We start from the raw sequence: 68920 nt of genomic DNA, 5'->3' as shown, positions 1-68920 counted from the left end.
TCCGTCAGCACTGCCCTTGCTCACGTGCCACAGACTAGACCACAGATTTCTGAGGCTCACTGCAGTCTGGGCAGGACACCTCTGGGCCCCATGGTGACAAACCTTCTCTGCGTGGATTCACTTCTTTAGAGGATTCATCGTTTTCCTCGTGTAGATGGCCACTATAGGTACTGGCGTTGTAATCTCAGGGACGTGAGTTAACCATACTGGATCACAGATTCCCGTGCAAAATGGAGACGATGACAGATCACCAAGTTGGTTGCTCGCAAGCCAATTAACTGAGATTCCATGGTTTCTTACCTCTTTTCTCTCCTTTCCAATGATAATCTTATTCTAAATTGCAGCAGCTCCTCATCTGGCCTCTTGATATTTACCGCAAAATGGTTTTTAAGGATAGAGTCTAACTTAATGTGTCTAGGCTTCGGTTTTTTTGTTCTATTATCCCAATGCCTATATTTGTCTGCATTACTGTCCAATTTAAAATGTTCCTTACCAGCGGAACTCAGTGGTTTGTAAATCTCTATATCATGACTGGAAGAGTTTGTCCCATTGTAATTTGGATTAATGTCTGAGCAGGCCCGGCTCAATGAGTAAAATTTTAAATTATTTTCCAATTAAAAGAAGATATTTTATTACCTTCAAACCAAGCAAGAATTGGCCTAGGAAACCATGACAATAAAATTCTTTAGGGAAGTATTAAGTAAACAGATAAGAATGACTCAGAACTTCATTTTGCGAGCTCTATATCAATTGCTCATTTTATGTCCAGCTACAATACCCACCAAGAGATAAGTGCCTATGTGATCCCTGCTGTGCTTTAATGTGTTTGGAAATAGCTTGTGCTCTTAAGTAGTTTCAACAGTCAATAGGAATCTTGTTGACACTTTTCATTTGCTTACCAAAGCCTTTCTTAAAAGATCTTAAGAGGTAAACTTTAACCCAGCGCCTGTCAGAATGACTAGCAGAGGTCTAGAGCTGATGTGGTCTGCTAGCTCACTGCTCATTAGGGGCGATCACTCCACATACGTGAGCTGGGCAACGTTCGTATCATGATTCTGTCTTTATAGATGCTTCCCATCACTGAGTTTGGGGTATCCAATGTTAATTATGTCCCATTTTACCTATTGATTTTTCACTGGAAAAGAAATGAATTTTTAAAAGGAGTTATTTATTTTAGAGAGAGAGAGAGATTGAGAGCATGAGCAGGAGAGGCAGAAGGAGAGGGCAGAGGGAGAGACAAAAAATCAAGCAGACTCTGAGCTGAGCACAGAGCCTGACACGGGGCTCGATCCCATGACTCTGAGATCATGACCTGAACTGTAACTAAGAGTTGGATGCTTAGCCGACTGCACCACCCAGGCACTCCTGGAAAAGGAATGATTTTATTTTTATTTTATTTATTTTTTTAAAGATTTATTTATTTATTCATTTTATACACACACACACACACACACACACACACACACACAGAGGCAGAGACGCAGGCAGAGGGAGAAGCAGGCTTCATGCTGGGAGCCTGATGTGGGACTCGATCCCGGGACTCCAGGATCGTGCTCTGGGCCAAAGGCAGGCGCTAAACCGCTGAGCCACCCAGGGATCCCCAAGGAATGATTTTAAAATGAAATTTTAATTCCCTTTCACACGTACCAGCACTCTATTGGTTCCTGGTGAGTTGAATCATCGCTGCGGGGTCTACTGGAAAGCTCGCGGGAACTGAACACTAACAGACCCTGGCGAGGACCAGGTTTTGTCTCTAATAAGCTATGTTCATGTCTTCGATATTCAGCTTCATTATTTTTGCACAGTCTTTGATTTTCCTGGCTTTCACTGTTGTGAAGATTGGCTTCAGGAAGCGAGGGGATCAGAAGACCGAAAGCAGAAATGTTCCATACAAAACCCTGTCAACAGGGTCTCACGGATCTGCGAAATGAAAATGGATGGGTTGGCATATCAGAATTTTAAAAAGATCTTTAAGCAAGTGTACAGAAAGGGAGCTGTAGAGAAAAACAGAAATGTCACAAGGGACATTTCACAAAACACGTTGCCATTTAGAGATAATGTCAAGTTTAAGACAGGAGACGCAGCGCCTGCTAAGGAGGACGGAGTGGGGAGGGGGTCAGCCCAACGATATTTGGTCTCTGGTCACATCATGACTTAGTGCCAGACAGGCAAGATTAGGAGAAGGCTGGGCCAGCTGCAGTTACTAAGTAAGTTTATGGAGCATCAATAAAAGATAAAAAGAAATGGTCAGTGGCATGATCCATAACAGCTCCCAATGGAAGCCACCCTAGTGTCCACCAGCAGAGGAACGGATAAACAAAATGTGGCACATCCACACAATGGAATACTATCTGGTCATAAAAAAGTTGAGGTACTGATAATGTTTTACAACACGGATGAACCTGGAAAATATGATGCCGAGGGAAAGAAACCAATCACAAAAGACCATGTGTTATGGGATTCCATGTACATGAAATCTCCAGAATAGGTGAAAGTCTCCATAGAGACGAAAAGTGGATTGGTGGTTGCCAGGGACCTGGGGGGAGATGACTGGGAAGCAACTGCTATTGGGGAAATGTTTTCTTCTTGGGGGATGAAATGTTCTAAAAGTGGTTGGGGTGATGGTTGCAGAATTCTGGGAATATAGTAAAAACCACCGACTTGTATACTTTTAATGAATTTCAGGGTGTATGAATTGCGTCCCAACAAAGCTGTTATGGAGAGGGAGGGAGAGGGGAGAGGCACCCCATGGACAAATAAATGAGAGAAAGCAAAGAGAGTGTGTGTCATAGGATGTTATGATCATAAAAACTTGAGATGGGAATTAAAGGAAATCAATAGAAATTCTGCTTCCAGGTACTGAATTGCTGGGAAGAGTTTGGGTTTTGGAGCTCAGAGATCTGGCTTCAGTCTTCAGGCAAGCTTCTCAACCACCCGGGACCTGTTTCCTCATCTGAACACTGGGGAGCTGGGGGAGATGATTCATGTGCTCCTTTCCAGCCTTTACCACCCGTCGACTTCCAAGGATCTCTTGCTGTCTGTCCTCTTTCTTTCTTAGCATCCCCCTGGAACATCCCACCCGACACCTTGTTGCTGGCACCCGTAGGAACAGAACGCACTGCCTTATGTAACTGTGATGTTTTATATTTGGGGTCTGCTTTGGGTGGGGCATCCTTAAACCAACAAGATTCCTCTTTTTTCTTAACCTGTCACATTCAATTCTAAAAATAGTTAGAAGCCCCAAGTGGCGGATCATCAGGATGGTGATCCTGGACCTACACTTGCGTGACCCTCTGGATGCACCTTTGGGCAAGTTCTGGGGAAAAGCAGGAGTGTCTTGACTTTTGTCTTGGGTCCAATAGGTGCCTGTGGGACCAATTGATCACCTTATTTTCCTTCTTGATTCCTGTTTATCTCTTCCGATCTTATTCAAAAGGACTTGAAAGCATTAAGTACAGCACTTCATTTGATTAAACTGATTGCTCAGTGAAAAACAAGACTGTCAGCTGGGAGCTGCAGATAAGAGTGTTTTTCCAGGCCTTAACTGAAGCTGTCATCTGAAAGTTAAAGGTTGAGGGGGCTGGTGAGGAGGAAAGAAAGAACACCAAAGGAGTTACGTTATAGTCAGTAAAGGTTAGAAATGAATCACAAGATCAGGGTAGGAAACCAAATAATAAAATAAGTGCATAATAGCGGGTTGCCAGGCAGACAGTGGGCTAATACTGAAGTGACAAGTGAATACAGCGGGGGCTGAGCCATGGAGAAAAGCAGGCGAGATGGAAAACCAGAGGGAAAAAGGCTAAAAGCCAACACAGAGTGCGAGAGCAGGGGAGGCTGTCACTCTGTCTTAGGAGAAACGAAGAAGCCAGACAAATTATAAGTGTACTTTCCTTTGGGAAACGTGATCGGAGAGCCTGAGATCAGCACTGCTGGGAGGGTGGGTGGTGGGACGTGGTGGGTGGGGTCCTGTGGGTGCCCACCCCTCGACTCAGCTCGGGGACAGTCCGGACTTGCCAGTTTGCAGGTGTCCATGATGCAGGACCAGGGTGATGTCTGAGGTTTTGCTGGATCTCCTGGCTTCTCCACTGGGAAAGAGATGCTAACGTGATGGAGGGCCTCTGTACACCTGGCATTGGCTGCCATGGGTGACCTCCCGCCTGGGCCCTGGGCGGTAGGTACTATTCTTATTCCTCTATTTCAGACCAGGACACTGAGGCAGCTTGCTTGCTCACACAGGAGGGACTGTGCTTCTCGCCTCCCTGACAGCTCCCCGCTGGGCATCCTTCTGAAGCCACTGCATGTGTGGTTAGACCTGCCTTTCCCCATGAGGTATGGAGCATGGTTTCCAGACCCAGGGAGGGGTTTTCATGGACCCCCCAGCCTTGGACAACATTGATTTCATTTGTCATGTCACCAAAAGGGAAATGGGCAGGGCCGTTCTGAGCACTTTACCTTCTTGGCATTTGGTTGCCTCTGGCCTCCCTTCATGGACAGTGGCTTCATCAATTTCTTGGTCAAAATAATGCCTTGCAAAAAGCGTGCCCCAGTGCATCACGGAAACAAGTTGCACAAAGAACCCTGTACGCTCAAACACTGGCGCTGCCCAACCAGCTGGGTGGATCTGGCAAAGACCTGCAGTCCAGATGGGCGTTGGGTTCACAGAGCAGTTCAGCTCTCATGTCCTGGCAAGAGTGGGGGTGGGTCTGGAGAGACTGGGGCTCCTCTGTCAACCTGCCCTCAGGCCCACACCGGGATGTGCGGCCATCGTCAGCCACGGTGGCCTCTGCTGATGGAGGAGGAACTCAATTTCCTTCTCGAAGTTTCTCTGCAGTTCTCAAAGATCGTGATCAAATGAAGAAAGGAATGCTGACTTCAAAATTATTGCCAGCCTCTTGGCCAGCATCCTCAGAGGCTGGGTCTGTGGGACCCAGCTCAGACCCCTCACTTATTCCTCTCTACCCCCAAGCAGGACCTCTGAGCAATTCTGTGGCAGGTCCCCACTAAAGGAGACTCACGGCAGAATGAAGGAAGTTTCCAACGGACTGCCCAGGCAGAGCTAATGTTTCATGAGGATAATAGAAGGGATAATTTGTTTCCGAGTATAATTTTATTATATCTTAATGCAAAAAAGGTAAGATAGATTCCCTATGATTTTATAATAACCCTATTATTTTTATAATACCATGCTATTATCATAACTATTTTACTGCAAATGATGAAGTAACTGCATTTCTTGTATATTATCACATTATCATTTACCACCAAAACTTGGCTTTCTTCCCCCCCCCCTTAATTTTTAAACTTTGACTATTGAAAAACTTAAAAATATTTTCTAAAGTGGCTCATTCAGGTCTTATCCTGTAGACTTTCTACAACACACCTATACTTCTGCTGTCATCTCTCTTTTCAGATGGTAAATTACCCTGAAAGTTTTAATGAATAAATGAATACATTAATTAATGATGACCAGAAAAAGGTCCTATTAAAACAGTGTGCATTTGGGGTGCTCAGCTGACATCTGGTGAGCGGTGACTGACTGATCATCTTATGATAAAAGGTGAACTCAAGGACCCCCCCCCCTCCCTACTTCCTGACTCATAAGAGTTTTTACCAGCACGGTTATATAAAAGAACAGAGCATAAGGGAAATTATTGTTTAATTTCAAAAACACAAATGAATCACTAATACAAAGTGCGCTTCTGCTTCACGCTTTCATGCCTGAGGTGACTCACGGCACAGTGCTGTGTTTTCAAAGACATGAGCTCAGAACAAGTTTGCATGTCAGGGATTCGGCAATGTAACAGGTAGACAAATGAAGACACAAATGTCACACAGTTCTCAGTGCCAGGAAGGAAACACAATTAGGGGACCGCGTGTTGGTGGGTGCCAGGAAGCGCCGAGCCCCAACTGACAAGGAGGCCCAACCACGCATGAGCCACGTGCAGTGCTCCAGGCAGAAGTGATAACAGTTGCAAAGGCCCCGAGGTCCGAACAAAGGTTGCTCGAGAATGGGACCAAGTTTGCCACACAGAAGGGAAGCTGGGTTTGAAGGGATGACCCTTGCAGCTCCCGAGGACTGAGCCAACTGGCCGGCCGCAATCTGATACCGACGACGACGGTGGGGTCAGCAGCCGGAGCAGGTCACTGAAACAATGGACTAGAATGTTCAGGATTCTTCTGGTTGCTCTGTCGCCTTCCCACACCCCTGTCACCCCTCTCAAATCAGCCAGCACAGCGCCTGGCCCTGTGCAGTGAGCTCACATACGTAGCAACAAGTGTCCCAGGCACCGCAGAAGGTACAGTGGAGCCGTGGTGGGCGAGGCTGCAATGAGTAAGTGGCTTTTGGTGAAAACGCCTGCAGCCAGAGGTCATGAGGTCTCTGTGCTTGCGGAGATGCTGTTCAGGCCTCCCTTCCCGCGGTAGGTTTCACCTCCAGCCTTGAACTTTCTTTTCCCGAGGAACAACATATGTCACACGCAACCTTCTTTTGACATGACAATACCTGGAATAATGAGATACGTAAAGAATAATGAAGAGCTAAGCATTTCTAAGTGTATTTTGAGCAGGCATTACCTTCCATCGATGCTTTTCAAATGTCACTCGCGCAGTGTTCTGTTTGTAGTGAAGCACGAAACTTCTTGGCTGATCGTCTTCAAAGTACCTGAGAATCTTTTAACTCTGTGTTGAACTCTGGCAAGTCGCTCCAAAATTAAAGTGCTCAAAACCTTTATTTTGAAAAGCCCAAGAGGTGCCCATCAAAGAAGCGAGGCCATTCCCTTTCCAGTACTTACCGAGTACACTCCTCTGGAAATGTCAGACATGCCCTCATTTAAATAATGTGACAGCTCACAAGAAGACATCTGACGAGCATCGCATTCAATTGTTAAAAGTACAACAAAGAAAGTCCAAGAAGTTTTTTTTTTTCCCAAAGAATTCATCATTAATAATTCACATGAGCTACTTTATATGTGGTCGCCTACTGAATGCAATTATTTCCTTCCCGTCTCTCTGCAAATGGAGGCTGTGAAGACTCATTGGAACATGAAGGACACCTGGGATTTTCACCTGAAAGAAAAAACAAAGCCTTAAGACTGCTTGAATAGGCTCCACACATCCCAAAACGTATGCAGAAATGTCTAAACGCAGAGGTACTTGATATAAATCATCAAACACACGTATTTTAAAAACGTGTTTTGACCCAAAGCGCCTGAATTTTTCATTTACCACCACAGGGCAGCTCACTGAAAATCCAATCTCGCTGGCTGATGGTGCCTCACGATTTTTTTTTTTTTTTTTTGAAAAATGCTCCATGCTCAGTATGCTTCTGGAGCTCTTTGAACTTTCATCCTGAGGTTGTAGTTTGCTGGGTAGAAATAAACATTGATGTAGGAAAGACGGTAGGGTTCGAAGCCAACGGCCAAGAAAGAATTCTTGAGACATCTGTGGTGCAAAAAGGTGGTTTGATTAAAACACAGGGACAGGACTCATGGGCACAAAGAGCTGGCCTGAGGTCGTGAGGTGATGAGGAGTGGCCCCTTCTATGCTTTCAACTTGGGAGGCGGTTGGGGGGAGCATAAGCCTCCCAGGTATTTTGGAAGCAAGGTTTCTAGGATCCTGAGGGGGCTGACCATTGTTAGGAAAAGCTCAGTCCTGAGACCCTTCAGATGTAGATCAGTGGGTCCTATGCTTGGGGGATGATTGCCAACATGTATCTTGGAGGGGTAGAGATAAAGGAAGTTCCCAAAGGAATTTTTATGTGTTAAAGTAGACTCGCAGGATCCTGGGGGTTGAGCTAAGATTGCCTTCGACTACAAGGCAGTTGAGTCCCTAAGGGAAGGTCACTCTGCCTGTTTCAAGGACTTGTCAGTGGGCTGTAGATGGTAAGGAAATTTGATAATTTTTTTCCGCCTTTGTTTTCCATATCAAACAGGATCCTCCAGAGGGCTGCCCCATGGCCATCGTCTTATTCCCAAGATCTGGGTAGACGAACATCAGGCTTTTCAGTCGGCACTGTGCAGGTTGGGTTGGCGTGGCGGGTCTCAGGGAAGGGTCCCCGAGGAATCTGCTAGGGTGCCTGGAGGTGAGCCTTTCCCTGCATCCAGATCTTTCCATTCCTTTGCTCTTCCCCCTTGGGCAAGAACGTAGAGGTCACCTTGCAAATGGCTCACCTTGGTGTCAAGTGCATTTTTGAGACCGTGGCAGCTGAATTTCGCCCATAGACCATCCCCACCCCACAGCTCAGCTCCCACATCACCAGGGGCTGCGGCCACTGCCACGCTCCTGGGGATGAGGTGGGGTATGGAGAAACCTGTGTTAGCAGGTTGATTAAGGTTAAGCCTTAATTAAGCAGCCTTGGTGCAGCCCCTAGTAGAGGAAGCGGCTCTCTGAAGGAGAAAGTGTCCTCTGTGGGAGGAAGTCAAGTCGGGCCGGGCTGAGTCACTGTGCGTATTTGTGATGCAGTGAGTGCTGCAGAATCCATCGGGGAGGGGACTTGTAATGAGCTGCCATGTTTCCTCTCGCCAGGCTTAAATTAATTTCTTCAAATGTTCCCGTTAGTTAACAATGATTGATAGAGTGAAGATATTATTAATAAAAATTAGGTACCCAGCTCGGGAATGGACTTTTGTTCGTGCCTCAGCACTTAGCAAAGGGCAAGTGAAAAAGGGTATTTTCAGCATCTTGTGGTTGGAATGAGTCGGGCAGGTGGAAAATGATTCGAGCCATTCATCAAAGCTGTCAAGACCCGTCTCCCACCAGAAGTGTTTACCACTATTCACAATGAGCTCCCGCGTCCTGCTAATAGGAGCCTGTTCGGCCGTAACTCAGGACTTTTAGGACGGCTCGGGCTACGTAGCACACCTATTTCATTGAATGTGGGTACATCTTGCGGCTCTTGATGCTGGCAATTATGAGAAAGCACCGTGGGACTTCCGGAAAAGTAAACAACACAGCTCAGAACAACGCCCGTTCGGGGTGGCTTCGAATAAGGCCAAGCGGTACGTGCTCTGGGGAGCCGATGAGTGGGGGAACAGCAGCGTCGGGAGTGAAAAATGAGCCGGTTATTCCACACACATAATAACATAAATCTGATTCAAGGAAATGAGAGCGAAGACGAGTAGACAGGAAGGCATATGGAAAAAGTTAAATAGAAACCCGAGGTGATACTGCCATTACTCTATGGTTAGGGATTTATCGGGGAGCGGGTACATTTATTGATTGGGTGTATTTACTGTCTGCACACCACACTCGGTGCTTAGTCGTCGGTGCCTCCAATGTTTGCAGAACCTGTCTCCCCAGTGGGGGGGGAGGGGCTTCCTTAGTGCATGTTTGCTGAGCACCTACTACGTGCCAGGTGTGGTTTGAGGTGTGGAGGATGTTGAAAGAAGGGAGAACCCAGATGCCTAGAAGTCGAGGACTTTGCTTTTTGCTTTTTTTGTCCCTTTCCTCCCGTGCCTAGCATGAACCCATAGGACTCAATGGTCCAGCAAATAAAAGAATTTGCACGCATAGAGAATGGCGCTTTTTTCCTTCCAGTACTTCTGAGCCTCGGCTTGTCAAGTTACCAGATCTGATCCTCATAACTTCCCTAGGAAGCAAGTACCTAATTGTCCTCAGCTAACAGCAGGGAGACCTGAGCAAGCAAAGAGAGGGCATGAGTTGACTAGGGCCACACGGTCAAGACACAAAGGCAAGTATTTGCCTGTGGCGTGCATGTCTTCGGCTACCTTTCGCTGCCTCCCCTAAGGACACCGTGGGCCCTATCTGCAGATCTGAGGGTGGGGCCAGTCCCTGTTTCAGATGACCTTAATGGCCAGATAGAAACAATTGCTCGGTGAGGTTGATCCGCCTCTGTACAGAAGTCGGGGTCTGAAGGCCCAGCCCGTCCCTGCTCCCCAGCCTGGAACAGAGTGGGCCCATGGGGCTTGGCAGCAGAGGCCAGCCCCTGAGACGTGTCCAGCCCTGGATCCCGCCGGCACTGGCCGCGCCAGCTCTGCACAAGGCAGACGAGGGTTCCGAAAGAGGACTCTTACCTCACAGCTTCTTTGCGCAAGGCAGGGAAAGAAAATGGGCATAATCTCGCCCACTTTCAGCAGAAGAACTGCAGGGCAGAAGCCAACCTGTTGGAAATGAAAGAATCACAGAGCCTCCTGCGTATGAGGGTATGGAGGGGGCCCCCAGTCACTGCTTCCCATGCTCCTTCCCCAGACACCCACCTCCTGACACCGTGAATTGTCCCCACCCATGTTGGCTTGGGACTCCGTGTGCCCATAGCAGGTTTCTCATGCCTCCAACCATCATGTTTTTACTTTAAATATCTAAAGCACAAAAACAAAAATTTCTTTTCCCCTTCACCACTTATCTCACTTGGTTGTCTCCTCAGAGCAATGCAGGCCAGTTTGGGGAAGGGGGCCTCCGGGCAGGCTTCTTTTGCCACCGGACTCTGTGGTCCTTGTTCAGACCAACTGGATTTTCTGCATGTGTGATTGTCGGGCTTTGCTTCTGTGCCAGGCTATGAGAACAGCAGTCCTGAGGGGCCTCAATTTTGATATAATTCAATGTGGAAAGACTTTAGGGTTCCATGGCTAAGTTAGAAGCCCCCAAGCTCCTGATGAGACATGCTGGCTGGACCCCACCCCAGGGGGCTGTGTCTTTGAGCCTCCCTGGTACGAATCCTACCCCCTACCCCCACCCCGTGTGAGAAGCTGAGAGTGTGTTAAGATTTACTGAGTTTCAGGAGTTATTCCCAGCACGGACTAGAAAAGGCATTTGTGTTCTGAGCCGCCACCATTATAGGCAAGGGGAAGAGTTTGCATAGTTATCAGTGAGCACGGGGGGGGGGGGGGGGGGGGTTGGGGGGGGGTGGGGGGGGGGTGGTGGTGGTTCAGTTCCAGAGGGACTACCATTATTTCCAATACAGTTAACTGCGTCACAAAGTGGATCCATTTTCTTGCTGCAAAATAAGTGCGTTGGATTGTTTTTGTGGTAACTATGCAATTAGTTGTCTTTGCCCTGTGCTTTGCCGGGTGCGGCTGTCTTTCCTCGGTGAGTGTGTTTGGAGCCTTATTTCATGGCAAACCTGTTCTCACTCTGCGTGCTGCAAACTCAGAACATGGGCTGGCTTCCTCTGCGGGACCTGAAATCAAGGCCCTGGGGAGTCAGAAGGGCCACCTCGGTCTAGAAATGAGGAAACTGAGATTGTAGAGGATGAGCCACCTGTCTGGGGAACGCTGAGGGCCGGGCCTGGGGGCAGCTGTATCCTCAGGGCATCTAGAATGAGCTCTTACGTGGGTCATTCTGGAGAATGCACGAGAGTACACAGGGCCCCGGGGCCTTGCCCCACCTCTAGCACTCTCAACACCAAAAGTCTGATGCAAACAAAACTTTGTAACAAGGGAATGGTGGGACGTTGGTGGTCTGGGCCACAATGGGGTCGGCTCCATCTACAGCATGGGGGGAGAGCTAAGGCAGGGTTGTAAAAACTTGGGGCCAATGTGAGTTTTTAATTTTGTTTTGTCTCATCTTGATTAGCTCTTTTCCCCACCCAACATAGTTGTGCTCCCACGTCACCTGGCCCCTGACTCAGACTTCACATTCTAATGGCAATAAAGCCCTCCTTGGTCTCCGACAAGAAGAGAGGCTTAGCAAACACACTCTCACCAGTCTTCCAAGGCAGGCGAGAGAGGACTACTATGACACCAAAGCCACCACGGATGGTGCAGTGGATGTGAGCAGCGATAAACGCACAGGACTTTATGGACGAAAACAGCCTTGGCTTGTATCTTATCTACCTCCACCCTGTGCAGGTGAAGAGAGTGGAATCGGGTCAGGTTTCCAGGGAATCTGGGACTGGAATCAACCCAGGGCTCCTGAGTCTGGGTCCTGTGCCGACTGGGTGTGGGATCCTTGTCTCACTTAGGAGTGTGCTTGGCTGCAAACTACAGGCCCCCCCACCCCAAATGGCTTAGGCAAGCTGGTGTCATTATGTCACATTACCCCGGCTAGGGAGCAGGGCTGGGCGCATAATGTGAGCAGTTCTCGAATCTGCTTGTCCTGACTTTGAGGGCGACTCTCTTGTCATGGCCCAATGCCGCAGCCTCCCTATAAGCTGCCGGCATCCCACAGAGGTGACACTGCTCTCTGAAGGGTGAAGTCATTCACGGGATGGATGTGGCATGGAACGCTGGAGTCCACCAACTGCATCATTTCTGCATGGCCAGAGCTCCTTTATGCCTCTCCATAAACCTGACAGAGAAATCTCCAAAGAAAATAAACAAGATTTTATGGAGTCACTATTTCCATGGGTCACTAATGATTGAAACAGGAGATAACCAGCCCTCTAGAAAGGTTCTAACACCTGGTTATTAACATTCATTTTAACACGTCTCATGTGCACATCTTTGCAGCAAAAATCATGCTTTATTAACATGCACCGAGCAAAGTGTCTTACTTCTAGATTCATTTTTATTTCTTCACTGTGGAAAGAATATGCAAACAAAATCGAGACCCCCTCTCCTCGCCAAGGAAAATTCCCAAATGATATAAATTGTCCTCTCTGCTGGGTGAGTGCACATTCAGCCCACAATCAAGGTCTTAAGACATTGCACAGCCATTGAGAGAAGTGGAAAGGATTAGGTCAGGCTGGTGGAGGGTGTTGATACCTGCCTGTATCCTAGAGAAGGTTTCTGATAAGCCTCCCCTGTACACCTGCTCCCTACAACTGTTCATTGTTCCCACATCTTCAAAATAAAAGATTGTACTACAGAATCTTTTTTTTGTTTCTTAATTGGGGTAAAATGCACATAACATAAACCCACCCATCTTAAAATGTACAATTCAGTGGCGTTTAGTACATTCACAGTGCAGTGCAACCAGCACCTCTGTCTAGTTCTAAGACATTGTCATCCTCCCCAAAGGAGACCCCCTACTCATTAAGCTGGATTAACATAGTATTTTAAGGACCCTTTCAATTACACGATGCTACAGCTCCAAAATAGAAACTCAACTCATTCAACTCTGTAAAAATACCCTCCAGACTGCAAAGATATTAGGATTACCCCATAAATGTAGAACATATAAATATTTGTCCTTAACAAACACAACTGGGATTGCCCTGGCAAATGATTCCATGGCAGATCCTTGCACAGCTGAACATGTTTTCTTGCTGTTTGGAAACTTCCATGGCGGGGCCAGTCCATGCCCATGGAGCGGCATCCTGGCAGTGGAGACCAGGATTGACTTGCATACATACCTTTAGCTCCAGGATGATATATGGGATTTACACAGCTAGTTTCTTATCACCTTCTGTAAAACAACTGTCCCTTTCCATCTTTACCAAGAAAGGGTCATGCTTTCCTATGAGTTCAGATGCCCGAACTGAGGGGCATTTTTGTGGGCACCCCTATCATTGGTGGGGTGGAGAGAGGAGGCCACGATCTTGTAGTTAAGAGCCTCAGCTCGGGGAAAATGTCGCTTGCACCCTCGGGGTCTCAGCTGTTTCACAGCTCCAAGGAAGGAATGGGTTGTGATTGGTGGATTCCCAATGCGTTGTGGCTGTGCAATTCCTTATTTAAACAAAGATCCAAAATGGAAGCCTAAGATATACCACAGATGAAGTCAGGAATGTGTGTGTGAGAAGGCTCTGAGCCCGTCTCACCGGGCCTTCCCCACTGTGCTGTGAAGTGGCTCAGTGGAATCCCCCTGAATACCTCAGAGCACTGCGTGGAAACCATCTCTTGACTCTGTAGTAGGTCCACACACTGGTGTTGATGGTCTTTGGAATTTCTACTTTGTTTTTTTTAATTGGTTCTCAGGAAACCAAGAAACCATCAATATATCTCTCAATCAAACTGTCTTCGGTACCCTTTTTGAGATCCCACCTAAGTTCATGGCTTCCTTTCCACTGTTTACCTGGAAGGCAGCTGTTCCCTGCCCCCACTCTCACCTGCTCACACCTTTTGAGTCTTGGCCATTCTAGATTGCCCTGCGGTTTCCATGGTGCCTTCTCGGCTTCCCTGCTCCACACAGGCTTTCCAGAGTCCTGCTCCCTCCCTCCTCGGATCCTGAGGACACCCAGCCTGCAGCTTCAACAGCAACAAATGTGCGTGGAACCTCACAAGGAGAAGTGAAGACGTTAACTTTGGAGTTGGAAGCTATTTTTTTCTGTGTCTACTGCCTCCTTCTCCTTTCAGCAAAAACAATTTTGTCTGGGTTCAACTTTGTATACGGTGTTAAAAAGAGGAGCAGTCTTGCATCTTAAGCCAGCCTCGAGAAGTTAGGAGGTCCCCATGGCATTTATTGCAGAAGTGACAAATGCAGCCCATACTGGGAGACCATTACCATTATGATTTATGCAGTCCCCGTTGGGCCCTATCAACACTGGGATAGGGACGCCGGGGTGGCTCAGCGCCTGCCTTTGGCTCAGGTTGTGATCCTGGGCTCCAGGATCGAGTCCCACATCGGGCTCCCTGCGAGGAGCCTGTTTCTCCCTTTACCTATGTCTCTGCCTCTCTCTCTGTGTCTCTCATGAATAAGTGAATAAAATCTTTAAAAAACAAAACACTGGGATAAGCGAACTTTGTCCATACTTCTGCCGCGTGTCCTCAACATCCTGGCTTCTGTCTGCATCACTCTTTTCCAACGGACTCAGTACTTTCAGGTAAATCTGCAACCCGATGTTTGCCTTTTCATGTTATTTTGAGGGACAGTTGCAAAGGAATAATGCCAGCCTTCCCTGGGGTCAGTGTGAATAATTAAGCAATTGGCGGGGGGCAGTGGTAGCCTCCTGCTCCCACATTTTAATCGAGCTGGCTATTTCTCTCCAGGAAGTCTCCAAACATAAACACCTTGAATTTATGGGTAGCATTTAGAACCACAAATAAGTTCTGGTTTCTCATTTTTGTTTTCAATCTATGTGCTCTTCGAGGGAATGAAACCTATCACAGTTTTATCAGCAAAATGGGAATCTCTACCCATTTGGTGAGATGGACCGCACTGGCATAAATGTGTGTGTTGCGTGTTTATGGCTGTGCATTTGAATGGCTAATTTCACTGGTGTCAGATGCTAAGACAGTGTCCCTCAGCAACTGAACATTACGTCGTAGTTGAATTTCGACATGACACAAACTTATATGGTTGGCAGCGCCACTAAGAATGAAATCTGGGGACCTAAATGGGAAATAATTTTAAACTAAATGAAAACCTCTGTTTATACTGAAAGATTCAATTGGTTAAATACGAATCTGGGTAAATGAGACATTGGAATGGGTTGGCGATTTTGGTAGAAGTTGGTGATGTGTATACCTAATGTCGCAATGGGAACCAAGGCTTAAGGGGTAGTCCTTCAGATATTCTTGGTCTGAGATTGCCATTCCCAAAGCCTTGTATTCCTATAGCTCCTTACGGACACAGTCACAGAATTATCTCTGCACACCCCATGTGGGAGGCAGGCAAATCCCTACCCACCGTCCTCCAAAGCACAGGGTGCCCACTGACTGCACTGTTGGGTTGCCTGTGAAGAGTGGGAGCCTGGCCCCAAGCTCCTGACTTCTCACTCAGTGCTCTCAAAATGTCAGCAAGTAGTTCCAGAGTTCACTGACTTGGACTGAAGTTCTTAGGGCTTGCAAAGCGAATTCTTTACAGCTGGCATAAAGGTCTCATTGCTCAAGTGTAATCTAGCAAAACCACCAAGCCCCCTCCCCTCCCCAGATGCTCAGACTCTCAAGGGCATTGAGAAGTGTGCAGTCATCTTTTTGGGTAGCTGCATCCAGCCCAGAACTACTTGGAGAATATATGGAAAGTTCCAGAAAAGAGAATGGCACCTCACAAGGGACAGCATGGTGAGGTGCTCCAGATCCCCAGTGGCCTATGTTCCAATCTTCCGTCTATCACTCTACAACCAGGAGTTGGGAGTAGCCACTTGGCCTGCACGCATTCAGTGCCTACCGTGTGCTAGGAACCGTACAAACAAAAAATAACAGGACAGGCAGAGATTCTTGCCCTTGTAGAGTTTATATTTGGGGTGGTGGGCACACAGGGGAGACTCAGTAAGGTTATTAGCCCTCTGTGAGGTTTGGACTTTTGCTAATGAGCCAAATGTTTATTTACATTTGGGCACATCCTTCCTATAGGCCTTGGCTGTGTGGTGACACCTCGCCACTGCGGTGTTTTGTCAGCCAGCAGCCATCGGTACACAGAATGTGCTGCCAATAACCCTTGATGTCCGGAAGGTGTTCCCGCCAGCCTTGCAGGATCCCACCTGCCTGTCAGTGGAAGGACGGAGTGTTTTACATCAGCAGTGAACTGGGTCAAAGTTTAGTCAATCACAAGTTGTGTAAGAACTTGCTGTGGCTGGTCTAAGGACAAAGGCCTCCCAGCACTCATTAACAACTATCTGTTCAATGATTATCTCCCTGGGGCTTATTGTGGTGAGCCTGTCCAGAAGCATGACGGACAGCGGCCATGATCCAAAGTCCTGCCCCTGACGTCAGAGACGAGCCTCCCTGGGTGTAGCCGAGGGGTGGGGCCTTTCTCCTCAATGGGATTTAAGACCAGGAGGCTCTGGGACCCAACAGCGAGCTCGGCCTTCCCACTGGGAACGCACGGCTGGGCTACCAGCAGGAAGAACCGCGAAAAGAAACCCTTGGATCTCTCATCGAGGTCATCCCAAAACAAGAACAGTAGGTAGAGATTTTTAATTTACGTTTCTAAAAATTACAGAAGGTAACACCAACCCGTTTCCTTTTCTCCTTAGAGCTTCGGCTGTCTCGTGATGTGTCACCCGAAGAAGCATGTTGAGTTTTTTTGAGGGTGTCTGTCATTTTGTTCAAGGAGCCTGTGTTTTCTGTTTCAGGAAGCCTTGGTGTCCGTGGCCCTTAGCACAACCCTGCAGAAATGCCTCCTCAGCTCCAGAATGGCCTCAACTTCTCAGCCAAAGTCATCCAGGGCACCCTAGACAGCCTGCCCCAGGCGGTGAGAACATTCGTGGAGAACAGTGTGAAGCTGTGCCAGCCTGAGCACATCCACATCTGTGATGGCTCCGAGGAGGAGAACCAGCAGCTGCTGGAGCACATGGAGGGACAGGGCATGATCAAGAGGCTGCGGAAGCTCAACAACTGGTAAGCCGGCGCCTAGCCCTAGCATTCACAGCCTCCCCTCGGCTCCTGCAGTGCTACTGGCAAGAGGTGGATGGAGACCCAGCAGGGACTGGGGTGTGTTGTAGACTCTTTTTTTTTTTTTTTTTAAGAGTCTTAAGTCTTTTTCACTTAACGAAGTGGCTGGAATCATACAGACTTCAATTTAATGATATTCATAGAGTGACTCAAGTCTGCAATGAGATGGTACATACAGACACTTTTTGCCAGCTAAATCCCTGATAAGAATGACAGACAGACCTGCCCTGTCCTAAAAGACAAGCTCATAGCCTAGTAAATGTCTCCTTGACTTTGCCCCAGCTGGTGTGGTTGTCCACAGTCACGGAGCACTGTCAGTATGGTCGGCATCAGCGAGGTGTGCAAAGAGCACGACAATGAATGGGACTGGCCCATTCCTACATGATGCTTGACTGAAGGGAATCCAAGGTACAGATGCAATGCACAATGGTGGCACTTCCCTCTCCATTCCTAACTTGTGTATTTTTTTTTTAATTTTTATTTTTGCAGCTGGTTGGCTCTCACTGACCCCAAGGATGTGGCCAGAATTGAAAGCAAGACAGTCATCATTACCCAAGAGCAAAGAGATACTGTGCCCATCCCCAAAACAGGCCTCAGCCAACTAGGTCGCTGGATGTCAGAGGAGGACTTTGAGAAAGCATTCAATGCCCGATTTCCAGGGTGCATGAAAGGTGAATGAGACATTTGTTTGACTAGGAAAAATCAAATAGAGGCAAAGGCAAACCTCTCATTATTATATCTTCCCAATGGTAATTGTGACAGCACTGAACACTCCCGTGGCCTCAGATAGCTTTAAATTCATGTATGAAACTGGCAGCGGATTGAAAATGTATAGCTCACTTCTGAGATTGAGGATAGCTCAGCAGAACCCAGTGGCACATTTACGAAAACTCTTTCATTTTGGCATTCTGTTCACTTTTCAGTGCAGTCTTCAAAATTAGGGGGTGGTGCTGGTAGCCAGGGCCTGATGTTGCTAGTGGGGACCGTGAGAACCAGCTCACCTGGTCTGTGGTTGTGGGGTCATTTCTCACCAGTTCCCACCGACTGGCTCCCCCAGGTCGCACCATGTACGTCATCCCATTCAGCATGGGGCCCCTGGGCTCGCCTCTGTCAAAGATCGGCATCGAGCTGACGGATTCGCCCTACGTGGTGGCCAGTATGCGCATCATGACGCGGATGGGCACATCTGTCCTGGAAGCGCTGGGTGACGGGGAATTCGTCAAGTGCCTCCATTCTGTGGGATGTCCTTTGCCTTTAAAAAGTAAGTGTATTATTTCAGAATCAGAAGTTCGAACAACAAATCAGGTTGGCCTTAAACCCTGGGCCTTTGCTCTGGGGATCCCCAGGTGGGGACGGGGCCCACTCACCCTGGATGTGTCCTCCTGAGCAGAGCCTTTGGTGAACAACTGGCCGTGTAACCCAGAGCTGACACTCATTGCGCACCTGCCCGACCGCAGAGAAATCATCTCCTTCGGGAGTGGGTACGGCGGGAACTCGCTCCTCGGGAAGAAGTGCTTTGCCCTCAGGATGGCCAGCCGGCTGGCTAAGGAAGAAGGCTGGTTGGCAGAACATATGCTGGTAAGGGGCCAGGAAGTTCTGCACGCACACGGTGGGACGTGGAGGTGGGAGCATGGAGGTCCGAACATGTGTGGAAGGGCATCTCCCATCGGGCAAGACCTGACCAGGGAGGACAGATTTAGAAATTCCATCAATGATTGTTAATGCTCTTTTGAATGCAATGGAACCAATAGAGCTCCTTTAGACTTTATTATGTAAAATGTACCTTTTGCTACCAAAAGATATAGATCTTGGGAACCTTCTCTTTGGGGGGAGGTGGGCACTCTCCTAGACTGAGCCACTGACCATCAGGAGGACAGGAAGGAACAGAATAAGGAGGAATCTTGTTCCCAACAGATCCTGGGCATAACCAACCCCAAGGGCCAGAAGAAGTACTTTGCAGCAGCCTTTCCCAGTGCCTGCGGGAAGACCAACCTGGCCATGATGAACCCCAGCCTCCCCGGGTGGAAAATAGAGTGCGTGGGCGATGACATCGCCTGGATGAAGTTTGACCAACAAGGTGACTCTTTTAGGCCTAACTGTTGACAATAAGAATTGGACCCAAGTGAGCTTTTGGCTTTCAAGGCGTGCCAAATCCTCCCAAATCCAGTGTTTGGATTTTTCAGTTAGTTATTTCACATCTTGCAAAGCCTTAGGAATATGCATTCTGTAAGCATTCTTTAATTTAATATAGAATCTGGATTGAAATGGGGCCATATGTTGCTGCTTGTTGACACAATAAATTTGTTAAAATAGTACTGGAGGAAAACGGACGAGGAAGAAAGGGTTGTAAAAGTGTCAAAGTGGAAAATAATGCTCAGATGAGACAAGAGAAATCTCTTTTAGGAAGGAGGGGGGAGAAAAAAGGACTTGAGAATTTGGTGCAAAAATTAGACTGGCCAGAGCTAAAAGTATTTGCTGGGTTTTGCTCGACATTCACTTCTACTTCTCTGCTTTAAAACTTTCCAGGTAATTTAAGAGCTATCAACCCAGAAAATGGCTTTTTTGGTGTGGCTCCTGGAACCTCTGTGAAGACCAACCCCAACGCCATCAAGACCATCCAGAAGAACACCATCTTCACCAACGTGGCCGAGACCAGTGATGGGGGCATTTACTGGGAAGGTATCGACCAGCCACTGGCCCCGGGCATCAGGATCACTTCATGGAAGAACAAGGAGTGGACCCCCCAGGATGGTGAGCCCCCTCCGGAGGCCCCAGGGCTCTAGCCTGCAAGCACTACTTGTTTGGGCCAGATGCTGAGGGGCCTCTCCTTTCTTGCTGTTGTAGGGGAACCTTGTGCCCATCCCAACTCACGCTTCTGCACCCCTGCCAGCCAGTGCCCCATCATCGACCCTGCCTGGGAGTCTCCGGAAGGGGTGCCCATTGAGGGCATCATCTTTGGAGGCCGCCGACCTACTGGTGAGCCTCTCCTTCGTTCAGGCTGGGGACGCGGATGTGTTGCCTAGCGGAGGACATCCCTGGAATCTCTCCTTTTTCATGACCTTGTCAGAGGGTGCCAAAGAGCTCCAGTTTCCAAAAATCCGGATAATTGGCAAGGCACCTGGACCCTTTCTGGATCCTTGACCTAACGTAGCTTTATCCAGTTTACCTTTCTGTGGCACAGCCTTGGTGAAGTAACTCTGACGACAGTTTTGCGCACTTCTGCTTTAGGGGGACAAAATTAGCTCAGTTAGAAAGATACCGTCCTGCCCTGTCTTTCCATTTTGTGAGATGCCATCAGCAGCCAACAGGTCTGGACCAAAGCCTTTAAGGGACAATTCTTTTCTCCTGCTACAGGTGTCCCTCTGGTCTACGAAGCTCTCAGCTGGCAGCATGGAGTTTTTGTGGGGGCGGCCATGCGATCAGAAGCCACAGCAGCTGCGGAGCACAAAGGTAAATCAAATGGAGGATCTGAAGCCACAAAGGGTGATGGTGTGCTCTGTGACTCTCTGTCTCTGTCTTTCTCTCTGTCTCTGCCTATCTGTATGTGCAGTGAGAGAGAGACAACACCCAGCATGCTGATGTCAACGATATATGGTACCAACATCATCCTATGAGAGCACTTACCAACCCAATCCCCCCCCCCCCGTTCTGTCCATAGGCAAGGTCATCATGCATGACCCCTTCGCCATGCGGCCCTTCTTTGGCTACAACTTTGGTAAATACCTGGCTCACTGGCTCAGCATGGCCCAGCGCCCAGCAGCCAAGCTGCCCAAAATCTTCCACGTGAACTGGTTCCGGAAAGACAAGGAAGGCAAGTTCCTCTGGCCGGGCTTTGGTGAGAACTCCAGGGTGCTGGAGTGGATGTTCAATCGCATCAATGGGGAGGCAGGCGCCAAGCTCACACCCATAGGCTATGTCCCTGAGGACGGCGGCCTGAATCTGAAAGGCCTAGGTGAGATCAACACGAAGGAGCTTTTCCACATCTCCAAGGAGTTCTGGGAGAAGGAGGTGGAAGACATTCAGAAGTACCTGGACGAGCAGGTTAACACCGACCTCCCCTACGAAATCGAGAGAGAGGTCCTTGCCCTGAAGCAAAGAATCAGCCAGATGTGATCAGACCCGAGAGCGTCACCTTTCCAATCACCCCCTTTTCTAGTCCTTGAGATGTACCGGGAGCAGGAGGGAGCGCGATGTCCCGAGCGGACGCAGCCTATCCCACCGTAATGACCACACTGATGAGCCGATTCATTTTCAAATGAAAAATGCTTTCATTTTTCAGATCAGACTGCAGATTCCAGGCTCGTAACTATGAGATCAGGAAGGGAAACCATAGCAGGTCTCCAAAATTCACTACCCGAAGCACATTTGTTCAATCCTGAGGACACTAGGCAGTTAGGCTTTCCCATTCTTATCACTTCAGCTCTATCAGTTAGCCGGAATGCACAGATAAAATACTTGAGCTGTATATATGGGTGTGTGAGTGTGTGTGTGTGTGTACTGCTCGTTATCTGAGGTGTATATAGTACCTTCGGAAAAATCTTGGGCAAGATGACCTAGTTGTTGCTAGAAAGAAATGTTGCTTTATTATTAATATGTGTGTTTAAATTATTTTTATATACTCCTGTTACTTGCCTTTACGTAATTCCAGTGTTTTCCCTGACACTTCTTGGAAAAATTGCAAAATAAACTTTTGTAGAAAAGATGAATTCATTTGCTTGGTTTTTCTCATCCGAACTGCCGAGAAGCAAGGAGCTCTCTGATGGAACATCTTGTGGTCGGAATCGCCTCCAAAGGAGGTGGGGGGGGCATCAGGATCGCCCCTAAGGATGGAGTAAGCTGGGGGAGGGGGTGTGGAGGAACAGATAGGAGCCGGACGGGAGGTATGAGCAGAGAGGATGTCACCCCGGGGTGACGTGGCACCACAGTTTGGGTTTCTGAGTTAACCACCAGGTACTGTCTAGAAGCCACTAGTGAGTGTCTTTAAACGATAGGTCCTGTGTAACCGAGTGGGAGAATTTCAAATGTGCTTTTTGTCGGACAAAAGTTTTGGGTCTGGGGGCTCAGCTTCCACATTACATTGAGGCCAATTTCACGGGCTTTGGTCAGTCAACACTTCCTGGCCAGCACTTTTCTCATCTGTCATCCACGACGGAGAATAGAGAGAAAGCCAAGCGGAGTTCCATGGCACAAGCATTAATGGAGCGCCTTCTGTATACAGAGCAGTGCACCAACAGTGGGCTGCCCTGATGAGAGCAGGTGGCGTGGTTTGGTCTCAAGCCCTCACCTGATCCCTGGGCTCACAGCGTTGATTGGGTGTTTGGGAACAAGGCAAAGAAACCGGAGCTGGGCAGGGCACATGCATTCGGCAGATAAGCGCGGCATCTGGGCTTGCTGTGTCCCCGTCTGCGCACAGGCGGTAGAGTGGCTTTACCCCTCACCCCTCTGCGAGCTGCGTGTTCTCAGATTAATCATCACACCCCAGCACCTCGGCTTTCCTTGATTTCACCACCTGCAAACTGGCTCCTTCCCCTAAACTCCTTTGTGCCTTGCTCCACGTGGAAGGCGAAGCCGAGATCACCCCAGTCTCGCAGCTGGGGAAACTGAGGCCAGGGGCGTCCATCGGATCTGGGAAATGGCAACCAGAGTCTTCTTTCCCTTTAAAGAGCTGAGAGCTGACCCAGCTCTCCCGGCAAAGTGTCATGTTCTACTGTCAAAACCACTGAGGGGGAAAAGCCGTTTAATGGAATTAAATGTTATCTGCTGTATTAATTTAAATCGGTGGCTTTCGAACCTGTTTTTTTCTTTTCGCTACAGAGCCCTTGCTTGACATGTGCTCTGACTCAGAAACCGAATGTCTGAGGGAGACAAAGCAGGGGAGCGTCCACGCCAGGCTAGGGAGAGCGGGGACCCGGGGCACCGGGCTTCTGTTTCTCTGCCCCTGCCCCCTGCACTGGCTTCCGAGGCGGTTCCCTGGACCCCTGAGAGAGGCTCCCAGGTAGTTTGGGCCCCGGTGTTAGGATGCAGGCCCCAGGTGTCCTGTTCTAGGCCATCAGCCGGCAAAGCTGGCCATTCCAGAGGTTTTTGCACTCCTATGCAGCATCATCCATGTGCCCGGTGGCCTGGTGTATGTATGACCGTGTGGCCTCCAGGCCCTGGAAGTCTGGGGAGCAGCCTAGAGGAAATGCCTTGAAGAGAATAAATGTCTCCAGGGAACTGCAAACCCTTGCCTTTGGTCCTTGACTCATTTTCCTCAAACTACACCAACCGAGTGCTCCCTCTACCTCCAAGCCCTGCCTTCTGTGCCGGGACCTGTGGCTGCAGTAATCAGGACACTCTGCCCTTAGTTGCCCACAGTACCGTGTGGTGCCTCAATCCTGCGAGGCAGAAGCACTGACAAGGCCAAGTTGGTTTGCAGGTGCGACTCCTGCTCAGCACACACGAGCCCGGGCCGCCTCGGGCTGAGATCTCCCACTGGATCCCAGCGTGGGTGCCACCCCCAGGCCCCCAGAGCAGTGCTGGAGCCTGGGTTAGAGCCCAGAACACAGTAGGTACACAGCAAATATTGAAAAAGGACAACAAACCTGCCTTTAAGCTCATTCGAGGCATCCAGGGGCAGCGGGGCAGGCAGGCGGGGCGAGGCAGGGGTGCGTTTGGGGGTTGCAGGTGCTTACACGTTTTGCCCTCTCTCCTCAGGCCCAGCAGCCCCGAGGTCCCCGGGCTGCCCACTCACCCCTCTGGGTGCCACACAGCATGTTCCTCCCAGAGCTTTAAGACCACTGGGCACAGGCCCCAGAGGCTCCCTTGACCTCTCCTCCCCTGCGGAGGGCACCGGATCAGTGACCTCTGCCATCACGGTCAGCAATTGCAGTAAATAGGGCACCAGGTTCCATCATCTATGGGAAAGGGCCTGCCTCACCCCACCTGCCCCTGCCCTCCTGCCTTTCCCGGGGGGCAGTAAACACTGGCGACCTTGGACACATCCCAGCTCTGCCTCTGGCCAGCAGTGTCACCCGAAGGGACACTTATCTGTGTCGTAGGGCAATAACATGCTTGCTGGGGTCTGATGAGGATAAAACAAAACAGCCCAGCTCGGCATAGGCTCTGGGGTCCCGGGATCCGGGTGCAAGTCATCACCCTGCGCCTTCCTAGGAGCATACTCTTGGGTGATTGCACAAAACTGGGAGCCTCATTTCCTCAAGTGTAAAATGGGCATAACAGCCATATCTTCTCAGGGGGTTCAGAAAGTCAATCGGGATGATGTGAGTAAGGAGCCTGGCACACAGCAGGACACGGTTGCAAGGTCTGGGTCTTTAATGCGACTATGCTCGCACGACATGGGGGGTGAGGAGCTCACTGTTCCTCAGGGCAGCTGGCCCACCGATGACCACCCTGGGCTCCCAAGAGGCTCTGGGGCGCTGTGCCTGGGAGGGAAACAGGGTAGTGGGGGGCAGGGTAGGGGGAGCACACACTGACCCAAGCAGCCCTCCCATGAGGACGAGGGCACACAGTCACCCAGACCAAGGTGGAAAGAGCACTAGCCCTCCCCTCCACTTGGGGCTGACATTACCATGGCCGGCCTGAGGTGAGAAGCTGAAATCACCCCATCTGGCCCCCCAACTACCCCCGGCTCAGGCATTTGGGATGATGGCATCCACCAGACCTTGTTCCACAGCTGAGGGGCTCCCAAACATGGGTCTGGATCGCCTCTGGCAGTCATTGCCCCCAACGGTGGCCCCTGTCCTCCCCCAGCACTGACGCCTTCCGGCTGCACAAGTGCCACCCAGAACTTTCCTCCAAACCACGGAGCTGGGTGGGGGTGGGGGGAGGTACCCTCCAGTTGAGAAGACCCTGAGTCAGCCCACATCACCCCGGTGAACTACAAGGAAGTTTTCTGCTTGGGGTAGAATGGGAGCTTGAGATGGTGACAAAGTCCTGACTTTTTTCTGCTTTTCTAGAGTTTTGCCTCGAGTTTTCCTGCCCCAGCGTGGACAGGAAACTGAACACAGTGGGGCCCCTGGGGGAGGCTGCACCCCCGGGGTTCTTGTCAAGGACCGTCCTCCAGGACCACTACACAGAGACCAGAAGAGTGACAGGTGCACGACGGACGTGGAGCTGCTCCATGCACGGTGCTCCCTCTGCCTTGGGCACCCCCCCCCCACGCCCAGCAGCGGGACAGAGCCCAGAGGTTTCTCTGATGCCGCAGAGCTGGGCTTTAGGGCTGCCGCAGAGGAACAGCGGACGTCATTGGTCCGCGGCAGCACCGTGGCGGGGCCAGGAACACATTTGCTTGGCTGACACCTGTCACCGTTTTCGCACGACGCGCGTTCCTGGGGGCTGGCTTGTCTGGCACCTGCTCAGCGGCGCCGAGGGCCCCCTGGTAATGGGCTATGTAAATGTGGGAACGCGCGCCAGGCGCGCCAGCCCACTCGGCAGAACCTTTCTCCAGGCGAAGCAATTTACAGCAAAATATGCTGTAAATATTTGTTCAGCCCAGGAAAATGACTTTAATTGCATAATTAAACTCGTTGTAGATGCTGCTTCTGGACAAAACGACCGGAGAGAAGCTGAGACCACAGCTGTCCCTCTGAGTTTGTTGAATGGAGGGGACTGAACATTTGTTTGCAAAGACTTTGCTCTGCGCCCTCCCCCCACTTCCTTCGTGCAGTGGGGGTTTTTAAAGCAGTCAGGGCGGATGGAGGAAGGGGCTTGGTGGCTGTGGGAGGGGCAGGTAAAGTTCCCCCAATCTGAGAACCAACAGCAAAGGTGCCCCCAGCCCACCCACCTCCCCCCCCAACAGGATTTGCACGGTGTTTTCCAAAAGTTCTAGTGAACGGCCCACCTCCCATGGATAACTGGTAGTAGCTGGAGCAAATGATCAATTCCCTTAGTTGGAAAAAAAAGACTAGATCGAAAGGCGTTTGTTTTAGAAGAAATCATTGCATTCCAGCCATTAGTCAAAAAAAAAAAAAAAAAAAAACAGGCATTCCTGGCTAAAGCAACCATGCCAACACGACATGAAGTGAAAGAAGCCACAAAAGACATGTCCGTTGTGCAATTCCCTTTATGGTAAGTGTCCAGAATGGGCAAAACCACAACAAGGAATTAGATTTGCAGTTGCCAGGAGTCGGGTGGGGAGAGGCATCGAGGAGCGAGGAGGATGGGGTTTCTTTTCGGGGTGCCGAAATCACTCTCCAATTAGATTGTGGTGAAGGTCGTACAACTCTGCAAATATGTTGAAAACCATTGAATGGAGGATTTTAAGCAGATGGATTTGACGATATGCGAGTTATAGCTCTTAAAGTGGTTGGAAAAGAGAATAAAGTCAACAAAAACAAAAGTGTCTCTTCACTGGCATTAGAAGCCTGTCGTCTGCCAAAGGCTCTGAGCTGGACGCCTGCGCTCACCTTGTCAAGAAGGCAGCGCGAACTGAGGGGTGAGGGAGGTGGCGGGGCAGGTGCAGCCCCCTTGAGATTCCCTCCCAGAGACAACCAGAAGGCTTCGGAGAAGATGGAAGAAGGACAGACCTTCTTATTATGGGGTTCAAAGTCGTCTAACGGCAGGCCCCGTGAACCTCTCCCAGTCGCCATGAGCAGCACCATAAAAAATCATCTCAGCCAACTGCTGGGAGAATCAGGCCTGAGAGAAGAGACACCTGCAAAAGTCGCGAGCCCAGCAGGTGGCAGCGCTGGGACCACCCGGAGCCTGGGACTCCAGGCCGGCTTGCATTGGCATCGAGTCTGGTGCTACAATCCCAACCTGGTCCTCAGCAGAGAGAGAAACCCCGGAGTCAGGAGGCCAGAGACCATCCCAGCTCTGATACTGGGTTGGGAAATGCACACACACTGGCTCAGCCGTGGAAGGGAGGGTTGGGCTCATGACACCACATAAGGGCGGGTCTGGACACGGGTGATCTACGGGTGATCTAAACAGCAAGGGCTCCAGCCGTACAGGGGGGGTCCACTTCCCTCTCCCCCATCCCCCTGTAGCAGAAGCCTGGGGAGTGGGATCGGGGATATGAAACTAGTATCCCCTGCAACCACTAGAATCCTGGCAGGGTCCGGGGACGGGCTCTTCCTCTCTGAGCCTGTTTACCCAGTGGTACCTGAGTGCCCTGCCTTGCCCCCTGGAAGTCTTTTCACCTCCAACCTGCCATGAAGTCGGAGCCATGTGGCTCTTCGGTGAGACCCTTAGAATTGGGATTTAGTGAGCCCAGGTCCAGGTGCAGGGAGAAGGACGAGGTGGAGAGGGTGAGCTTCCTTCAGGGCCGCGAGAACACACTCCACTCGCGAACAGCTCACCTGCTGCTCCTCAGCATGCCTGCGACCACCCCGGAACGCCCCCCCACCCATGTGTGTCCCACCTGATGACACCATCCGCCGCTCACATATTGCTCAATTCCGCCAGTGCCATGTCCCCAGGAAGGACGGTGTGGGACGGGACAGGATGCTCTCCCTCCCCGACACATCCCCGGTTCCCCTCCACCCTCCATCTGGGGCCAGACGCTGGCTTCCCTGCAGGCCAGAAGGAGAGAGAGAGAGGGAGAGATAGAGAGAGAGAGAGAGACTGAGACTCCTGACCTGTGGCTGCTTTGGTCTTCAAGGACACGGGCAGTGGGGAACTCAGCTGGCCTTGAGAGAGGCCCTCCCATCTCCTGGGAAGATGAAAGGCACCTGCTCCATGGCCCAGGGCAGCTCCAGGCCCACGGCAGCCACAGGGAAGCCAGCCCCTAAAGGCCTTGGCTGCCATTCAAGCGCTGGCCCCTGCAGGGCTCAAGGCTGCTGTTGGGGTCTGGGTGAAGGCTGCTCCCTGAACCCAGTGGGGCCCCCTGGCTGGCGGTGAAGCTCTCCACCAGGGGCCGAGGCTCTCGCATCTGGGCGAGGGGGCACAAGCATCTCACGGCCCCAGGGGACCGACCAGTCTGGCCAAACTCCCCCGGGGTTTGGCATAGGCCCCGCACCCTGCGGTCCCCTGGGTGAGCAGCACACCCCGCCCTCGGAGGTGAACTCAGGTCTAGCCTCAGTGGGCACAGGGGCTGTGGCTGTCGGAGGCTCAGCGAGGGCTTCATCACCATTAAGAGCAGAGACCGGGGAGCCAGAGGCCCCGGTGACTCATGCGGCAGCTGCTCCCCGTTATGTAAAGCGGAGCTCAGAGCCATTAGCCGATAGGAGACGGAATTTACATTTCGAATTAACTAGGATCATCAGAATGCTTCCTCTCGACCCGACCCGGGGAAATTAAACATAAAGTCAGAGGGGCCGTGGGCTGGGGAGGTAGAGGCTCGGCCAAGCATGCCACATTGGCTGTTTCTTTTTCTTTTTTCCAACAGGCTGCAGGCAAAAGGGGACGAGAGGGCACTGCCACAGAGCCAGCCTCAGAGGCAGAGGGAGATGGGGAGCTGAGATACTCTTTCTCTCTTTCTCCCCGGACAGAAGCACAATAGATCCGTGCAGCAGAATTAAATTCTGATCTGTCCGATTGCCTCCGTCTCTTCCTCCCCTAATAATGGTTATTTATCGAGCACTTATTATGTGCCTGGCACTTAGCTAAGCACTTTAAGAGATAAGGGAGGGTGAATTCGTCTTCCCCCTGCACCCCCTTTTCTGGTCCCCCCCCACGTCCCTCATGGGGAGGGAGTCGGAGGGAAGAAGTAAAGAGGGTTTTATTAACAACCCAAGGCTCCCTAGATAGGTTAGGAAGTTTGTTTGTCTTGCAGATTCACTGCTCAGGAACAGGAGGCCGGTCCGGCTGCCCTCCCCGTGTCTATGCAAGAGCACCCCCTGGGGTCGCACAGTGCCCCTTCCCTGTGACTATCCAAGACCGAATAGACTTTGCGGGCTGAGATGAAGACTCAGCGGGAAAACTAGAGACGTTTGCACCTTCCTGTGGCCTCAGAGTGTGTCTGTGACCAACTCCCCGTGAGATTTGTCCTTCCCCAGAAAGGGATGTTTTCCAGATGTCCTTCTTGCTCCATGCTAGCACCCCAACAGCTCCGGGCAGTGGGGCCTTTATGTATAGGGTCTTCCTGGGTGAATTGGGTGGATCGACTCCCAGAACGGACCTGTAGGGCCAAGTGGCTTTGGGTTGACTAGCTCCAATCTGATCTTCCTTACGTCCCCAACCCGGATGGGTTAGAGGAAGTTTGGCCTCCCCTGTACCACGGGTGTGTTGGTGCTTTTAGGGAGGCATGTGCCCCGGGCTCCTCTCTGGTGTGGGTTCTGTCACCGGGCAAACATGGGAGCAAGCCTGAAGACTGGAGGCCGGGCGGCTTACAGCAGGGTCAGCTTTTCCTGCTGCGGAATATGAGAGAGAGAACGTGCCTCTGATGAGCAAAACGCCTGTGTGCTTCCCAGCTGGCCATGCCTCCCTAGAATGGCAGGCCTCCAAATCAATCCGTCACTTTCCAATGAATAGTTATTGAACGCCCTCTGACTGCCTGGCACTTAGAGTCGGCCCAAGTGCTTAGGTGAGCTGATCAGGACTGTCCTTCCTAATGAATTGGTCCCACAGGAGCCTCTGTCCTTTTCCCAGGGTCATGGAAAAACTTCAAGCCTCAAGTTATCAGAAGCAATATTTCCTGTGGACAAGAATCCACTTTCCGCCCCTTCCAGAATTCCCGGGTGGTCAGCCGAGTGGTCAGATTTTGTAATTGCTCCTGGGCAGCTGGAGGCGTTTGCGATCTACTTCCCCCCCTCCCCACTACATCTCCCCTCTCCCTGCTTCTTTCCACCCATCAATCCGGCCCCATACCCTTCCACTTAATTATCCATTCCTTTATCTTCCAACCAGCTATGCTTCCACATGCCCTCCATCCATCCACACATCTCCCCAGTCGACCTTCCAGCCTCCACTTAGGGGTGCATCTCACCGCCATAGGGCCCATCGATGTAAACCCTTCACTGACCATCAACCCGCCCTTCCATCTTCTCACCAGGGCAACGCAGCCACCAACTATGAGAGCCAGAATCTGAATCAGCTCCCCCCAATTTTCCACTCTACCGGGTACCTTCAGGGCAAAATAACCCCTAAGCTGGGCAGAGCAAGAAGCTGGATGTTCTCGGAGGTGTAGACAGATCACTACAAAGGTTCAGAGGAAGCAGCGTGTGAGCAGTGCTCGTAAAATGACGTCAAATTTGGAAAGCCAGGACCTAGAGGGCAGAGGATGGAGATTGCAGGTGTAGTAAGGGACGTGAGCGAGGATCAAGGTGAGCTGAGGGTGGAGTGTTGAGGGTGGAGTAGATGTTGTCTAAGATGGTTGGAGGCTGAGCCGGTGGGAGGCTGGCTCGGTCAGAGGACAGCGTGGGGCTAGTGGGAAGAGGGCAGAGTTGGAGTAGGTGCCCCAGGTTGGAGCAGATTATGAAAAGCTAAGTCATGAGCTGGGATTCATTTTGTCGGCACAGAGAGGAGTCAGGGAGCTTCCAGATGAGGGAAGTTTTGAGTGAGAGAAGCTTTGATGGAGAGCAGACCCTGAAATGGTGTGCTTCCCGCTTTGGGGTGCGTGTTGGTGCCATCCTTCTCCACCCAGGGGGGGTGGGCCCAGACCACTTGGCTGTCCCAGGGGCCTGTCCATCGAGCCCATGGTGCAGAACTCAGCCGGCAGGGATCTCGAACAACATGAGTCCAGAGAACAGGCTGGTTAGCGTGGGGAGTGCGACTGGCCACAGGTCAGAGAATGTCGCTCCCCACGGTCACTCCCTAATGGCCACGGCCGTCTCTGCTTATCCACCAAGAACAAAGTGACACAGGAAATTGAACAACTTCCCAGGCTCTTGCCTCTGGCAGGGGAGAAATCTAGGTCTTTTATGGTTTCAGACATAAGTGCTAGCCTGCTGTTATGCTAAAAATTTCAGCATCTGAAAAGTTCCAAGCTAATTTTCAGGGGGGAAATTAGATGAGAAGTGGCTTTAAAACTCAGAGAATCTTGTGTTTAAAAACTTGGTTGCCAAGGAAACTCTTTCTCCAATACTTCCTCGCCACTATGTTATAAATGAAACCCCCTAACTGAGGGGTAATTAAGGTAATTGGTAGCACTGCCGCAGAGCGACAGTGTGGCAAAGAGGTTGGGGGGGGCGGAAGGGGCCCCCCAACTTTTTTAGGGCACACCGCCCCCCCCCGAGCCCCGGGGAAGCTGGGCCCATTACTGCACCCGGGGGGCTTGAAGGCACCTTTGGAGCAGAATATAAGCCAGCGAACAGCTGCACGCTGTGTTCTGTGAAAGGCCAAGCAAGTGATTGCTGAAAGGAAATCTTAAATGTCACGCTGCTACCCCGTTGGTTTCGAATAGGTGAAAAGCACCGTGAGTCAGTTAATGAGCAGATTGTGGCGGCTGCAGTGTTCGGGCCCCCCGTGGCCGTGGTAATGTATGTGGTACCAGGCAGGAGCTGAAGCAATTGTTATCTGCCACCTTCGGGAGGGAGGCAATTTAGCATTTAGTTTCTGGTCCCAGCCATCCAGCAATCCATCTGTCCATTCATCTATCTCTCCATCTGTTCATTCATCCAGTTGTCCATTGGAACATCCACGCACCCACCATCCATCCATCCATCAGGCCAGCCAGCCCCCCGTTTATTCACTCTTCTACCCACCCGTCTGCGTATCTGTCTTTCTATCTGTCCCTCTCTCCATCCACGTAGCCATGTGCGTATGCACACATCCACTGAGATAGTAGGAAGGAAGGAAGGAAGGGTGGATGGATGGATGGATGGATGGATGGATGGATGACGGGATGTACAGATGGACCAATGGATAAATCAATGGATGGATGGTGACTGCACATCCACTATCCACATATCTGCCTTTTTCTATTTGCCTATCTAGGTATCCGTTCCTTATACATCCATCTGTCTGTCCTCCACTCACCCACCCATTTATCCTCTCCTCCCTTCATCCGTCTAGTTAGTAAACGTTTACTGAGCACCCATATGGCTGGGGACAGCACCTGCCACTTCCTCAGTGCTTGTGTGTGCAGGCACATTCCAGGAACCTTTCCTTAGTTCCTCCTCTCAAACACTTGGGTGTTCCTATGATCCCCACTCTATAGATGAGGCAGCAGGGGAGTTCTTATAGCTAGCGAGGGTGGGAGCTTGGATTTTTTTAGCCCTTGTCTCCATCCTGGGTGCAAATCCTCAGAAAGGCGGCTGTGGGTTTGGCATCTTCCAACCACCAGCGTTTCAGCCCTAAGAGCAAGAGTTGAAGGAGGACAGGGGCAGAGCAAGGATGAAAGACCAGAAGGGGAACCTACACCTGAGATTCTGGGGGTTCCGGAAGGCCTGGGGCCCGCTGTCCTGGCTCTGCCCTTCTGCTCCAGTGCACATGTACACATACACACACCACCTATGTGGCTGCTTCTTCCTCCCACAGGGTAAATACTGCCAACGTGGTCAGGGAGCTGGTGCCAAGGTGAAAAGTCCATTGATCAGAAACCCTAGCGGTGGAGGCTGAATCCCCCGGGAAATGTTGTTCTCAGAAGCTGAGACCTTTTCCCCAGTGAGCTTCAGGCTCCTCCACCCTCCACCCTCCACCCTCCACCCCTCTGCAGACAATGCCAAGTAGGCAAGCTGTGCCCCCAGCTTTGGCCTCTGCCTCCCCCTTCACCTCCTTCCAAAGTACCCTTCTCCCAGAGTTGGGCTGGCTGTTGGTGGACTTCTGACACAGGGTGCGTACCAGAGTGGCGGGAAGTGGAGAGCGGGTGTGTTTGTGGGGCTCTCCCCACGGCCCCGCACCATGCTGGGGCTTTAGGTGCCTCTTCACAGTGGGCCTGGCGAACGAACATTCCAGCTGGGAGTGGGCTCACTTGTTCTCATTTTGCAGAAGAGGAGCCTGAGGTTCAGAGTGGTGCCGTGACTCCCCAGGTCAGATAGTTGTTTTCAAGGAGCAGAGTCTCACTACATCCTGACACTGCCACGCACACTTCCTGGGGCAAGGAGCCGCTGCAGGGGGTGAGAGTATAGACTCCGGTGTCAGCCACTTCTGGGTCTGTGTGACCTTGAGCGAGCCACCTCACCTCTCTATGCCTCTGCTCCCTCTTTGGTACAAGAGAGATAATAACAAAGCCTTCCTCTTGGTGAGGGCTCAAAGAAGGGGATGCGTGCCAGGTGTTCGGAGTATACGTGGTGCACAGTAAGTGCCCAATAAATGTCAGCTCGTTTCGATGGTTGCCTCCTTCGTGTACGGGGGCTCCGCCGGGGAGAGTGTGTTGGACGAAGGAGCTGAGCTGTGCGGCCTGCGCTGGGATGCTGCAGTGCACGTGGCAGGACCTCCCGCGCCCACGGAGCCGCAGCACCCTGCAGAGGGGAGGACCCATCTGCCGTCATGTTGATCTGCGAGGGGCTCCCTGGAGGCCGCTGAGGCGAGCCTCAGTCCCCGGGGACGCTGCCACGTTGCAGGGACTGGTGGGAGCCGGGAGTCGGGGAAGGGCCGCCCCTCAGTGTGTCAGTGTGTCCTTGGGGACAGGCATTACGAGCTTCTTGTGGTCTGAAGGGATTGATGAACATCTGTTGATGGAGCCACCGAGGAACAGGGCTGATCCGTACTGACTGCCCCCACCCCCACCCACTGGTGCCCCGCGTGGTGCCCGGTGCAGAGCAGATGTTGGGGGACACCCCCTGGAGTCGACACTCCCGCGGGCTCCCCTGTGGCAGAGAAGGCGTTTGCAGCAGGCCGCCGCCCTGAGCCCCCAGCCGCCACGCCAAGGCAGCCACGACACCAAGGTCGGGCTTATGGGGCACAGGGGATAGTGACTTGCGAGGTCACTGGATGCAGGGCAGGGCTTGAACCCCGAGGAGTCGGAGCCCAGTTGCATCCATCACTCTGCCCTCCAGCTGTCTATCTGCCCAGGTGGAGCCAGGGCTTTGCAGACGTTACCAATGGTGGAGTGAAAGTCGGAGCAACCGGGGAGCATTTGCTCAGGGCTATCCCCACGGGGGGCTCGGGGGGCTCCTGGGCAAGCAGCCCGGCGGGCCCTAGGCTTCGGGCAGCAGGCCTGTGCCAGGGGTCTGAGCCGCTGGGTGGGCTGCGCCAGCACTTCGGAGCTGCCTCCTGGCCCAGAGCTAAGCCTGTGACATTTGCTCCTTCCCCAGACAAACCATCCTCACCCGCCGCCACCCCCTCAAGTGCTTGCTGGGTGCTCAGCCCCGAGCGGAGTCCTTTCTCGGTGGCCTCCTGGGGTCCCCTCCCTCCCGGAAGGCCTGGAAACGCCGCCTTCATTCTCATGCCGTGGACGTGCACGAGAGACGAGAGACAGAGGGGGCTTTGCTGTGAGCCCCACGATGTCTCTGGTTCCCGCAGACCCGGCTGGACGCCCGGCCACCGCCTGGCCACCGCCCGGCCACCTCCCCGCTCACATGCACCCCCAGAGCCGGGGACGCGGGCAGAGCCACTGCCACCACCCCGCCCCGTCTCTCCAGGTGGGGAAACTGAGACTCGCAGCGGGGAAGCAGCGGATCTGAAGGCTCCCAAGTTTCCCTTGCTGGCCGCAGACTCGGAGCGAGTCATCCAAGGTCACCCAGAGCCGCCGCCGCCGCAAGACGACAGCCCGACAGCGTGTTTTGACTTCTGGTCAGGCCCTGCTCCATCCCGCCGCCGCGCGGGGAGGGGGCGTGGGGGCCGCCGGGGGCCTCTTTAATTCATGAGTTACTGGCAGAAGCACAATCTCGGGGGAAGATTGATGACCGGCTGCAGGTACTGGTGGGTGGATTCATAAAGCTGTCGGCAGCGGCCGTAAATCAGATGAATATTCAAGATTCGGCCCGGGAGCAATTCTCGGCTCCGGCAGCAGCAAGATGGATGCGCCGCGGGAAGGCGGGCGCCGTGGCCTCAGGAGCCCCCGCGCGGCTCTTTCCACTCGCCCAGGACTTGTGCTTTGCCTGCGGAGCTCGGGCGGCTCCAGGGGGCGCAGATCGCCCACCCGAGCCCCGGAGCAGACCCCCTCTTAAACACGGGCCTTTATTAGCGGATATTTACATGCGGTGAAATACACACGTCTTCGGTGGCCGGTGGGACGGGGTCTGGACCCCCGTGTGTAACCGCCTCCCAGGTCAAGATCTAGAACATTCTATCATCACCCCCAGAAAGTTCCCCAGTGCCCTGCCCTATTAATCTCACCTCCCCGAGCCCCAGGCAACCACTGATCTTCTTTCCATCACTAGGGGAGATGTGCCTTATCCAAGAGAGGCGGACTGCTGTGACGGACACGGTTCATCCTCCTAGGCTGTGCTGCCACGACCCTCTTCTGCGTGGCCGAGTGCCTCCCCCCCGCCCCCGGAAACCTTGAGCACCGTGGGTTGAGCCCGTCCCCCATCGTGGCCAGCTGGCCTGTTTGCAGCTCTGCCAGTCGGGGGGAAGGAGACTGGGGATGCCTGTTCTGGTTCTGGGTACTTCCTCTTGGGTAAATACCTCTGCCTGGAGCGGCTGGGTCCAGGGCAGATGTCTGCTGAACTCCGCAAGGATCTGCCGCCCAGATTTCCAGGCGCTTGTGCTGTGGCCCCTCCCCAGTCTCGCCAGCCCTTGATGGGCTACTGGATTTGTTGTAGCTGCTTGGGCAGGTGTGTGGTGGCACCCGCACGGGAAAGCCCCCCACCCCCACCCTCTGTTTCATTCAGAGTCCCCACCGGTCCTGCAAGAGGACAGCTTTCTCCTTCCCTTCCGAGCTGCTGGGGAAGGCAGCTCAGCTCTGGCCGGGCTCAGGAGCTGCATGCCTAGGATCTACCTTGCAAATGAGGCTGAGGCTTGTTCCCAGGGCTGCGGGGCTCAGCTCAGATATGTCCCTTGCAAAGCTCCCCGGTGGCTGCCCCCTGCCCCCAGGCTACAGCCCCAATACCTCCTGTGGGTGGCCAAGAGGTCCTGTGGGATCCGACCCTGGCCAACCCTCTGCCCTCATCTCGGACCACAGTCCCTGCAAACCTGGCTCTGGCCTATCGGCTGGGGTCAACCACACTGGCTGCTCCTTCTGCCTGCAGAATGGTAGAGGGGAGGTCTGTGTTTCCTTCTCTCTCACCCCTGCATCCTCCGTAGCTGCACCATTTTGGGGCCCCACAGGCTCGTTTGGGGAAGCCCCCTGAAGGTGCAAAGGCTTCCATTGGCCAGTCGCATCCATCAGTAGACCGGGGCCCCAGTGGGAGGGGTCACCACTGCCTTCTGCAGCAGGGAGCTTGCTGGCTGCGGGTCAGGCGCTGGGTGCCGTCACTGTGGGTGCCACCACCTTGAGCCTCATCTGACAGACCGGGAGGCTGAGGTCATTGTAATGCCGATGGGATCGGCCTCTCTGGGGGTGGGGGGTGCAAAGTGGGATGCTCTGAGGGGTCTGGCACCTTGCCTGGTAGGAGCCCTGCGCTGGCTTCGGGCAGAGGCCAGTCTCCATGAAATGCCTCCCTCTTGGGCTTCACCTCCTCCCAGTAAGGCAAAAGGAAAGCTCTTGCCTTTTCTTCTGGAGAACATTTCCTCACTCCCCGGCTCCTGAGATGAACTTCTCTGCTAATTCTGGGCTCTGTTGCTTCATTGGTATCAGTTGGCACCACAGGGAAATATTCCATGGAGTTGGGAACCTTTAGAAGTTAATACACGAGGGACCTCTGCAGACACACTCTGCGTCTCCCCACGTGTCCGTTCCCCCCTCCACCCTGGTGCAAAGCCAGCCCCAAGGACCCATCCATCAACATCCCAGAGGTCAGAGCCCCGGAGTGGGAAAAGCCAACAGGCACTCTGTCCACAGGACCTGCACCCCCTATTGCCCACTGTTCCGTCCTGGGGCAGGGGTGTTGACAGAGGACCCGGTCCCCCACCTCCCCTGCCCCAGGGAGCTCTGCCTCCGGTCCCCAGCGCTGAGAGCACCAACAGCCTAGTCCTTGAGGAAGGGGACGGTCCCACCTTATCCCTCAGTGGTCTTACCGGTGGCCCCTATTTCTGTTCCTGAACCCAGGTGTCATCCACCAACCCCTCAAATCAGCTCCCCCAAAGACAGTCACCCCAGATCTTCCCCCACCCCGTTGAGTTAAAAGTTTCTTGTTCTAGACTTTCAAAGTCCGAGAAAGAGCCTTAGCAACACAGGCACGTCCGCTGGCAGACATGTGCGTCATGGAAAGCCTGGAGCCTGGTGATTGGATCGTCTTTGCTGCAGCGAGTCAGGCCCCCGAACGCTTGAAAAACAACATAATGTATTCCTGTCTGCAGCTCGGAGCAAAAGCTCATTTCGTGTCTTGTGTTTCCATTTCCTGAGGATTAATAAGTGTGGAGGGGGACTCGGGCTTCGTGCCGAATATTTATTTAGTCAATATACACATCAATTTAGCAAATTAGAGATTGCAAGCCATTTCTAAGCAATGCTGTAAAAATAACAGCTGTACTTTAAACTGGTAATGGATTTTGGTGTGGGGGGCGGCGGCTACGTGCCTGGTGCTTTACAAGCACATAGTTTAGTTCCCCTTAAACTTTAGCAAATGACTGAGTCATTGTGGCTATTTGTTAAGAAAGCAGACATCTAAACCCCATCGTCTGGGGTACACGGAAGGGGCCTGGGGTGGCGGTTCTGGAACACGTTTGGAGAAGACCGAGGGGGCTTTGGGTGGAGGGACCCCTCGCGTGTAGACCCGGACCCCGTTCCTTCTGGCTGGGTGGCCGCAGAGGGCAGGTTTGGGACTGGATGACTGGCTGTTCTGGGCCTTGTAGGATGTTTCCGGCAGCCCACACCCCCCCGGCCTCCCCCCACTGGGTGCCCACAGCAGCAGCCCCCTCCCCAGTTGTGATGATCACAAATGTCTCCAGAAATGGACACTCTCCCCCCGGTTGAGAACTACCGGTGTAGAGCAACGTCCTCGGACCCTCTGGGCCTCAGTTTCTCCACGAAGACCCTGTTCTGCAGCTGAGTGAGTGAGTGGCTGCTGCCCCCGAGCTGTGGGTGATGGAAGGGGCTCGGGGAGGTGCGGGGGACCCACCCGGGGGCCCTCGGTGGCACTGGGGTGTGCAAGCCACTCCCTGCTGCTTGGAAGGGTCCATGGCTCCTTCTCAATCCTTGAGCCTCTATGCCAATGCTGCCTCCCCGGAGAGGTCTGCCCCGTGTCCCGTGGCCAGGGTAGTTTCCACCCCTCTGCCCCCGAGGCCCTTTCTCAGCACTGCCACCCTCTTCCCAGGGCCTCGCAGATGATAAGGGCTCGGCTGTCTCCCTGGGAGCCAACCCTTGGGGCTCTTCTCTCTCTCTCTCTCTCTCTCTCTCTCTCTCTCTCTCTCTCCCCCTCCAGGTCCTTGCTCTTTCACCAGCACCTGGCACAGGGCACACGGTCAGAATGATGGAATGGTTCCCCTGAAAAGTTGCCAGGGCGGAGCTGCTGACTGCCCCCCCTCATCTACTCTCCCCATCTTCTCCAGGAACAAGCACCCTAATTTTTAGCATCTGGATGATATGGATCCAGACTGACGGCTGGCCAATGGGATGTGGGTGCAAGTCTGGTGTGTGGCCTTCTAGGAAGTATCCTTACCGAGAGTGAGCAAGCCCTTCCTCACTCCTTGACCCTTCCTGATGGCTGGAATGGAGATGTGATGGCTGGAGCACCAGGCAGCCACCTTAGTCCATGAAGTAGAAACTTTGTGTTGAGGATGAAGGGGCAACGAGGTAGAAGGCACCTGGGCTTTGGGGACTTCTGGATTTATTTATCTGTTCCATGTACCACACCGAATCCTAAGCAATGTTCTAGGCTTTTGGGGAGTGCCCAGGATGGAGGAGGGAGCCCACGCTATTCATTCTGTTCAGGCTGCTCCCACCTGCACCATCAATCAGTTCCCCAGCTCCCACGGTCAGAAGGGTGTTTGTGGCCCTGAGACAGAGGCAAAGCATTGAGGAGCAGAGGGAGGACCTGGGAGTGAGAAATGATCTGGGCTTCCGGCTTTACCATCCCAGTGTTTCCTAGATGACATTGCTGCTTCTCTGCCTCCCACTCAAGTACTTCATTCATTCATTCATTCATTCATTCATTCAGTGAATGCTACTCTATGCCTGCTAGAGGCTGGAGCCTGGATGATAAACATTACAGCTTCTGGAATCCTGGAGCAGAGCCAGCTAGCTGGGGGAGACAGACCAGACCATGAGCCAGTGAATGGGGAAGCGCACGTGCAGATCAGCGTGGCCTGCTTGGCTGGGAATGAAGGGAGGTGCAGTTGAGAGCGGCTGAGCGGGGCGGCATCGGGTGGGAGAGACAGGAAAGTGCTCTCTGAGGGCTGAGCGAGAGGGGAGTGAGGGCTGCTGAGGGGCCAGCCTGTGCAAAGGCGCACCCACGGGGTGTGTGTGGTGGGGACAGGAAGCTAGGTGGCCGGGGGTGTGGGCTGGGATGGGAGGGCCAGGCTTGCAGGTGGTTTGGTGAGGGGCTCAGGTGAAGGGGGCCCATGCCAGGGAATCAGCCGGGGGTCTGGAGCCGCACAAGCTCTTACCCGGTGCTTTACATGCTGGGGCTGGTTTTCTCCGTAGCTCCTTATGCGACCTGGGCACTTGCCCACGGCTCTGGGGGCCGAGGGCTTTCTCGGACCGCTCGAGTGGCCCTGCTGCATGTGGGGCGGGCTGTCCGCACCCCGCTTGCCCCCAGCGGGCGCAGTCCTCAACCCGTGACTGCCGAGGCAGGAGGATGACTACCCCCTGTCCCCTGCCTCCCAGCTGGAACAGACTCGATGTCAGGGTTATTGATGGTGTGTCCTGCACCCGCTCCCGGAGCTCGGGCTGCTGCCCGCGGGGACAGCGTGCCCTCCTCAGGCCCCTCCCACAGGGCTTCCTGGGGTCACGCACACCCCTGCCTCCCCACCTGCTCCTGGGAGACCCCAGACTCGGTCGCAGCATCAGCTTGTTTCATTCTCACGACAAACCCGGAAAGGAGACACGGTCATCGCTCCCATGTTACCGAGAGGAAAATCGAACTGAGACACAGAGAAGCGAAGTCATTTGATCCAGGACACACAGGCAGTGGCAGAGCCAGGACTTGAATCCAGACAGCCCGTGTGTCAGCACCTGCCTGTGGCACAGTTTATGTTCGGTTCTGATTTTGACTTGAAGGCAGTACAAAGCCCAGTGTAGACCTGCATCCTTCAGCTACGGCCTCATGCTCGCCGCAGCCCTGGGAACTTGTTGCAAAGGCTGCGTTTGGGGCCCTACTCCAGACGAGCTGAGTCAGAAGCTCTGGGGATGTTCCCCCCGGGTGTTCCGGGGCACACTCCTCTTTGAGAACCACTGGTGTAGACCCATGGTGTAGACATAACCTGACCTAGAGTTTTAAAGACTCCCTCTGGCTGCCATGCAGGAATGGATGGGAGGCAGCAGGGGGGTGGGGGTGGTCTCCATCTCAGGGAAGAGGGGCTTCAGGGGAAAGCTGTGCACCACGGGGGTGGAAGGAGGTGTGAGATTCAGGCCACATTGAGGGGTGGGGCCCACAGACCTAGAGACGGATGGTATGTTGTGAGGCAGAGAGGACGCAAAGAGCCCCTTTATGTCTGGCTTCAAGCAGCAGGTGGGAATAGGTGTCGGTGTGGGGACCTCTGCCGGGAAGCGAGGTAGGCGGGGTGCGAGTGGGGTCCTTGTCAGGATGCGTCTGAGGGGGCTTCACCTTGCAGTTGCGTCCCCCTCCTGACCTGGCATCTTCCAGAATCCAGGCTCTCTCTGGAAACCTGGGTGCTTGGGAGAGAGAGCTAGATGGAGCAGCCTTGGGGAGGGGGACAGGGAGGGACTGGGAGGCTGCAGCTGGGCTGCGGAGGAGGGTGGGTGGATGGTACTCTCACCCCCAAGTCCAGCCTGAGGCCTGCGACAGGCAGAGATTGGGGTGCCTGCAGCTCTGCCCACAGAGGCTCAGCTCCCAGCACATCGGGCTGAGACCCAGCAGGAAGGGGCAGCTGGAGCTGGGCCACCCCCCCCCCCCCGCCTCCTGCCACAGAAGGGTCTTGGTTCTGATACGGTAACTGCAAAACACGAAGTCCCCCGGGAGTCACTAGCCATGTTCCACTCTAGCATTCAAAGTTTTAGAACAACAGTTGCTTCCCTGAGCCTGGAACTCTCCAAGGATGCCACATCCTGGCGTTGCCACAGGGGCCTGGCGGGGGGTGCCCGTGGGCTCACCGCGAGCGTCCGCAGGAGGGAACGGCTATGCTCACACCAGAAACGGACTTTTAAATGAACGATCAGTTTTAAAAAGCAATTTCAGATAATGCCCTTGTGTGCACGCAGTATTTGGGTGCTCAGGGAAGCAGGCTTCAACGCGGCCCAAGGATGCTCATGTAGGATGGGGCGGGTGGGGGGAGAAAGGAGGATGTTTAGGGCTTTTCGAAGTTGGGAATGAAGTGGGAGCTGAGGAGGGAAAGGGCTTGGAGAGAGCATGCTGGGCGGGGGATCGATGTAGACGAAGGGCTGGAGGTGGGGTGACCATGTCTGGTTACCGGCCGGTGAGGTGGCTCTCTGAGCTCCCCTAGAAGATGCCCTGGGAGGGGGTGCCGAGGTAGAAGCCAATCAGGCCGGGACAGGAAATATGGGTTCGCAGAATGCAGAAGCATGATTCCTCAGGGATGACAGGTAGGGAATGAAAACCGATGCTTACCTCTCAAAGGGGCTTTGATTTTATTAAATGTGATCCAACACATAGTAATCGAGGACCCATCACGGACAGGAACCGTGCACACGTGAAGGCACAATGGGGAACCAGACGCGACGTGGCCCCTGCCCGTGGGGCCCACCCAAGGGGCACATGCTCTGGTGGGGCGGCCAAGGGACCATCATGTGAGGTCATCCTTGAGCAGACACTTCTGGGAAGCAGGCTGAGGGGCCCTGGGGTGCACCTCCATCCAGCAAAGGGCAGTGAAGTGGTTTTCCCCCTCTCCCCCCGCTCCCCAACATGGATTCTTCTGGAAGGAAGACAGACACATTCTTGCTGCCATAGGAACCTGTTTGTCTCCTATCCTTCTCCATCCAGAAGGGGATTCCTCAGTTTGGGACTGACTCTCAGAGGACAGAGGGGCCCCAGGCAGCCCCCCCCCGCCTTGGGTGTCCCTCCGCATGCAGAAGGCAGCTGCCAGGACCTAACCTCCTTCTTCATCCTCTGACTCCAGCCCAACCCGCTCAGCTGAACCCGAGTCCTCGGGAGCAAGGCTGCACTTCCCTAGAGGGCGCGTAGGGGGAGCCTTGGGCCTCGCGAGCGTGTCTTTGGGGACGAGGTCTCATCCCCAGAGCAGGTGGCTTGTCCAGAGATTTCTTGCAATCACAGACACACTCTCCCTGAGAGGAGCTCTAATAAATATGAATTTCTCCAATTTGTCACATTTCCACGGGTACTCCGCCGCTGGAGCAGCTGGGGCTCACGAATGCATGCAGACTCGCTCCTTAATTGGCCTCTAACTTAATTCTTAACCCTTCAGCAACTTCTCGCCTGGTGCTCTTCCTTCATGCCGTGCACATGGGCATACAGACAAAGCCACAGGCTGCCGCAGCTTAGGACTGGGAGGGGCCTTCACAGCGTAACCGGCGAGCAGTTGGGTTCCGTGAGCCAGACACTGTTCTCAGTGTTTGACCTGGACTCACTCACTCCCCACCCCCTTGTCCAGCTGTCCACCCTGCAGCCGGTGGAGGGGGCAAGCGTCCCCAGGACCCCAGATCAGGGGATGCCCACACCCACTTGATTTCCTCCAAGGATGGTGAGCTCACTTGCCTCATGCAGCTGCGGAATTCCTCTGCCCTACGGTGCCGACAGCATGAGCCTCTGTCTGAGTCATCATGGGCTTTGAGTTTGTCTCAGAAAACACTTGAAGGGACCCTCCCTCCACGTGATAAAAACAGCCCAGCATTCTTTTGTGGGTCCTGCAGTGCTGGGACGGGTTGCTCTGCACTGGCTTTACCTAACCCGGTGCCTGCAACAGATGTGCTGTTCCAAGGAGGGTCCTGGGGTTTCGCCTCCAGAACTCCTGACGTTGCTCAGTATTAAGCAGGGAGAGAGAAGAAGTAGGAAGGAGGGAAGAGTGCTTCCCCCAGGGGGCCTGGACCCTTGGGCTGGCTCTGCAGATGCCAGGATGTCCTGGGGAGGCTCCAAGCATTGTGGCCCCACGTGGGAGTGGTGATGAAACTGCCCATGCACGGTGGTCCCTGTGGGCCAAGGGTGCTGCTGTGTTCTTCCCCGGAGCCCGGGGAGGACTGAACCAGCTCCCCCACCCCTGCACCTGACTCATGGGGAGTAAATGAGCGGACACACATGAAGAGCTTAGAACAGGGCCTGGTACTTGGTAAACACCTGAGAAGGGCAGCCTGTTGTCAGTCCCCCATTTAACAGATGGGGACATCGAGGCTGGGGAGGATGAGTGATCAATCTGGGAGTGATGATGGGCCCCTGGCCCTGGTCCGAACCCTGGATGTTAACCCTGGACACCGACCCTGACCCTTTGGGGAATCAGGTAAATGACGCGAATGATAAAAACGAGATGCTCCTGGAGGCCGGCCCTCTGGAGGTGCTTTCTGAGCACCCTCCATTAATGACTGGCTGTCACTGTTCTCCTTATGGATGGGGACAGTCTGACCAGAGAGAGGAGACCTTGCCTGAGGCCACACGGGGGAACAGGATTTGAACTCGGATCTCTCAAACAGTAGAGTATGAGTGTTAGCAACCACACAGTACCATCCTTACTGCTTCTGCCTCGTGGGCAGAAAAGGCAGGCTCTGACCCTTTGCCCTGACACCCCGTGACATGCCCGGAGGCGACAGTAGCTCAAGCAGCATCACCAGAGAAGACAGGGCCATGGGGGGGTGGGAGCCACAGGGAAGCGCGGGGACCCCAATCCTGCAGCGCTGCTCTCCAGCCAAGTGACAGTGACCAGTCACCTACCTGGCCTGAGCTCAGCTCCCCGAATTGGATGACTGTGCCTATTGTGCGGAGACCCCCGTGGGTGAGGCTGAACCCAGCCCGTGAGGCTCCCAGGCTGTCCCCGCTCCCTCTCCCCACCCCGCCGTCCCCCTGTGGCTGTCGGGAAGAGGAGCGGGGCGATTCCGGCACCGCTCCCGGCCCAGCTGGGCATACAGTAGGCGGTGGCCGGCTCCTGACCCCGCACGGAGTTCTGACTGGGGCCTGGACCGGGACAAGAGCCTCAGCTCATGGGAGGTCTGTCCAGGGCAGAGGTCTGAGCTGGGGCCACTGGCCTCCGTGAGCTGGGGCCTCGGGCTCCCTGGGCTCCAGGCTTGCCTGGCGCGAGCAGCCACTTCTCCAGGAATGCCTCTAGGTCCGAAACCAGCCAGGAAGCAAGGCCAGGACAGAGATAAATGGCACACTTGACAGGAGCACCGCCCGCACTTGCACTTGGCCTCAGGGAGCTTTGGGCAGTTTTGCTGTCCTGGCAAGTGGCGGGGAGGGTCAGCCCGGTTTCCCCTTCGCTGCCCTCCTCCCTGCTTGGACAGGGCTTTCCAAGGCCTGGCTTTTCTTTCCCAAAGTCATGAGCGGTGGGGGCAGAGCTCGGACAGGGTGGGGCTGCCCCCGCTAACCCAAAGCCAGTGTCTCTGGCAGCTTGGAAGTTTCTAGCAAGAGATCCAGCCTGAGCTGGCCCTGTTAATCATTCCCTGTGGAGCTGACTCTCTGTCTGAGTGAATTTTCCAGGCCACAGGAGAGCCCAGACCCTGGCCGTGAACATTACAATGAGGGCGCCTTGGTGACCTGCCCGAGGGAGGAGGAGGTGCCAGGTCTGTGGGGCAGGGGTGAGCTCTCCTGCCTGTAAAGCAGACCGGGGTCTCCTCGGAGCCCTGGGTGCCGCTGTTTATTAACCAAACATTTACTGAGCACCTGGCAGTATGGGAAGTGCTGGTTGCAGACATAGTAAAAAAGAAAATAAAACCATGATATAGGATGGTGAGATAAAGAGAGAAGTGCTCGTGTTCACGGAGGGAATTGGCACCCACCTGCTGGTTAGTCCCTCAGGCAGCATCCTGAGTGCTCAGCACCTGCCAATGTAGTGCTCGGCTTGTCTGAGTGCTAAACACGATCATCACCCACCTCCACGTCAGGGCAGGGGGCATGGAGGCTCAGCAGGGTTAGCTCCTTGCCCAGGGCCCACGCTAACAATGGCAGAGCAGGCTTGCACCAGGTGTCTAGCTCCAGGGCCTGAGCTCTGAGCCCCTCAGCCACCTCGGAGCCAGGTGTGGGACAGGCCTGTGATGGAGATGGAGAAGGACACGTGGCCCTCAGCAACCCCAGGCCTATGACCGGTTCCCCCATGATGTGGTGCATGGGATAGCTGGGGACCCTTGGGGATTGTGCAGAACCTAGAGGCCACCTGGGGGCCAGGACCCAGCTGGAGAGGACAGGGGCGGGGCTTCCCAGGGAGGGGCTGCTGGGCAGCAGGTGGGATATGTCCTGAGGAGAGCTAACTGGGGAGCTGGACCCACCTGCTGCCACAGCCTCAGTCACCCCAGGCCCATGACAGCCCGACACGGCTGTCTCCCATGGGGACTAACCAGAAGGTGGGTGCCAATTCCAAAGCCACACGCTGTGGGGGTTAGAGCCAGTGTCGGGGGAACGAGAGGTGTGAGCCTCCTGCCTGGAAGAGGGATATCTGGGCTGCACGCTGGAGCCCCCCAAAGAAGCGGGAAGGGGGTCCCATGAGAGGAAAGGTAAAGAAGCCCTGGGGGCCAGGGCAGGGCTGAAGCACGCCCAGCAGCAAAGGAGCAGCGCAGTCTGATGTGCAGAACTAGGTGCAGAGAGCAGGGAAAGGGCTGGGTTTGGCTGGTCCTGGGGTCAACGGTGAGCCCCTGCGGGATGCAGCGGGGGGTGCCTGGAGCTGCATTTTCCCCCAATGCCCAGGATGCTGGTGGAGACTGGGAAGGGGGTCGGGGGAGGCTGCTTCAGTGTCCAGGGAAGGATGGTCGTGGCCAGACTGGGCGAGGCTTTGGAGGTGGGGAACAGGGAGGTGGGAAGGCTCTAACGAGTGACCATTCAGCACCCTCCCCAGGAGACTCCTCCAGGGAGATCTGCCTGAGTCCTGGGGAGGACGGGGATGAGCAGGTGTTGGGGATGCCCAGAGCCACCTGGCCGGGCCCTCCCCTGCTCCTGGGCTAAGGCCCAGACCTGGTTCTCGCTTCTGAGGACTTCTTGTCTCACCCAGGAGGGCAGTGGGAGGGCAAGCTGGAGGTGGGGGGCCGGGCTAGCAGAGGGTGGGGGGCGTGCTTGGCCTGTGCCGACGGCGAGCCTGCGGTTGGGACCTGGGGGCTGAGGGCACACAGGACGTTTGGTCTGGGCCTCGAGCGTCAGCAAGGGAGAGGGCAGGGCAGGGCCAGGAGGGCAGCCCCCAGCTGCGGCAGGAAAACCTCTGGACCTGGCAGTTCCCCTGGATGTGCCCTGCCTGAAAGCCAGAATCCGCCAGAAAAATCAATGCTTAACCTGGTGACTCCTACAGGGACATTGGCCACCACGTCAGCATGTGGACTGAGACCCGGGTCTTTGTAAATACCCCGGCCCGGAGTGAGGTCCCTGCCCGTCCACCCGCAAGGCCGTGCGTCTGACTCCGTGTGGGGCGCTTGGCAGTGGCCTGAGGGAAGGCGGCGAGGACAGTGAGGGGCCCGACCGGGACCCTGGGGGAGTCCGAGATGCAGGCCGGCTGAGGGGGCCGCACCAGGGGGGTGACAGTCCCCTCTCACACGAGGAAGGGGACCGGGGGACGAGGGGGCAGGTCCGATGTCCTGGAGCCCCAGAATGAGGGCGCAGGGGTGACGGCACAGCCAGGACATTTAGGAGCTCACAGCGGGATGGCAGGGACTGGCCGTGAGCCGGGTCCCTCACCTCTGCCTGCGTGTGAGGCCGGATGGACTGGACCCCGTTAGCGAGCGGGAGCCCGAGGCCAGAGGGTCACCTGCATGGCCGCCAGCTCTCCCGACACCCCTGTACCTGCTGAGAGGGGACAGTGCCCAGCTCACGCGCTCCCTCTCGGCTCCAAGGCCGACTTCTCCGACAGATGAGCAATTCTCACTTCTGTAGGGCCTATCCAAGGGCGTCAGGGGTCAGGGTCCCTGAACACACCCCCCCGGCCCCCAGCAGCCCACAAGGTCGGGGTGCAGGTGGGAAAGCAGGCACAGGGAAGGTGCAGACTTGCCCACAGCGGTGCCGCCTGGCGGAGGGTTTGAACCACCACCGAGGCAGCTCTGGGGCAAAGCCTCTGCCCTCAGGACGAGGTGGACCAGGACACCTCGAGCTGCGGCCTTCTCGGTTCTGGGCCTGCCAGGCCGCATGGGCCCTGAGCTCAGGTGAGTCAGAGTCCAGCCCCTACAACCTGCATCAGCGTGGGCCGGGGTGGGGAAGGGGTTGCAGAATGCCGATTCCCGGGCTACACCTGTCCCTATGGCCATGGCATCCCTGGGCCAGGGGCCCTGGAGCCGTCCGGTGTCTTTGGAAGTCCACTCTGGCATCTGGGGACGGTAGGGACAGGCTGGGTCCCAGCATGGCACTGCCCTTGGAGAAGACAACAATGGCCTTGGGCTGAACCCTGAGGGACCCATCAAGCACAGGGTGGAATTTATAGGACAGAGAGGTAAATGTTGACTCAGGGAAGGGACTCGGAAGGCTTCATGCAAAGACGGAGGTTGGGTGAGGCCTTAACATAGGGTTGTGGGCAGAGTTGGTGGGGGGGCATCCAGGGGGAGGCCACTGCCCAAGCTAAGGCCCACAGGCTGGAATGGGGATGTTCCTGGACTGGAGTGAGCACGTCTGGGGGACCATAGGGGGCGGGGGAAGGTGGAGCCAGACCTTGAAAGGGTCGGAATGATAGGCTACTTGTCTAGGTCTCCAGCCCTACTGGACCTCGGTCACCTCTGGGAGCTCACTCATTCATTCATTCATGAAACATATACTATGTCTCTACTTGCTGGCCAGACCTCGCTCAGGTCGCTGAAGAGACAGCGGACAGACGAACAGAGGACACACACCTCTGGAGCCTAGTGTCATCCAGGGAGAGAGATGAATTAAGGGAAGAAGGAAATGATATATTGGCAGATTGCTCTGGGTGCTCAGGACGTAGCTCAGGAGCTCTGACAGGTAGCGCCTGGGTGACGGGGAGGGCTTCTCTGACAAGGAAGCATTTGAAAGGAGACCCTGAAAATGAGCCAGCCAGAAAAGACAGAGAAAGGAAGCCACAAGGAGTACATGTGCAAAGGTCCTGGGACAGGAGGACGTTAAGTCAATTCAAGACTGGTGTGGCTAGGGCTAGGGAGGGAGGCAGGAAGGTCGGGAGGTGAGGAAGGCCAGCAAAGCTAGGCCAGTCCCCCATCCCAGCTTAGGAGCGATTCTGGGCTGTGAACTAACCACATAGAGTTTTCAGCAGGGGAGAGTCTGCCGAGGTTTACATGAAATGCAGATTCCGGGGCCCTACCCAGACCCATTGGATTGAATTCTGCAGGGGAGGGGCCTGAGAATCTGCCTGTGCAAACACATGGGTATTTGGGACTTTGTTGGAACAAAGATGTCATCCTGTAGGAGGGGATGGTGAGAGGGAGACAGAGACAGAGAAAACCAGAGAGACGTAGAGTGACAGGCAGGGAGAGACAAGAGCTGTCAGGGTCCTAGGCGCTGCCCTAGGATGAGGGGGTGGTAGGAAGAGTCAGGAGCCCCATGGGAGCAAGGGTTTCCCCAGGACAGAAGGAGCCTGGGCAGGTAGACGCCAGTGACCCCTGCAGGGACTGGACAAGAAGGCACCCAAAGGTCGTCTCGAGGGCGCCTACCTCTGGGCTGGGGGTGACAGATGTGCAGCGTGGTCACCGCTGCTCTGTGGAGGACCCGCCACACTGTCCACAGAGACAGGGTGGGACGGGGTGGAGGGGTCTTCACATGCAAAGTTCCAGCCCTGGAAAGGACCCCAGGAGCTGACCCCTGCCCCAGGGGCCCTGGGCCCAGTTGAGGCAGAGAAGTGGATCCTGTGACCCCCCTCCCACTGCCCAGTTAGGTCCAAGCTTGAGCTCTGTTTGCAAAAAAAAAAAAAAAGAAAGAAAAGAGAAAAGAGAAAAAAAAGATCGGGAGTGCCACCTGGTGGCCAGAGCCATGGCCCGGGCCCTGACCCGGGCCGGCGCTTCTGGGGTGCAGGAGGCCCGTCTCCACCCGCGTCTCTAGTCCTGTGGGTGTTTGTGGTCACCCACGCAGCACACGCGCCTGCAGGTGAAGTCCGAGACCCGGTAGCGCCGGAGAAGCTGACCACGTGGAGTCCCACCCCCAGAGCGAGCCGTGAGTGTTCTCCAGCCGTCCAGCCAGACTCGACTCCCGTCCAAGAAGTGAGCCGGCCCTCCCCGCCACGGAAGGTTCGCGGCCTGCTCGGCTTGTCCCCGTGAACGGCCGGGTGGTGGGTCTCGTGCTGCGTCAGTGAATATTCTCGTACAACGGAATTGGAGCAGCCTTTGGGAGTGGCCCCGGCTGACTCAGGGCTGCTGAGCGGGTGCGTTTATAGGAGCAAACCAAGTTTTCTAGAATTTTTTTGGTTTTGCCTTGCCTCCCTCAAAGAAGGTTGAAACCGCAAAGCCTTTGGTGCTCTGATGCAAAGGGGGCCTTGATAAACCCACGTTTGGAGGCAAAGGTCATGGCGCTGGGGACCGAGCCCAGTTTGGCCTCCTGGTGTCTGCTTGAAGTCGCCCCGTGACCCACCCCAGGCCCCCTTTGGAATCGGAGGGCCCTGACTGCCCGTAATGGGCACACGGGGGTTGGACGCACGGTGGGGGCCAGTCAGATCTCCCTTTAATCCTGGGTGCCAGGATTACTCCCCACCCCGAGCCTCAGTCTCCTTGTCCGTGAAATGGGCAAAATCTCGGCTGGTCCATGTCACAGGGCCATGACGAGGGTAAACAGGGGACCTCGGTAAAGCACTGCCTGCAGGCCCAGACGGGGCAGCTGCTGCCCACCAGGCCCGGACGGGCCTCACCGGGGGCGGGGTGGCTCCCCGTTCCATCCCGTCCCGGCCGACTGTCAGGGAAACTTAGGGGCTATAGGGGGACTTGGAGGAGGAAGAAGGGGTCTGGGAGAGCAAAGTGGGGGCGGAGCTCCAAGGTGGGGGCGGCTCGGAACGTGGTGACCAAAGCACACAGTGAGCGGGGACACTGGTACGGGGGCTCCTGTGAGCCAGGTTTCACCCCAAGGTCACCTGGCTGAGAGTGGGGGGCTGAGCTCTGACCCCAGAGTGGCCCTGGGCGGCTTCACTTCAGCCCCACCCTGTACATAGACACGGGGGCTGACTGTGCGCTCGGCGGGGTTGTCACCCCCAACCCCACCTGCCCACGTCTCCGCCAGGAGGCGTCTCCAAGCGTGAGGTGGCCTTCAGGGTCCAAAGGATTCCTCTGGCTCCCATCAGGGCTGTCTTCCCTCGCTGGTCCCCTGGGTGTAACCCTACGGGCTTGTCCCTGGCGGGGTGCCCTTGGGGGGGTGGCTTCACCTCGTCTGCGCTTCAGTATTTCCACCACGTGGAAAGGGCAAGAATCCCTCTCCCCGTGGACTGCACGTGACTGTACGAGCAGGAGTCTGAAAAAGTCAGCTACGGTAGGGGTTCGGGGCGGCGAGGCCATGGGCATGGTGGCAAGTAAGCCCCTGGGGCTCCCGCAGGGGCTGGGGGCTTCTAGGGGCCCCGGCTCACAGGGGTGCTCCCTGTGGGATTTGGGGTGCTGGCATCGATGGGAAGGGAGAGCCAGGTGAGAAAGCAGAGCAGGAATTTAGCCTGGATGCTGGGCACTGCGCAGGGACCACGTGCAGAAGGCCGCGTCTGGGGGGGCCGGGGATGGGGCGGCGGCCTCCCCACCCTGGCCTGGTCCCCAGGCTGGATCCCCGGCGGTCCCAAGCCCCGCACGTGCGGCCCGTCCGCGGCCAGCAGATGGCGCTCGGCCCAAGGCTGTGAAATGTTGGCCTGGCTCAGCTGGTGGCGGCCCGGGCTCCTGTCCTCCTGTCCCCGCCCTGCCCTCCCGTCACAGGGGCCAGCGAGTGCTGCAGGGGTCTCAGCGATGGTTGTGGCCTGCTGGTGTCCGGGGAGTGCCCAGCTGGGGGCGCCCTGGACATCTCAGTGGGGAGTGGGCTCCCTGAAACCACAGCAGGAGCTTTGAAAAATACACCTGCCCAGGCCCGGCAGCGAGGTGACTGTCCTGGCGACTGTCCTCGATGGGTGTGGGGTCAGCATTTGTTAGACGCTCCCTGGACTGAGGGTCACAGTGTAAGACCTCGTGATGAACTCCGAGGATGAGGTGCTGTCCTGATTCCTGCCCGTTTTACAGAGGAGGGCACCGAGGCTCAGAGTTGCTGGGACTTACCTGAGGTGACACTCGGGGCCCACATAGGGCTGCGATGCCACAGCCCACTCATTCATTGATCTTCGTGATGCTAATGATGAAAACGGGATCGCCTGTGGTGGGCTTTCTCACCCTGGCTCTGCAGGCATTTGGGGCTTCATGGCTTTGTTGTGGGGGGCTGTCCTGCTTCAGGGTGGTGAAGCCCCCCCAGTAGTGTCCATGTCCCTGGAAGCTGTGACTCCACACCCTCCTCGGACACTCGGACCTCGAAGACATGCCTAAGGTCTGGAGGTAGGGGGTGGTCCTGGGGTGTCAGGTGGACCCACAGCCTCACAAGGGTCCTTGTAAGAGGAAGGACGGCGAGAACGGGATGGAGTTTGGAAGATGCTGTGATGCTCGATTTGAAGGTGGAGGACGGGCCATGAGCAGGGAACGCAAGTGGCCTCCGGAAGCTGGGAAGGCCAGGAGACCGATTCTCCCCCGGAGCCTCCGGGAGCAGCCAGCCCTGCCAACACCTTGACTTCAGTCACCGAGGCCCGTGCGGGACCTCTGGCGCTGCGAGATAAGTTTGTGTGGTTTTAAACCACTTGGGGGCAATTTGTTGCAACAGTAACAGGAAACCATTTCCACCCTCTGCCCCCATGACAACCAAAAATGTCACATGTCACTGGCAGCAGGGGGATGTGGGTAACATGGGCCCTGATGGGGAACCACGGGGCCACATCCTCGACAGGGTTTTCCGGGTCGGGCTGCTTCTCCGGCAGCTGGTGGCCCCCCTACCCGCCGTGGATGGCAGCAAAAGCCACCGGGCTCCAGGTGAGGGGGAGGGAGGGAACGAGGGCGTGTGTCCCAGAAAGTGAGGCCAGGCGGTGAGAGCCCGGCCAGGTTTTGACTCTGAAACTGCTTCCTCAGCAGCAGGTGTCCGAGCACTGGCTCGGGAGCCCCGTGGCCTTGGTTCAAATCCTGTCTCTTCCCCTGGGCCAATTGGCGAACCTGCCTGAGCCTGGTAACCTCTGGGCAGGAGGCTCCTGAGGACGACCCAGGGCGGCTACTGTTCTTCTCCAGTTTATTTGCTCAGCAAACTCTTAGTTCATAGAACCTCTCGCAGGACCTTTTCACAGAATACACAGTGCTGGTCCCGTCCGTCCTCTCGTCTGATACGGCAAGGCTGCCCGTGGGTGGGTGGCATCCTGGTCTCACCCATCAGAGCGAAGAGGCCGCTGGATGTGAGGCTGCCTCTGGACCAAGGGTGTATCACTGGGGCTGGAGAAATCTGACTCGGAATCTGGAAGGCTCAGCCCCGTGGAACGGGCTCCACTTACAAGTTTGGGCAAGCACGTGGCCCACGCTCAACCAATCAGAACCCTCCCCGGGACACTACCAGCAGCGTGTGGCTGCACCAATTCTCTTTCTCCTGGGGTTGCTAAATGGACAGGCCCTAAGCCTCGCACAGCTGGCAGCGACAGAAAAGAGTTTCTCAGAGAGATGGGGAGAAAGACGCCTGAAAATAATGCTTGAGCCCCTGGAGCCAGCCATTCCTGAAGCTAAGTATCGATTTCCCAGGTGCAATAGATTCTTTTTTTAAAGCCCTAAGTGAGCTACGTTTCTGTCACTTGCCCCCAAAATGCTCCTCAGTTACTCCCGAGACTCTGTCTTGCTCGAAGCCTCTCGTCTTGGCTGCCTGCAAAGCCCCATGGGCTGGGGGGTCCCACCCAGGCTCATCCTGAGACAAGCAGAGAGGCTGGGATGAGAGAACAGGATTGCATTTGTGAGCAGGTTACGGTGGTTTGGGGAAAACCACCTCGGACTCGAGAGCAGCCAATGGCCTCCATTCAACGTTGCTTGCAGTTGCAGCCCCGTTTGCACAAAACGTGGCAGAGGGGAGGGAGGGTGGCTGGGGAGCGAGCAGGAACAGAGGGCTGGGGGATGGACGGACTTAATCATTCCCTGCTAGCTAATGGTAGCTACTTAATTTCCTTCCTGAAAAGACCAGCGGTGACCTTCACCTCCAGCCCCCATTAACTGCTGGCAATGCTTTGTCAGCGTGTTTATGACAAATTAATTATACGGAGAGGGGAAATCTCGCAGGGAGATGAGTATCCCGGCTTGGGCTGGAGGTGCGGGCTGAGGCTGAATTCAGAGCTGCATTTGGAGCCTCCCCTGACACGGCCTGGTTAACCACAGACCTTGGGCAAACTTTGAGGCGAGCAGTGTTGAGTTCACCGCGGAGGAAAGACAATGCGAGGAGGACTGAGCCTGACCCCATTTCAAAGCCCCTGATACCTGCTGGCATGTTGCAAATGGGTTGTCTCAAGAGGGAAGAAGGATTCGGGGGCCCCGGTCAACACGGTGGCCGAGGTAACTTAGCCCCCAGGAGATGGGCCACTGCAGCCCATGGGACAAGACGCCCCCATCCTAATGAATCCAGCTTCCTGGCCGTGTGCACCTGCCCAGTCCTCCCTGGAAGACGTGAGCAGGTGCGGGGGCGTGCGCTTGTACAGAGCACAGCGTCCAGTGCACACTCCCAGGCCCACGAGGTCTGGCACCTGCTTCCCTCCGGCCAACCTCCTGCTGGTTCTGTCGCACTGAGCTTTCCCCTGACACCCAAGCGGCTGTGGGGCTGACTGGGTCATCCTGCTCTGACCATTGCGGCTGTGCCCCTGCCCTGAACATCATCCCCATCCCCCCGGGCCTCCCTCTGCCGGATGTGGGAGAATGAGCTCTCGGGCCTTCTCCTCCCCTGGAGCCTCCTGGACCCTCCGGGTAGCGTGTGGGCCCCTGTTACGTCCTCCCTTAATTCCCTGGGCCTAGTCCTGCTCCAGACCCACGTCGGTGCCCACCTCCCGCCGACAGTGACTGTTCCCCCAGGCGCAGGGCTCTCCCTCCGTCAGCAGGCCCAGGGCCTGGCGCGCGGGCCTGTCCAGCATGCACGGGGTGGGGGGGTACATGCTGAGTGAAAGGACAAGGCCTCCGCGCCTCGTGAATTCACTGGCTGATGCGGGGGAAATACGGGGACTTCTGAGCTTCCTGCCTGTCTGGCGACATCCTTTTCTGTAACTTTGGAGAACTTCCCATCCGTTGCCCTCAAGCCAGGTGACGGGGTGACTGACCCCATCCTGGTTCCAGGCAGAGGGCATGTGATGCCAGTCGGCCAATCACAGCATTCCGCCACTCTGGCCGGTGACCAGCTGAGAGGTGGTCACGCAACCAAAGCCATGCAACCTGGCTTTTGCCGCTGGGAAGAGGTGCTCTCCTTCCACTGAGCAGCTAAGTCGGCGGCACGGTGGCCTGGAGCCTCCAGGGGCCGTGTTTGCCCGCGGAGGAAAGCAGAGCAGAGAGACGGAAGGAGGGGGGCTGCGTCCTAAGACATGGTCTGACTTCCTGGATGGGGACATTCCTGAAGCCGGATTTATACGGGGACGTGACTCTATCAGAAGAGCCCATACATCCATCCCCTTGTGTGCAGAGAGGGTCCCAGCTTTCTTTCTACCTACGACAAAATGAGTCTTGACGAATACGGAGGGACAGACAGGTAACAAGACAATGGCAGGGCAGCGAGACACGGGTTTGACAGGAAAGCACAGGTGCCTCGGGAGCAGAGGGAAGCTTTCTGGGACGAGGTCACGTCTCAGCTGAGACCTGCTGGCATCGAGCTAGAGAACAGGGGTGACAGACGTGAGAGAGACGTGCCACACTGGGAGACTGAAATCGACTGGAGCTGGCTTCCGCACTGAGGGGATAGACACCAGCTGCTCTGATGGACCGATGCGGAGATAGATCCTGCTTCAGGAACGACTGGATCCAGGGGCTCAAACAATGCCTGAGGACTCCCCTTTAGGGACATACCCTAAATGCAGTGCATTGGTCCGGGCACTGACCGTCCTGTCAAGGATCTCAAGATCCTCTCAGACACGTTGAAAAGAGATAAAATGTTGTCCAATGACATTCTTTACTGAGGCTCCGTGATGAGCCAGCCCTTCCTCCACCAAGGCAGACACTAGCCCCAGGGCACGTGGGTCCGGGACACTGGACATGCAGGGTCCCGCAGCGGAGGAAACACAAAAAAGGGTGAGGTGCGGGTGTGGCATTGGGAGGGGCCGTGGGCATGTAGCTGCGGGTGTGTTATGGACACAACAGGTGGGGGACGTATGTCCTCTTCCACAGTGGCCCTGCCTGGCTGACCACCGCCTCCCTCTTTCTCTATCTTCCTCCCATCGTCCCTTCCCACGTGTCTCCCAGGCCCCACCCTACTCCTTTGTTCTGGAAATGCCGCCGTGCCCCCCACCCCTCCGAGGGAACTCAGCCCACCCACCAGCCCACGTTGCCGTATGACAAGCATTCCCCGAGGCCACCTGACCCACGAGCTGGCCGGTGACTTCCGCTGGGCCCGGACGGGAAGGTTTTGTTCTCTGGAAATTCAGCTAAGAAATCCTGCGAGATCAGAGTGGAAGTAGGAAGGTTCTAGAGAGGCCAGACGGGAAAGAGGTCAGGCAGCCATAACGGGCCTTGAGGAAGTCAGGTCTTGAGTGGGAGGAGAATGGGCAGCCTTGCTGGAAGGTGGGCCAAGGAGGCAGCAGGGACAGGGGTGCCTTGGCCCGTCCCCACGCTGGGCCAGATGCCAACTCTCGCTGGCCACGTGTCAGGAGGCAGGAAGGTGGGAATGACACTTAGGGGACACAGAAAACACAGCGGCGAGGGGTCACTGGTGCTCGTCCTCTCCTCCCGAGAGAGCCTGTCTGCTTGTCCTGGACTCCCCCTGCCCCTGGGGGTCCTCGTCTGCGGTTCTGTCCACCCGGCCGCCGGCTTCGGCAGCTCGGGGACCCCTGCTTTCAAGAGTCACAGCTTCCAGGTGGGAGATGAACTCGGTGAAGATGTTGCCGTTGCCGGGGGAAGCCTGGTCATGGTCGTGGGGGACGTGGCTTCTGGACTCCGCACCTTCAGAGACAGGATCCCGGGAAGAGGAGATGTTGCCAAAGGAGCACAGGGGCCCCCTCGCCTCAAATAACCCAAGCGACGTGGCTCACGGTCGTGGGGGCCCTGTCCTGTGTCACCAGGACCGAGCAGGGGCTCCCGTCTCCCCCGGGCCCACCTCGCTTCTGTGCCCTGCCTGTCTTCAGTGACATCTTAACACTTGCTTCTGCTCAAAACCCACCAGGGGCTCCCTGGCGCCCTTAAAACAAGATCCAGACCTTTCCTCTGGGCTTCCCGGCTCTGAGAGGCGCAGCCCTGGCTCACTGAACTCGCTCCCCGAGCTCCCTAGACTCCTGCGCCCCATTCTGCACCTGGGGGCTGTGCACCTGCTGCGCCCTCCTCCTGCAGGGCCCTCCCCGGGTCTCTGCTGAGCTGGCTCCCTCCCCCTCGGGACTCGGCTCAGGTGCCACTTCCTCCTGGAAACTTCTCTCCTTGCCCCGCCACGGCAGCTCCTTGCCCACCCCTCCCTGGGTTTTATTGTGGTTTTTTTGTTTGTTTTTACAGGGCCGGGCTCTCTTCGAAAGGCCGGATTGCTTTGTGAGCTGCCCCTCCTCCTTCCTGGACTATTTCTCTGACTTGCTCGTGGCTGTACGTCCAGGTGAGGGTGTGTTTCAGGGCAAGGATGGGGCCAGAAGTGGCCAATGACTGGGGCGGGGGGTACGGCTAGGGGAGGGGTCCTGCTCCAGAAGACCCCAAGGAGGGCCAGCTTCACGGGCACGTGGCCTGAGCCCACAGTCAGAGGGACCCTGCGCTCAGTGCAAAGCTCTATTCCGCTCTTGAAATTCCGATGAAGCGGAATCAGGAACCCCACTTTTCCGTGTTGCACTAGGCCCCCAAAGTCGTGTCCCCGGTGCCATCGGGGTGTCTCAGCAGTGAGCTGGGCAGGCGGGCAGCTGAGGGCCCCCGGCACCCCTGCGGACCGCCCGTCCAGGCACCTCAGCTCACAGGGACCCCGAAGAGGGTGCCACACTCTATAGTGCTGACAGACCCTGACCCATCATTTCCCCCAAAAGGAAAACCTGCCAGGCCTTACAGGTCTCAGGACGGGGTCCTGCCCATCACCTGAGTAAGAAGTTAGGTGTTGCTCTGCCCAGCGAGGAGGGTGGGTAGGGGTGCGGAGTGAGAAAGGCCACGTCGGTGCCACCGCGTAGCCCCTGGGGAGGGACAGGGGAGGGGGCATCGGCGATTTTTCAAAAGCAGAGGGCTGTGTTTCTTTCCCTTCAAGAGGAGTCTTGGCTGGTCCCAGCCTAAGACCAGGTGGTGGGGCCCATGACCCCGGGGTCCCTGCCTGCCTCCTGGGAGGTTTCTGGGAAGAGGGGAAAAGGGCGCCCTCTTTCTCCGGGCTCTTGCTGTTGGGAGTTCAAGGTCATGGCCGTCAGGATGGGAGGACACTCGGCGTCCAGCACAAATGTCCACGGGCCTTCAGGCGGCGGCCGGTGGACGCCGGCTGGGTCCCCAGGCTTGGTTTTCTCACCATAGGGGGCCTGGCATGACTCCTTTGTGCAAATCCCAGAGAGTCAGGAGCTGCATCCTCGGGCCGGTCCTGCCTTCACACGGAAGGCGGAAGTCCCTTCACACCCTGTCCTGGTCACGACCCCCGCCAGCCTTGGGATAGACGCCAAAGTCCCACCCCGGCGTGGAGCCGTGCTCTGGCCCCTGCCATCCTCGAAGCACGCATGGGTCACACTCGCACTCTGTCCGCCCACCGTCCTGGTCTCCCCTGTGGCACACACTCGTCCACCCGCAGGATGCACCCCCCACCTGCCGCCACCACCTTGCTCCTGCCTGTGCAGCAGAGTTGGAGTCACCTGGCTCTGCCACCAGAGGGCAGGAGCTGCGGCCCGGTGGCTAACTGCACCCCCAGTGTCCTCCTGTTGGCCATGGGGCCTCCTCCCCTGAGGGGGAGCTGGGCTCCAGTGACATTTCCCAGCTCCTCTTGAGGCCAAGTGCAGGTCCTTGGGCTGAGACGAGGAGCGTGGGTGTGCCTGGTGGAAGGGGGCCGGCCGGCCCTCGTAGCCTCTCTGCCCACAGATGAGTGCAGAGCCCTCGGGATGGCCCAGGACCAAGCTGGAAGAAACCGGGTCTGTGCCTCCCGCCAGCCTTAACCGTTGCCCCCCTTGCATGTGGGCTGCGCCTCCGGCAGGTGGGAGCCACTCTGGGTAGGGGGTCTCTTTGCTGCAGCAAGTGAGTTTCTCCCTGAGACAGAGCCTCACTCACTGTGGCACCTCAGCACCTCCCATGAGGCCTCAAATAACACCAATGGTAATGACGCGTCAGAGGCCTGGAGGCACACGCAGGGCCAGGCACGGTGCCGAGGCTTTGCCTGCACAGCTCACCCAGTCCTCGTCACAACTAGGAGCTACAGGCAATTATCATCCTCATGCCCCAGATGGGGAAACAGAGGCTCAGAGCTAAATGCTGGGCTAGGTCACTTGGCTAAAAAGATTGGACCCCACACATTAGCTCCTGGGCTGCTCTCTGCTGTGATCCTCTACTGCCTTCCAGACTCCGGGAAATGGGAGATTCGAGAATGACTATTGATGGGTGGATGGATGGATGGGCAGGTGGATGGATGGGTGGGTGGGTGGGTGGATGGATGGGTGGGTGGGCGGGTGGGTGGACGGACGGATGGATGGGTGGGTGGGCGGGTGGGTGGACGGATGGATGGATGGGTGGGTGGGTGGGTGGGCGGGTGGGTGGATGGGTGGGTGGGTGGGCGGGTGGGTGGATGGACGGATGGGGGTGGGCGGGTGGGTGGACGGATGGATGGATGGGTGGGTGGGTGGATGAGAGAGAAAGGGAGGGAACACAGGGCCCACCTTGCCCCAGGCTCACCTGCATCCTTGCCTGGCTCCCCAGCATCCTCAGGCCTTGCAACTCCTCCTGGACCATCTGTCCCTGAGCTGACAGTCATTCTGTTGCTGTTGCCGATGGCAGTGTCCTCAAGGATGCACGAACTGATGTGGACTCTCTGGGCCACATCCCCCTCGGAGGAAGGTCCTGGTTTGGGCGTTCGAATTTCGAACGAAGCCTCTGTGTCACCAGGGGTGGCAAAGGCTGTCGGGCAGCCAAAGACAGAGATGTCACGGGGGCCGCACAGGCAGCTGGATGGTGGCCTCGAGCCTTGACCCCCAGCTTGGCTTCCAAGTTCTCCCCAGCCAACTCTCCTCCCTGAAGCCAGGCTAGACTCGGTCCACGGTCAAAACCCTGCCCCCCTCAGCATCTCTGCACATGGCCTGGGCTGCCGGCCCTCTCTGCCACCCAGGTCAGCCAGCCTGAATGCCACCTCTTCACAGGCCCTTCCCCTGGGCTTCGGCCACCTCCCTGCCACCTCCCTGCCACCTCCCTGCCACTGGCTGCTCCCTTCGTGCCCCTGGTTTGCCCGAAGCTCTGCAATACCATCTCCCCATTTGGTTAAAACCTCCGTGCAGCCATAGCCGGTCCCCAGCCCCTGTCACCTGGCTCCTTTCCCATCCAAACTTCGGACGAGAATTGTGCAGTCTCCCCTCCTCCTACTCCTCTGTCCCCTCAGCTTGTCTTGGACCCCTCTTACTGGACCCCATGGAGCTCCCTGACCTCATCGGCTTCTCCTTTCTGGAAACTTTCCTCCTGGTGTCCCCGGCCTCCCTGGTCTCCCTGCTGTTTTCTGTCCCCAGCCTGTCTCTGGGTTCCCAGTGCTGAAGAGGACTTAGCCTGGGCTCTCTGGTCACTGTCGACAGCACTTGGTGGGCCACCAGGTACTTAGATGTACCCTCCTTAGATGCCATTCCAGTCTGGCCATCTCCTCTGACCCTCTCCGGCTGACCCCTGCCTGTCCTACAGATGAGGACACAGGATCGCAAGGGATGACTCTACAGCCCCACCTGCTCTACAGCGTAACAGCCTCCAGGTGGAAGGAAAGGAATTTCCCATCGTGCCTCTCTCCCTGCCAAGGCCAGCTCAAGTTCTGCCCAGGGAGGAGATGAATGGGGTGGGGTGAGGGCAGGGTGGGGTACCTGAGGAGCTGCCAAAGGGGCTGCAGGCGGCAGGGCCCTTGGTTGGCGCGCTGTTGAGGTTCATCATGTTGTCATGTCCCATCTGTACCCGTCTGAGCATAGTCTTCTCCAAGTGGATGTCCTGGGGTCCCCAGGCTGCAGCTGGGGAACCCTGAGTGGAGGGATCAGCTGGCATCACGGGAGGGAGGGGAGCCATGGAGCCTGGCAGGGGACACGGCAACGTGACCTCTGAGCCCTGCCCTCTGACTTCCCCTGGGAGACAGGCCTCTGAATTCCTTGTGGGCTCTATGGGACTGGGGATGAGTGTTTCAGACTATTGATGGGGAAGCAGAACAGTGAGGGGGGTGTCTCCTGGGTTTTTACGACTGGTGCCTGGGGTGTCCCTGGGGTACCCAGAAACCCAGTCAGCGAGCACAGCCTCTGCTCCCTAGGGCCGGTCTCCTTGGGCATGAGCCCTCAACCGTGAGCATTCGGAGCCTTGACATCCTTTTCTCTTCTCGGTGTTTATTTTTATGGTAAGCCTCCTGGTTTTAAACTTAAGACAATGCTAGTAACCTGAACTTTAAGATAAATCTGAGTAGAATAAAAAGGTAAATCGTTTAATAACATTAAGTAAATAATCAGACATGGGCACGGCCCAATTTGGGGAACGTGGAACCCAGAGGACGAAGGATGGGGAACCATTGATCTAGATTCTAAAACAAAGCTCCTCGCTTCACTGCTGGGGAAACTGAACCCCAGAGTCAGGGGTGGGGGGTGGGAGTGGGGGGCAGGGCTCTCCTGAGGTCACAGGGGGTATTCCAGCTTTCGAGCTGGTGCTGTCACTCGTGCTCCAAGGCTGGCCCCTGTCCCCTCCCGCCCCAGTGCCTGGCAGGGAGTAAGCACCCCTTTGCGGGGCTGTATTTTGACAAAACTAGGATGTCACTGGTTATGCCCAGTTTCTAAGATGTTAAAATGTGGGGGAAGGGCATGTCTCAGAACAAACAAAATACTACAGTGACCCCTCGAGACGTTCTACTGAGGGAGCCCTGAGTTGTTTCTCAAGGCAAAATATCAGGTCGCATTGGAAGCGAGGCAAAAGGTATCAGAATGAAGGGAAAGCAGGAGAGGTTTGATCCAGGCATGAAGGAAGACGCCCTCATTCTCAGGAAGGATCTGAAAGCCGCCCTGTGTCCTCGGAGCTTGAATGTCCCCCTCCCTGCTCCCACCCACTGGAGCACATACCCCTCCAGGGGGCAGGACTCACCGTTCTCCCCAGAGGCCACCTGTCTCACCATGACGTTCCCTTGTCCAATCTGGATGTTTTCAGAATTGTCAATGGAAATGTGGTTATGTGGTCCGTTCTGACAGATCATGTTGATTGGATTTTTCTGGTAAATAATTGCGGTGGCCCGATTTCCTCTTCCCAAATCTGCAAAATCATATTCCACTCGAGCCCTCGGTAGCTCTCTGGGCACAGGGGTCCACCCACCAGACAACGGCAATAAAATCTCCTGCAGAGCTTGTTAAGGCACAGGTGCTCGCCACGGGGGCGCCGAGTCAGGGGGTCCAAGGCGGGTCTACGAGGAGCCCAGATGAGCCCTGCTTAGAAGTCACCATGGCAGTCACCTACTCGTGTGTCCTCTGCCACCCCAGGGGGATCCTGGGCGCCTTGCTGCCCATCTTCTGTCCCTGGTCAGAGGCATCGCCTGACCACTGAGCCCCAGGACCCCTCTCCTTTAGCGGAGGGAGAGGCTGCAGGGTGGCCGTCCATGGGCTGTTTCTGGCCACCAGAGCAGCTTGGTTTGGGCTCATGTGGCATTTTTTAAGAATTTGGATTTTTTTCTCCAGTGTTTAAAACCTGGCCGCCGTCACAGGTTGCTATCACGCCCGCAATGCTGAGCCCCGCCTGGGCGCTGTGAGCTTGTGCGTCATCCCAAGGGCCGGGTGAGCACCTGCCTGGGGCTTTGCCGGCTCCACACACAGAGCCACGTCCCACCTTTTGTGCTTTTGTGGGTCCCTTCCTCCATTAAGAAAATATTCAAAATTACCTTTTATGACACTGTGGGGATAAAGACAAATGCAATCTAGGTGGGAGTCACGGTTAACTCTTCACCGTTATTATAATACTCATTTTTTCTTCTGATTTTAAGAGAAATTAGAACATTTTTGTAGACCTCTGATGCCAGGCCCCGTGCCTGCTGCGCCTGATGGACAAGTCACCTGGGACCCCACCCTGCGGGTGTCTGAGCCCAGCCTTCTCTTCCTGCAACTTCCAAACTCCAAGTTGGACAAAGTGCTAACAGTTTTGTGTCAGCTGAGCTCCGCATCCTATGAACACCTCTTATCCCAGCCCTTTGCCTTCTGCAACTACAGCCTTAGGCCACTCCTCCAGGAAGCCCTCCTTGGTTACTCCCACCTGCACACCCGCCCTCCTGGTACCCATCAGCAAGACCGCTGCAAGCTACTGTGAGGGTCTGACGAGGAAGGTGGAGCTGGCAAAGTGCCTGGCAGGGCGCCCAGCAAGGACCAAGCGTTAGATGTTGCAGCTTCTCTTCGTAGCCCTGCCCCATCCAAGCATGGGCAGCAGGTCAGCACCTACCTACCTGGTTGATAAATTGCCCATGTACTTGTCTTCTCATCAAAGTCCAGCTTGTGCTGCTTCCTCATATCATACAAGTCGCGGTTGACGTCTTTCGCTATCTTCTTTCCCACCCCCTTGGCGATGCTCAGCGCCTTGCAGGGCCCATGGGCTTCCAGAAACCTGTAGATGGCTTCCTCTGGGAGGCAGGGCGGTGGATGAGGAGGGAGGGCCCCGGAGTTTGAATCTGCTCCTCTGCTGGCTAGCTGTGTAAGCTTGGGCAGCCCCAGACCCCCTGTGCTCAGTTTCCCCATCTGAAGACTGTGGGACGTGAGACCAGCACCCCGCAGAGGTTGTTCTAAGGCTGTTCTAAGGGGAGCATACGGCGCTCCCAACAGCGCTGGGCACACGGCGGGTGCACGAGGGATGCCAAGCACTGTCAGAGAGAGGATTTCTCAGCCACTTAGCTTCTCCCACTGTGCAGACTGAGCCTCGCCCCTGGACACCTTGTGGGGGCCTCCGGTGGGTGGGGCAAGAGTAACATCTCGAGTGGCCAAGGAGAGTTTGGGGAAAGCCGGATGCTTACGCTGGTCAGTGAGCTGAAGGCCGGGCTCCTCTGGAACTGCAACTATGTCTTGCTGGCACCTCCCTGCTGGAGGAGGAAAGATGGGTCAGGGGCTATGGGGGGTGGCAGAGGGTACAGGGACTCTGCTGGTGACGGGGGGCCGCTCCACGGTGGCCCCCAGCGCATGGGAGATCCGGATTCGGAGTCCACAGGTAGACGCACCTGCCTCCAAACCTGCCCCGCTGCTCCCCAGCTGTGCAGCTGAGCTGCGGACTCATGTCTCCGGGGGAAGAGGAAGAGGGCCACCTACCTACGTCCAGGTTGTGTGCGGCACCACCGGCCACCGGGAGCACCTGACAAACACCAGCTCTGCTGGTCTCTATGCTACAGAACTACGAAGGAGGACCCAGTGCAAAGCTGAGTCTGTTCCCTTGTCACCACTAGGTTGCACTGGCCAACAGTGTTATTGCTAGTGCTTCGCTGAGTGCCTGCTGTGTGCAGGCGGGAGGCTGCGCCCTCCGCATCTCACCCTCTTGCAGCCCTGGGCTGCAGACCTACGAGGCACGGCCTGGGGATGCCACGCACCCTCAAGGGGCAGGGCTCATATTCGAACCCAGGCCCGGACCCGCTTGTCCACTGCCAGGCCTGCTCACCTGGGTGCCCCTCCCCTCCCCCAGGAGCAGGTTACCCTGGTTGGCCTGGGCCGGCTCTGCGGGCACCACTCTTCCCGTCCTGCCGGTGCCCAGGGCCCATGTCGCCTGGCCTTCCTGGGAGACTTTCGACTCCTTCATCAGCCGGTAGAGGACTTGGTTGAGTTTTTTCTTGGGCACCTGGCATTCCTTGGCCAACTGGACGGACTTGATGGGGGAGCCGGCGTCCCTCAGCGCCTGCAGGATCCTCTGCTCGAGGTCTGGACGGAGGAGAGAGTGGCAGAGAGGGGACTGATTCTCCCCTGGATCGAGCCCGGGCCGGGGACTTGGGGGCAGGGAGGTGTCCCCGCGTGAGGGGTCCAGGCCAGAGGGAGGGGCAGAGACCCGAGCAGACGCTAACAACACGGCTGTCCAGGGAGGGACACATGGGGTGGTCAGAAATGACCTTGGTGACCAGAGGAGGTGCCCCAGCCTCCCGAGCATCCTCGGCCTGCTGTCAGCGCTTGAGGGTGAGGTGGGGATGCTCAGGCCTCAGATGTCCCAGAGCAGAAGGGAGCGGAGGGTGGCAGCCTGGGGTAGATTGAGTGCAGGAGAGCAAGGGGAGGGAGGGAGGGAGGGAAGAGGCCAAGTGGCTGCGAGGGAGGCCTGTGGTCCCCGCCTCTCTGCGGCACCTGCCCCTCCTCGGGGGCTCACCGTCCACGCCAGTGGTGCGTCTATCCATCCAAGCCAGAAAGCTACAGATGCTCAGAAACAGGCCCTCCTCCCCGCTGCCCGGTTATGGAGAGTCCTGGGAGCATGGTGCCTGGCTCTCTGGGATCCCATCTTCTCCCCTCTGCGCCTCCCCCTTCCTATTCTTCACCACCACCTCCGTGACCACAGCAATTCCCCCGATGGCAGTCGGCAGTCGGGATCCCTCCAGCCCACCCTCCACTCGGCAGCCAGAGCCTCCCTCCGAGCACCAGCCAGCCGTGTGCTCCTTCCAACCCACTCACTCCTGGGCCTTTGCACACACTGTTCCCTCCATGAGGAACACTCTCTCCCCCACCTCCACCTGCCCAACACCTACTCAACCCTCAACCTCCACCTGCCCAACACCTCACTCAAACACCATCTCTCTTGGGCGCCATCCTAGGTGCCCCGAGTGATCGGGGTGCCCTGTGTGCGAGGGGGGCTGCAGAACGTCTCCAAGCTCCCCTGCTGTGATTGCCTGGTCCACTGTAGTATCTTTGGTGTCTAACTCAGTGCTGGGTACACAGTAGACGATCAGGAAACAGCATTTGAATGAACGAGTGTCTGAGTGGATCTGCTCACCACTGGGACAGGTGTCGGCCCAGACGACCCAGGGCAGGGCGTGGACAGCAACTAGGTCTCTAATTCTCCACCTGAGGTTAATGACCCTAAGCAGAATCCCAGGAGCTCTCTGAATGCCTCCGTTCCTCTCAGACAGGATCCCACAAATCCAAGCCAGCAGCTCTTTGGGGAGCGGAGAACAGGGCACAGACAGTGCCTGAGGAGCTGGAGGGGGCCTCCCTGGCAGCCCGGCCTCTTACCAGGAAATGTCTTGTCCCCAAGAGCCCAGTGGGAAATGCAAAGTGAGGCCCTTCTAGGGAAGACTTGGGGCACCTGGTGGGACAGCAGCCCAATCCTTTGCCTTCTGGGTTTTCCCTTAGTGGGGGAAGGGATAAGGCATTTATTTGCTTGCTCTGCAGCTGGGCTCTGAGGCTTGCCCTATGATCAGGACATGTTCATCCTTGCTGGGTGCAGAAGTGCAGTTAGGACGCCTGGGGGCATCTACTCCTTCACCCCCAGCAGCCGGGGATCCCCATCCAATCAACTGCAAGCCTGGCTTTGCCTCATCTTGAAAAGAGTTCCGGTTCTTGAAAAGCCTGCCCCCGGGTGAGCCTTCCCCTCCCTCCTCCTCCATCCGCCCCCCCCCACCCCAAAGGAGCAGAGGGGTCCTGGCTCAGAGATCAGAGTGAGGGCCAAGCCCATAGGGCTGGATGGCCTCGCGCGCCGAGTCTTCAGGCTGGTGCGTCTGTAAATGGGAAGTTGTAAACTGGACGAGGTGTAAGTGACAGGTTGGAGAGGAAAACCTCAGAGGGAGAAGTTAAATTCAGCCACTGAGCAACAAGTACTTGCACCTCCCCCTTGGAGAAGCAGAACAGAAACGGGGGAACCTGCCCGGGCCCTGGGCGCACCCCGATGGCACCCCTCCCCAGGCCACCCCTTGTCCTATTTTCTGTCCTCTGACGGCGGCTCTCCTGGGTTTGAGCCCCAGCCCTGCCATCCACTGGCTATGTGACCTCTCCGTGCCACACTTTTTCCATCTGTGAAGCGGGGATCGGAGCAGCTATCTCAAAGATTATAGTGAGTAGTAAACCAGCTAGTGACAGCAAAACCAAAAATCCCCAAATCAGAGCCATCATCAGCCCACAGCCCACACGTGGCCCACAGCCCACAGGCTCTCTAGAATACACAGCCCTGGCCCCATACCCGGCTCACTTTTATGGGTTATTCATCCGGGAGTGAAGCAAAGCAGCTTCTCTTCTTTCTTAAAATGAGTGTGAGGACAGGTGTTCGGACCCCAGCATCAGCTGCGAGGCCCCGGGTCCCCCTTGCGGGGCCTGAGGAATCTCATGTATAAAATGGAAACAGCATCACGTGTGTCCCCCTGCTGCCCCCCGAGGGCTTCTAAAAGGCGTGCAGAGGCTGTTGGCAGGTGCCCAGGGCAGAGCCGGCCTTCCCCACCAGGCCCTGGGCTCCCCTGTACTCTCGGGGCCCCTCTGGGGACCCTGCAGGCCATCACTGCTGTCAGCTAGCCCAGGAAAGGAGCTGGGCAGAGGTGCAACTCCCCCCCCCCCCCCCCGCCCAGAGCACCTGCTGTTCCTTGGGAGGAAGAGGTACCTCTCTCATCAGGGTCGCCCGGGGCCTGGGCCATCCCGGCGGCAGCGGCTGGAGGCCTGGAGCCGCGGCCCCTGCTCTGCCCGCGGCGTGGAGGGGATGGGCTGGTGCAGGCAGCGAGCCCTTGCCCGGCTGGACTCGGTGCTCTGGCAGCTGTGAGAGGAGGCGGCAGCCGGTGGGTGTTTGCTGTTCACACTCTAGAAGCAGGCCTGGTCAGCCTGACCTGACCAGCTTTCGGGAGAAAAAGAAAACGAAACTCCTGTGTGTGGCCTCAGAGAGAAACAAAATCGAAAGTAGACTTGATGAGCAAGGCCCCTGACTATGTGTTGGTTGGAAGGAGCATTCTCTGGACCCATGGGACTTCCCTGACCTTCTGGGTGCCCACCGCTGCCCGCCCTGACCCCCCACACAGGCTGAGGCCCCCCGAGGGGTGGGGGTGCTGAGGCCTTGCAACCATTGTGTGTGTCAACATGACAGCTGCTTTTAGTGAGCACCTACTGTGTGCTTTCCGATCCTGAATGCCCCTCTGACTCTCCTACGAGGTCGGGGCTAGGACTGTTGGCTTCTCGGTGGGGGGGGGGGGGGACTGAGGCTTAGGTTGGTGCAGGCACTTGGCCAAAACTGGGTTCTAACTCAGCCCACAATTTGCTGGCTGCGTGACTTTGGGCAAGTTCTTTAACATGTCTGTGCCTCAGTTTCCTTATCTGTACAATGGTGCTAATAAAAGGAGCTATGTCAGGAGGTCCTGGGGGGGGGCGGAGGGGGATAATCCAGTTGGACAGCCTGACCAGACCCTCCCCCCAGCAGTCCAGCCGTGAGCACAGCGCACAGCCGTGAGCACCCACACACTAGGAAGAGGCACCTGCCCGGTCCACCTGGTCTCTAGGGGTCACGACCCCGGGGTGGGGTGGGGCTCAGAGCTGCCGTTCAGGAGGGGACACCGGGCCCGCCGCGGTGGAGGGCCTCGGGCCAGGCAGCTGCGAGGGTCCCGGACGCAGCCCTGCAAGTCCCCGGGTTCGGGGTCCAGGTCCTCGGAGGACTTTGCCCGCGCCCTTGGGCCAGGGGAGGGGCCGGCAGGTGTGGAGCAGTGTTTGCAGAGCAAGGGGGGCAGGCGTGCACCCAGTCCGCCGGGTCAGCACCCAGTCCGCCGGGTCAGCACCCAGGCCGCTCACAGCCGAGCCCCTGGGGGGTCTCAGGTGGGGTCCCAGGTGGGGTCCCAGGTGGGGTCCCAGCGCATCCGCTCCCCAGGCCGCCGGGCCCACAGCTTGGGAGCATCAGGAAACCGCTTCGTTTCTCTTTCATATAAAGCCGAGAAAACGTGTTTCTTCCTCTGATATCAATTTTAAATGCGGGGTAACGGGGGGGGGGTTTGCTGGGGAGACTGGGAGGCTCGCGGGGCGGGGCGGGACGGGGCGGGCGGAGACCCCGCGGAGGCTGGGGGGCGCGTGCCGGGACTGGCCGCCAGGGGGCGCCCGCTCACCGCCCGGGCCGGGCCGCACCTCCGAGGGAGGGACCTCGCCCATCCCCGCCCTGCCCTCCCTCCTGACCTCTCTGACCTTGGTTCCTTGTCTCCTTCCCTGCTCGCTGCTGACCCCTTGGGGTGAGGGGGGGATGAGGCCCTGGCTTTGACCCAGGTGCCCGGTAGGCTTGCAGCTCACTTTAGCTTAATCCCGAGGCACAGATCCTTTGTGGAAGGACCAGCGGGCGGGCACCCTCATGGCAGGTGTCTGTCTGGACAGTTCTGGATGGTCCCTTTCTGCCCCTCTTACTCCCCCCACCCGCTGTGTCCCAGTCCGCAGCTCCGCCCCATCCTGAAGCCACCTGGGGCTTGTCCCCTGGCCTCGGAGCCCGCGGCAGGAACCACTAGCCGGCAAGGCCAAGGGCCCCTGGG

The 68920-nt window shown here is 55.8% G+C and overlaps 2 protein-coding genes across 6 annotated transcripts; one reads left to right on the top strand and one right to left on the bottom strand.

The window, feature by feature from the left end:
- Positions 1–16520: 16520 nt before the first annotated feature.
- PCK1 (phosphoenolpyruvate carboxykinase 1) lies at positions 16521–21874 on the top strand. Of its 2 annotated transcripts, none has more exons than XM_055307713.1 (10): positions 16521–16676; positions 16850–17114; positions 17658–17839; positions 18226–18429; positions 18559–18746; positions 19083–19245; positions 19695–19919; positions 20013–20144; positions 20523–20618; positions 20827–21874. In XM_055307713.1, the coding sequence occupies exons 2-10, from the start codon at positions 16891–16893 to the stop codon at positions 21279–21281; spliced, it is 1869 nt and encodes a 622-aa protein (XP_055163688.1). In that variant the 5' UTR covers positions 16521–16676; positions 16850–16890; the 3' UTR covers positions 21282–21874. The 2 variants fall into 2 exon arrangements, with proteins under 2 accessions (XP_055163688.1, XP_055163680.1); XM_055307705.1 differs by having other exon boundaries at positions 16541–16680.
- Positions 21875–54899: 33025 nt separating this feature from the next.
- Positions 54900–67260, bottom strand: ZBP1 (Z-DNA binding protein 1). 4 transcript variants are annotated; one of them, XM_055343540.1, is made up of 8 exons: positions 67006–67260; positions 64167–64388; positions 63500–63565; positions 62939–63112; positions 61600–61764; positions 60354–60554; positions 59194–59415; positions 54900–56322 (listed from the first exon to the last, which is right to left on the bottom strand). In XM_055343540.1, exons 1-8 carry the CDS (start codon positions 67064–67066, stop codon positions 56087–56089), a joined length of 1347 nt encoding a protein of 448 aa, XP_055199515.1. In that variant the 5' UTR covers positions 67067–67260; the 3' UTR covers positions 54900–56086. The 4 variants fall into 4 exon arrangements, with proteins under 4 accessions (XP_055199515.1, XP_055199542.1, XP_055199524.1 ...); XM_055343567.1 differs by having other exon boundaries at positions 59194–59358; XM_055343549.1 differs by having other exon boundaries at positions 63500–63562.
- Positions 67261–68920: the final 1660 nt, after the last annotated feature.

The sequence above is a fragment of the Nyctereutes procyonoides genome, unplaced genomic scaffold (genome assembly GCF_905146905.1).
Source record: "Nyctereutes procyonoides isolate TBG_1078 unplaced genomic scaffold, NYPRO_anot_genome, whole genome shotgun sequence".
Lineage (NCBI taxonomy): Eukaryota > Metazoa > Chordata > Mammalia > Carnivora > Canidae > Nyctereutes > Nyctereutes procyonoides.
Note: the sequence above shows the minus strand (reverse complement) of the source record. Positions and strands in the feature narration are given on the sequence as shown.

What these genes read in the sequence shown, in the direction of transcription:
- ZBP1 (XM_055343540.1), bottom strand. Translation starts at nt 67,066, where the DNA reads ATGGCCCAGGCCCCGGGCGACCCTGATGAGAGAGGTACCTCTTCCTCC. An exon ending in GCCGGCCCAGGCCAACCAGG is followed by an intron (nt 63,566 to 64,166) that starts GTAACCTGCTCC and finishes TTCCTCCTCCAG; the next exon opens with CAGGGAGGTGCCAGCAAGAC. An exon ending in CCCCTTTGGCAGCTCCTCAG is followed by an intron (nt 59,416 to 60,353) that starts GTACCCCACCCT and finishes GCTGCCCGACAG; the next exon opens with CCTTTGCCACCCCTGGTGAC.
- PCK1 (XM_055307713.1), top strand. Translation starts at nt 16,891, where the DNA reads ATGCCTCCTCAGCTCCAGAATGGCCTCAACTTCTCAGCCAAAGTCATC. An exon ending in ATGTCCTTTGCCTTTAAAAA is followed by an intron (nt 18,430 to 18,558) that starts GTAAGTGTATTA and finishes CCTCCTGAGCAG; the next exon opens with AGCCTTTGGTGAACAACTGG. An exon ending in GGAGTGGACCCCCCAGGATG is followed by an intron (nt 19,920 to 20,012) that starts GTGAGCCCCCTC and finishes TTGCTGTTGTAG; the next exon opens with GGGAACCTTGTGCCCATCCC.